This window comes from Eumetopias jubatus, unplaced genomic scaffold (genome assembly GCF_037043125.1).
Source record: "Eumetopias jubatus isolate StellerSeaLion01/CBP00866 unplaced genomic scaffold, mEumJub1_p1.0 scaffold_8, whole genome shotgun sequence".
Lineage (NCBI taxonomy): Eukaryota > Metazoa > Chordata > Mammalia > Carnivora > Otariidae > Eumetopias > Eumetopias jubatus.
The window spans coordinates 87681386-87753474 of record NW_028274814.1 but is presented as its reverse complement, the minus strand read 5'-3'; positions in this window follow the sequence as shown (position 1 = coordinate 87753474).

The window sequence follows — 72089 nt, the reverse complement described above, 5'->3', positions numbered from 1 at the left end:
GAAGCGATGGAAGATGACTGTAAAGATGAAAATTATAAAAGATTTTATAAAAGGAATTGATAAGATAAGAAGTTGTTTGAAAAAAGAAGAAGATTTAAAAAAAAGAAAAGAAAAAAAAGGAGAGAATGTGATCAGGCAGGAGCCTAGAACAAAGCCATACACTAGTGATTTAGGGTATATTTTGATTTGTTAGAAGAAACTGTATCTCAAAATTTTAAAGAGAGAACAACTTATATATATATATGCCAAAAATAAGGGTAACTACTATGAAGGGATAAAATATGACTTTAAAAATTAAAAATAAAAAATGTTTTTTTAAAAAAGGGATTGATAAGATGTTGGTTGAAAAAGAGAAAAAGAAAAATTCAAAAAAAAAAAAAACAGTTAAAGAAATTAACTTTGAAAAACTAATGAAACATGGTAAAAAAAAGCCATGAATTCTATGTGCAGTATTCCCCTAGCACTGGAGTTCTCCCGTTCTCCTTGATCAGTAAACTTGGTCTTGGCTTGCTGGCTGTTCTTGCTGTTCTTCTGGGGGAGGGGCCTGTTGCCGTGGTTCCCAAATGTCTTTGCGGGAGCCGGAATTGCCCTGCCCTTGTTGGTCCAGGCTAAGCAAGCTGCTCGGGTTTGCTCTCAGGAGCTTTTGTTCCCTACAAGCTCTCGGCCCAGCTTTGGAGGACCAGGGTGAAAATGGTGGCCTCCCAATCGCCACCCGGAGAAGCCAAGAACTCGGGGCCCCGCTCCTCAGTGCGCCTCCAGAGAAAAGCAGTCACTCCCGTCTCCCTGGTCTCCGGCCGCACTCCACGCTCACCCGGCCTGTGACCGAGCGTTTCTATCTCTGGCACCGACCCCGTGTGGAGTCTCCAAACCCAGCAGATCCCTGCGGTGCACTCCCGCGCCGCTCCTCCAGGGGAGGAAGGGGAGTGTCCCCAGATCTGCCGCTTGTTGAGTCCCTGCTGGAGGAGCAGTGGCCCAACTGGGCCGCGGATCACAGTTTATGGCAACCCCGAGCTGAAAGCCCACACCTCGGCTCCGTCTCTGCAGCCGGCTTCCCCGCTCCGATACCTGGGAGCTCTGCCACATTCAGGCACCCCCGGTCTTTCTGTGACCCCGAGGGTCATGAGACCACACTGTCCTGCGAGGGTTCCACCCCATGCTTAGCCACTGGAGCGACGTCCCTCAGCGGAGTCGACTTCTAAAAGTTCCGATTTTGTGCTCTGCCGTTCTATCACTTGCCAGAAGCGGCTGACGGAGGCCCCCTCCCCCGCCATCTATCCTCCCCAATATTGCCTTGTATTCACTTCTCCGCATGTCCTACCTTCCAGTAAGTGGTTGCTTCTCTGTTCAGAGAGTTGTTGCTACTCTCTTCTTTGATCTCCTGTTGAGTTCATAGGTGTTCAGAATGGTTTGATCCCTATTCAGCTGAATTCCTGAGACTAGATGAAATCCAGTTCTCCTACTCCCTCCAAAGAATATTTTTTATCTATATTTCTTATAGCATGAATCACTATTTCTGCTAATTGGTAGTGAGGCATATGCATGTGGTAAGGCACACTAGTATCTGAGCCGGTAGAGAGCAGCTTTTTCACAGCTGTATCGTCAGCAGGAATACTGTCAGTAAACAAATCGGTGACTGATTTGGGTACTTTCTATGGGCCAGCCGCTGGACTTAACAAACTTCCCCACCCTCCATCCTGATGGCTGCCCCAGGAAGTAGAGGTTGGCCTGCATTAAAAATTAGGAGGGGAAAAAAATTTTTTTTTCATTTCTCTTACAGCATTTTTCATCTCTAGCATTTGTTTTTGATTCTTTCTTAGAATTTCCATCTTCTGCTTACATTGCCCATCTGTTCTTGCCTGCCCTCTTTATCCATTAGAGCCCTTGGTCATAGTTGTTTTAAATTTTCACCCGATAATTCCAACATTCCTGCCACATCTTATGCTGCCTTTTCTGTCTCTTCAAATTGTGGGGTTTTTTTTTGTTTTTGTTTTTTTGCCTTTTGGAATGTCTTATAACTTTTTGACAGCCAACCTGGTGCACTGAGTAAAAGGAATTTCTCTAAATGGACCTTTAAGGTGTAGCAGGGAGAGGAAGCATACTATAGTTCTATGGTTAGGTCTCCAATCTTCTAGACAGGTTACGCCTCTGGACTGTGAATTTTACAAGTTTCTCAGTTTTTTTCTCCCCCTTAGGTAGGAGATGACTCCAGTGGTCTGGATTTGGGTCTTTCCCTTCTCCTTTGCATAGGCTTGAGCTGGTTAGAGTTGGTATTTCCCTTCCCCAGATAAGTTAGGCTCTGATAATAATACCTCAGCAGGTAGCTCTGGTTAACTGGTTTCTGTTGAGGTCAGATCCTGTTAAGATTAGAGTGCTCAGGCGAATTTCAAAATGTTTCCTTTCCCCATCTCCCTGCTGAAAGCAGGTAGGGATTTTCTCTGATATTTACTGTAGGGATCTGGTTGAGCTCCTGAAGGTAAATCTCACAAATTTGTGGGTGTCACCCCCCCAAGACTGTTTCCCGGGATGTTTTAGCTCTCAGACTTAGCCACACTGATCTTCCAGCAATTCGTGGATTACAGTTCACATTTCCCTATCCAGGCACTGCATCTTGAAGCAGTTTCTGCTTGCTTGTGAGTCTTTTGTAAGCGTGGACTCCCTGTAGTCACCTCTCTTCAATCTAGTGGTTTGCACTATGTCTTCTCCTCTTGTGAATCCAAGAAAAGTTGTTGATTTTTTTTGTTTAGCTTTTTACTTGTCAGATGGAAATTGTGACTTCCAAGGCCCTTACCTACACAGAACCAGAAACCCAGTCTCCACTTGTTGTTTGTTGTTTACAAAAGCTACAGTCAGATTTGATTTGGATTGATCCATAGACTCAAGTATGGTCAGCTGTGGTAGGCAGGATTCTAAAGATGCCCACCCAAGTTCCAGGGCTTAGTTATTCAATCAAGCACTAACCTAGGTCCTGCTGTGAAGGAACCTTGCAGATCTAATTATGATGAAGAGATTATCATGGATTATGTGACCAGATCCACTCTAATCACCCGAGCCCTTAAGAGCAGAGAATTTCCTCAGACTGGGGTCAAAGAGGAGAAGTAGCAGGAGAAATGACAGGAGTGGGAGTCAGAGATACCACAACGTGAGAAGGACCAGACCTGCTGCCGACTGTGCAGAGGGAGGAAAGGCTCTAGGAGCTAAGGAAGCTAAGGGGCCTCTAGAAGCTGGAAATGACCGCCCGCCAAAAGCCACAAGTAAATGGGACCTCAGTCCTACAACTATATGGAACCGAGTTCTGCCAACAATCTGAATGAACTTAGAAGTAGATTCATCCCCAGAGTCCCCAGAAAAAAAAAAAATGCAGCCCTTGCTGACAACCTGATTTCTGATTTGTGAAATCTAGGTGAGAGAACTGAGGTTCACTGTACTTAGATTTCTGATCTACAGAACTGTGAGATAATAAATTTGTGTTGTTTTCAGCCACTAAATTTGTGGTAATTTATGATGACAGTAATAGAAATCTAATACATCAGATTTATTCCTCATTTATAAATTTCCCCATCAGCCTCTCACCAAATGCTTTTAGCATTTACTATTGATCATTTCCCAGATCCATTATTTCATTAGACTGCAAAATAGTAATATAAAAATTCTATCATTCTGCCTGCATTTATTACCTATATTTTTTTTGTGAAGAAGACTTTGTCTTATTAACTATTAGTTATCCAGCAATATAAACAGAGCAAAACCAATGCTCCTCCTTTCACTTCACTTACCACTTTTAAGAATGAGTTAGTGTTTTAGTTGTTGCATAAAATTTATTTGAGTATCATTATGAATTCCAGATTTCTATGTATTTGATATGTTTGGGTCACTGAATTAAAAATTCTCCAGTCTTAGTCAACTTGCAAACTGTCTCTTGTTTCCTTGGACATGAGTCAGTTCTTCTATATATCATCCTTTCTTTCTGGAACTGTGAGAAAATAAATTACCCTTACATATTTTCTTCTCCAAGTCTAGAATCAACCATTTCCCCCCCAGAACTCCTTTTTTATTTGTAGGAAATAGTATTTAGAGATTATCATCTGGATGATAGGTAAACTCATTGCAACTGATTTGTTATTGCTTCTTGGACTTTAAACTGTACAGAGCCAAGAAATGCTAGTCTATTGGAAAAAAAGTCATGAGTTCCTACTGGTATTTTCATTTCAAATGTGAGACTACAGATGTTTTATTAAATTTTTCTTTTTACTTATTTTGACTTAAAGACACCAACATAATTATTTAATATATCTTAAAACATATACATTATAGTTCCAAATACACACACATACACACACACACACACAAATGTGACCAATAAAAATAAAAACACTGAATAGACTTTAAGCTTTCTTTACATTCTTTTTGTTCTTAGAACATATGCCACTGGAAATGTAAATAAATACTGCATTTTAAAATGTTTTGAAACATATGTTTCATCTATGCAGTTGTGTTATAGTGTGTCATCCACATTGTTATCATATTATAATGTTTGCTTTTTTTCCTTCTGATTTAATAGTTTTTAAGAAAAACATACATTAAATGGTTCTAAATTAAAAATTATGGACAAGTTCCATTTACAAAGTTAAACTTTAATTGTAGCCCTTCTGTTGCCTATTTTCTTATGGAAAACCATTTTTAATAATATTTTATTTATCCTTGCAGTGTTTCCCTTTGAATACAAGTACAAAACATGTTCTGTCAGCAAGAAGAGCCCGGGAATCTTGAGTCCCACATACCCACTCCCTTCTCCCCAATCACTAATCTTCCCTAGAGAGATGTGAATGAGGATCTTGAAAGAGACCAATACTTTAGGCTAGGTCAAATCCTTCCAAAAACAACCAGGAGTTTGTACATCTTTGTAATATGTATTTTTACTGTCTTGCCTAGTTTAAAGCCAAGTTCAATAGACTGTCTCTGCAACAAAATTATTCTTAAACTTTCCAATCAATATTTTTTTAAATCTTATTTAAACTCCTCTCATAACCAGCATATGAAAAAACTCTTTGAATGTTTAATTTGGTAATAATTTATAATTTTATTTTTGCAAACAAATACATTTAGTTAAATGTTTTGAAAGTTGAAAAGTGAGACTTTGAAAGATAGAGATGAAAGATATATGGCTTTATATAACTTTTTACTTCACTAACATTGTTCTCCAACTTCTGGCCATTAAAAGCTAGTATATGAATCTTATCACCCTAATGGTCAGAATGAAAGAGATATGCATATCATTAATAAGAATTCAAAAACTTACACAAACAATAACTGCCAAGTCTCATTTTAATGAAATGGATATTAATATTTTAGAAAATATTTGTGATAGGATTCTCATACGGAAAAACAATTATTTTTTTCTTTCTTCCTTATGTTTACTTACTAGAAAACTAGAAAAGTAGAAAGCAATTGAGCAATCAAGGGCACTGAGATTTTTTAATATACAAATGTCTCCATATATATCTGAAATATCACCAGAAATACCCAAACAATATTTTTTCATGACATTGTACATATTTTCAAAATTGATACCAATATTTATTGCAGATCTTTCCCTTCTGTCATCATATTACTTTGACAAATTTTACCTACAATTAAGTCATAATTACTTTCCTTATAGTCTGCTGCTGAAACACAAATTGCTAGCCTGAATGAGCTTATTTGAAGTCTCACAAATTTATTTCAAAACATCATTTAGGACAGATAATTTATGCTATGGAGAATATCATCCATATTTATTTTTAATTTTACCTTTTTTCCTTCTTAAATCATCAGATATTTCGGGCTCTATCCTCAAATTCTGGAGGCACTTCCCATCTTGATTCTAAACATCACTGCCATTTTTGCATATCAATAAATTTTAGTTGTTTTTAGAATATGCAAGTCATATCTACTTATTGTAAGATAGACTGGTGTTTACTGAAAATAATTCAGCATCAATAATAATCCAATCATCAATATAACACCACTATGAACATTTTGATGTATTTCTTGCCATTGGTTCCCTTCTGTATGTAAATTCACAGATGAATATCTGTGCACACTAAGTGGTATGTGTTTTTCACCCATTTTGATCATTTCCCAATGAGTTCTTCAGAAATATTTGTCAACGATTGTTGAATCACTACATTGTATACCTGAAACTAATATAACACTGCACATCAATTAAATTGGAATTAAAAAATAAAGAAAAGAAAAAAACAAAACAAAAACAAAACCCAAACAAACAGAAAACAACAAAAACCCAAAACAAAACCTGAGCTCATAGGCACAGAGAACAGATTGGTGGTTGCCAGAGGCAGAAGGTGAGGGTGAGGGTAGAAGGTACAAAATGAGTGAAGGGGCTCAAAAGATACAAAATTTCAAGTTATAAAAACCATAGGATTGCAATGTACAGCATGGTGATTATAGATAATGTACTTTATTGCATGTTTGAAAGTTGCTAAGAGAGCAAATCTTAAAAGTCCTTACCATGAGAAAAAAAATTGGAACTATGGTAACAGATATTAACTAAACTTTCTATGGTGATCCTTTTACAATATATACAAATATTGAATCATTGTGTTGTACACCTGAAACCAATATAATGTTACATGTCAGTTATGCCTCAATAAAAAAATGTTCAGAAATAAAATTTACCAGAAGCTAGAGAAGAGTATAATACCCAACAATCACTGGACTTAAAAGCCAATGGTCTTGAACCATGAGAGACGATGGACTCTGAAAAACAAACTGAGGGTTCTAGAGGGGAGGAGGGTAGGAGGATGAGTTAGCCTGGTGATGGGTATTAAAGAGGGCACATTCTGCGTGGAGCACTGGGTGTTATGCACAATGAATCATGGAACACCACATCAAAAACTAATGATGTAATATATGGTGATTAACATAACAATAAAAAATTTAAAAAAATAACTGTAATTCCTCATGAAAATAAAGAAGTAAACACTTGTGAACTGTTAAAAAAAAAAAGCCAATGGTCTTAAGATACAGTAGTACCTTGTGCAGACACACAAAGTCATATAATATACAACCACATATGTACGTGTGTTCTCCTTACATTTATAAGAACTTACATCGGGGCAATATATTTAAAAAATAAAAAGAACAGAAGGCCATTTATATGTCTTGCTTGGAGAAGTTTCTTAACCTCTCTGGGCTTCAGTTTATTATCTGGAAATGAGGTTAATAATAGTACATATCTCGGGCGCCTGGGTGGCTCAGTTGGTTAGGTGACTGCCTTCAGCTCAGGTCATGATCCTGGAGTCCCGGGATCGAGTCCCGCATCGGGATCCCTGCTCAGCGGGGAGTCTGCTTCTCCCTCTGACCTTCCCCCCTCTCATGTGCTCTCTCTCTCTCATTCTGTCTCTCAAATAAATAAATAAAATCTTTAAAAAAAATAATAGTACATATCTCATAAGATTGTGAAGAGTAAATGAATGAATGAATGCATGCAAAGCACCTAGTGTTCGATTAATGTCCAGTACATAGTGTGTTCACTAAATATTAGACATAATTATAAACATCATGAAATACCAAACTTGAGATAGTTATAAATATACTCAGTTTTTAATGAAAAAAACCTTAACTTCTGAGAGAAATTAAGTTTATATAAGGTTAGCAGTAAAGCTTGTCTTTAAACTCACATCTGTATTTCATAGGCTTTTGATTCACCATGTGAAAATCAGAAATCGTTGACTGTACACTGAGCACTGAGAGATCTGAATTTGGGTAAAAATTATTGAGAAATACAAAGGATACTAAAACTTGTCACAAAATTCAAAGAAAACAAAAATATTTATCAATGGTTATGTGATTTTTCTATTGCTTGATGCATGATTACTTACGCATTTCTTGTCTGGCCATCTAATCTTTAGAGTCATTTACATTTTTTGGTAAATGTAAGTAAGAAATGCTATCTTTCCTATGTATTGAATGGTTGATATAAAAGGAATGGGTCTTGGAAAACAGCTCAAAGTATCACCTTCCATTCATCTGGTCATATGAATTGTAATAGGGCAACAGAAACTGTGACACTTGAGTTTCCCAAAGGGAAACTTCTGATAGAAAGAGGGACAGATTTAGAGGTATGGAGGAATAACATTAAATCATGCTGAGTCACCATTGGAAAGTTACTCTCTTTTCACGTCTGTCTCTGTCTCTGTCTCTCTTATTTTTGGAAAGGAAAACACTCATTTTGTTGCTAACATTTCATTACTGCCTCTCTAGCATTACATAATTTTCCTTTTCAAAAACAGAAAATAGACCTCACAATCAGAGATTTTGTTAGGCAGTGGTATTCAAATGAATGCTAATATCACTATTTAGTATTTGCTTTGCTTGTATTTATGTTACCCTCTCTTTAAGGTAAATAAAATCAGTTTTCTATGTATAGTAGTAATGTACTTTTCCTTACTATGACTACAAGGGTGTCATGTACACAGATATCATGAAGCTAGAAATCCAGGAATGTTAACCAGGTGGTATTATATATTAATTGCCTAACAAACTCAATTCTCAACTCCTTTTCCTTACTATGACTTACAGGGGTGTCATGTATACGATATCATGGAGCTAGAAGTCCAGGAAAGTTAACCAGATGGTATTTATATATTAATTGCCTAACAAACTCAGTTCTCAACTCCTAAATTTACTCTCATTAGGAACATGTGAACAAGGAATTTCCCATAAGCCAATAATGAAGTGTGTCTCTTGTTTGTTAATAAGCGTGAGTTTATTTGTAATATTCTCTTCATCTGAATTCCTAAATTAGGCGGGACCCAGGTTAGAGATGCTATCTATGTGTAAATTAGTAATTTGTTCTCACTTGGCAGGGATGAACAGACTTCTTAGAATTTTGTGTAAATCACTTTTGAAACCCAATACCAAAATTTCTCTTCTGGTGATTGCTGTTCTAGCTTGTTCCAAATGAGGAACAAAAATTGGATGAGATGTGGTGAGTGTAAGAGACCATTCTCTCTTCTCTTTGGTAAGATACATTATAGGTGGTCTTTCAAACAAAGTAGGAAAAAATATGAATAACTGAAGGTGGTTCCATTTGCCTAGGCATTGAGTCCAAGTTGTACTAGGAAAAGAAGAATGCATAATGGATATTATACAAAGGTCACCTACAAATACATACGTACAAATTATAAAATGAGGAGATAGGCTAATCTTGGAATTATTTTGCAAAGTAATATATGATATTTTGCTTCAGTGAGTAATGAAGCTTTCAGGTTTTTCCATGGTACACACAAAAGAAGTAAAATTGGGAAGACATTGAAATGGCAAGAGGCTTTGTTACTTTGCTTTCCATGTTGATTAGGGAAGCCATGATGTTAAACATCACACAACATCATGCCACAGAACCTCCTATGAAGACAATTCGTAGGATACATATAAAGCAGAAAAGTTGGATTCATGAGAGTTGGGAGTGAGGAAGCTTTTCTTCAACTGAATGCTTATAAATATTTTCAAGAAAAAATTGTAAAAGGCAAAAGTTAGGAGCTATCTTTTAAAAACATTTGTGTTGAGTAAAGTAAGTTGCTCTCAGCCTTTTCTTCCCTCAGGGCATTGTTTTCTATGCCTTTATTACTGTAAAAGGCATGAAACAAATCACCTAAAAACATAAAAGTAAAATTATGTTTCAAGATGCCAATACCGAGATTGGATTGTGGTAAGAGGGGAGACTAATAAAGTCATCATCTTCTTCCAGAAGAAGATAAAGATATTTAATAATAATTTTTGTTAGAAAAATTATATTTAAATATATAGATTAAAATGTAAACATAACAGAATACTAAAAATACAATCTACAGCTTTCAAACTAATAGAGAAACATAAATGGTAATTGTCGACACGTGCCAATTTTAACAGAAAGCAAGAAAGGAAATGAAAGAAGGAAGCAAAGAAGAGGTTCTCTGAACAGAAAATACAAAATTAGAGCATTTAAAACAAAATAAGATAATTTAAGCACATCAAAAACAAAATTAAAAAAAAACAGTTAAATAATAAAGGTATGGGAAGTACATACCCCCAAACATTTGACAAAGGAAAACTGTTGTTAGCAACATTGACATTAGGTAAAATAGAATGTATGCAGAAGGTATTAATAAAGAGGAATATTAGCATTATATATTAAAAGAAACAAGTGGATAATGATATATTAAAATAATTAACTGGCATCTTCTAGAAATACATGAAGCAAAACCTACCAAGACTTATATGGAGATATTAACAACTCACTAATCATAGTGGGAAATCTTTATAATAGTCCATCAGAAAATTGTGATCAAGTAGTAAAAATTTTAACAAGGATATAGAAGATTTTAAAAGCAAAACTAATCATCTTTTTTACATTCTGGGTACTATGATCAACAGGTAGAGATAGTATGTTATTATCAAGTACACATTAAACTATTATAAAAATTGATTATATGCTCGGTCACTCCTAAACCTCACACATTTCAAAGAATTGATATCATATAGTCTATGTTGTCTGACCACAAAAAAGTTAAAAACCAAATCAGCTACTATATTTTGTCATTTTTTTGTATAAAAGAGAATAGAGATGGTATTAAGCCATCATTTCTGAAAGCTGAAAAAGTTAGTCTGACCTAATACTGTAGGAAAGTCAATAGAAACAATAAATTGTGCTGCCAAGGGAAAAATCAAACATTTTCTAAAATAAACTAAGATTTAGGTTACAAATGCCTGTGTGGTTTGCAGTATCAACATTGGATAATCACAATGAAGAATTGTATAATGTATTTTATCCACGGGTTGAAACTCTTGCTGAGTAGAGATATTTAAAGATGGAAGGAATAAACAGTTTTCACTATTTCTTGCATTAGTCTTCCTATATCATGATTAGAAATTAGAACCTTGTTTGAACTGTGGATTAAAAATCCTAGGAGGATTCTTATTCTCCCTGCAATTGATGCTGTCTTTTATCTTTTTCTCCCCATTAAAAATGGTATTGCTTTTGTAGCATTGGAGAGTACTTATGCTTTATAGCATAGGAATAACCTTGAAATCCCACAGCATAAATGCTCTCTCTGTATTAGAAGAAAATATGAAATACCAGAAGGAATACAATATCATGAAAAATTGAGAGGAGAAATAAGAAGGAAACAATAAGAGGAAATCTGATTCTCTGATTCTTTCTTTGACAGGACGAAGAAAAACCTTGCGAGTGCATCCTTACACTCTAACAGATAAATGGAAATCAGAGAATGCATATTAGGAGGATTTTTATCCTCGGGGTAGAAAAAAAAATCCTCAAGTTTTGAAAAGCAGAATCTTCCTACTGCTAATTCTGTCTGGTGGCACTTTCTTAGTTAGAAGTGACAGCACACTTACATGCAGAGATGACTGGGAGCTGCTTCTCTGACTGTGAATAGAAGAGCTTATTTTCTGTTCCCTCCACTGAACCAATTATACTTTTAACATCAACTCCCCACAGAGACAGTTAATACATGACAACCTTTCCTGGTCAAGCATGCCTTATTTAAACAGAGGTTTCTCTGGAGAGATTAAATGCTTTGGCATGGAAATAAATTAGCTAGTGACAGCTCTGTTCCATTTTGTAGAACAGCATCAAGAAATAAACGTAGCATGTATCCAGCTATGAATTTAATGGTTAATTTCTCCAAAAAAAGTCATTTTAAGCTCCCATTGAAAATGTAATGAAGAGACATATTAATAAAAATGATGGATAATTTAATAATAATAAAAAAATATTATGCACCTGTGGGGTAAATTAAATAACTGCTTGGTCTTGACAAACAATAATGTTTAAGCCCAGGACTACAGTTTTAGTTCTCAGTAAAATAATATAATATGCTACATATTAGTCTAGGAATGAAAGACATTTATTTCCTTTTCCTCATTACCAGAAGCAACTTAGGAATGATCTATTTTAATGCTTGAAAAATATGATGTCACAGAATTGGAATGACTAAAAGAGTAATGTTCTTTTAACTGCTCTAAGAAGAACCTCTAATCCTTTGGCGGGGGTGGGGGGTTGGTTTCTAAATGAGCCCTATAGTACCTTAACAAGTACTTTGTAATAAAAAAGTTGTTGTGGCCAAATCAGTTTGGGAAATAATACATATTCTATTCTCTCCTGCTTATAGAGTCATAATGCCCAGAATCATACGCTTGGCATTAATGAATCCTGTGAAGGAAAGAAACTTTGGCAAAGAAGCCCAAGCTTATTTGAAGTGGGACAAGCAACTTTCTCTTAGTCTCTCCAATTCTCCCTCCCTCCTTCTCCCCTTTTTCCTTCCCTCCCTCCCTCCCCACTCCCTTCCCTCCTTCCTTCCCTCCCTTCCTCCCTCCCCACTCCCTCCCTCCCTCCCTCCCCACTCCCTTCCCTCCTTCCTTCCCTCCCTCCCTCCCTCCCCACTCCCTCCCTCCCTCCCTCCCCAATCCCTCTCTCTCTCCCCACTCCCTTCCCTCCTTCCTCCCTCCCTCCCTCCCTCCCCACTCCCTCCCTCCCTCCCCACTCCCTTCCCTCCTTCCTTCCCTCCCTCCCTCCCTCCCCACTCCCTTCCCTTCCCTTCCTCCCTCCCCACTCCCTTCCCTTCCCTTCCTCCCTCCCCACTCCCTTCCCTCCTTCCTTCCCTCCCTCCCTCCCTCCCCACTCCCTTCCCTCCTTCCCTCCCTCCCTCCCCACTCCCTTCCCTCGTTCCTTCCCTCCCTCCCTCCCTCCCCACTCCCTTCCCTTCCCTTCCTCCCTCCCCACTCCCTTCCCTCCTTCCTTCCCTCCCTCCTCCTTTCCTTCCTTCTTTCCTCTTTTCCTCCTTTTCATTCTCTTCCTTCATTTCTTTCTCTCTTTCTTTCTTTCAAGAAAAGATCTTATAGATTTAATGTTTAATGCTTCTATAGTTTAGAAAAGTTGACTTGAGGTTATGAGATTCTTGTCCAGACAGATATTCAATTAGTTACTTGGATATATGACACCCAGAAAACCTTATATTCTTTAGGCCCATATAAATATGTCTTTATAATTTTTAATAAAAAAATCTCTCCCACATATTTCCCTTTCTTCTTCAGATAATTTCTCAGTTTTCTTCAGATAATTCTAGGAAAACAACTCATTAACTGATGATAAACCTTTTGAGCATACACTGTTAGTGTGGAGAAGTCAATCTATCATTTTGTTGCAGGGGAAGGTCTGTAAGTTTTGATTATTAGAAGGTAGCAACTTATTTATCCCATGTAAATCTATGAAAAATATTCTTAATGTCTTTCTGTAGCTATATCATAAGTCAATGAAAGATGGGATAGTAAGATACAATGTCAAGAAAAAGAATAGAAATAGGAATCTGGAAGAAGTGAAGTGAAAAAAAAAAATGGTGCCCTGCTTTGCTCTTTGACTTTTCAATAGATTTTGAGAGCTGACTTCACTCACATAGGGTTTTTGGCCCAGGGCTAGAATTGATTAACAGGTAAATCTCGCTTCACTTGGGAATGAGAACTAGTGGAGCTAGATTGGAGCAGAGTTGTGTCCCCAGGAGACTAAGAGTGGTATATATTCCACATAGTGTTCCTCAAAACTTACTCTCCCCGTTCCTGAGGTGAGAATCCTTTGTTTGCATTGAAACATTATTAAATATTATTAAAGTTAAATATTGGATCTGTTGAAGACCACAGGAAGGTTGAAGATCTGTTGAATTTTCAATTAATAAAACTTAGTGGAACGTTTCCTGATAGAAACACTTACAAAGACACTATTATAACTTGTAAGATTATTTGATACTAAACTTAAGTGTCAAATATATAGCCTGTTTAAAACAAAGTAAGAGGTCTTGACTACTTAACAAAGTACCAAGATATCAATTACTAAGTGTTAAGATTCTATTTTATGCTCTGCAAAATCCTAAACATGTTGAGCCAATAAAAAGTATACAAAATTTAGAATGCTTTTATGACATCCCTTTCATTCCTAAAAGTAATAATGACCCATTGGATGCTTTATTGGAATTATATTAAGCTTGTAAATTAAATTTTGGGGCAAACAGACTTCTTTATAATATTGGAAATGTTTTAACATTCAGGATATGGTATATTTCTTCATGTATTCATTCTTCTCCAAGGTCCCTCATGGATTTCTTGCAGCTTTTTTTTTTTTTTAACATTTGTTCTCTTTTCTTCTAGTACGCAGTTATTTCTATTGTGAATAACATTTTTATTTTATGACTTTTTAGAGGTAGATATTAAAGGACAGTATTTTCAAACCTGACTGCATTTCTAAACCCAGCTGCACATTAAAAACTCCGAAATGGAGCCCATTTGAACCCCTGCCCTACAAATTATTTGTTGCTCATAACTAAATGTGCAATTAGTTTTTCTCTGGTTTGGGCATGATCTAAACTCTTCACTTATTTTCTTTTTTTCAGTAAACAATTTTGCATCTATAAATAAAAGCCAGCACCCAATGCAAGCTTACTCTTCAGTTTCTAAATGTAAAAATAAAAACCCTCCATAAAATTAAACAATGAAATTTGTGTTGTTAAAAGCAATATTGGTTATAAAAGCAAATTTTTGCTCATCTTTATATAAATCCCATTCTCATGTTTCAGTTGGAAATATGAACACTTTTTTTTTTTTTTTTTTTTGAAGAGCAGACTGTCTTGCCTCACACCAGAATATCTGACTGTTAAGAAGAAAGGGACTGTTGTCATCTCTGGATGCTTCTATATTCTGCTCTAGTCATCCTTCATTCTCCCAGAATGAGGAAAATACCATCCAGTCTTTTTATGATTTCATAATAAGTATGGGCCAAACAGAGAACAATTAAATAAAAACTTTTGGGAGGGAGCAACAGACCTCGGTATATTGGTTCTTCATAAACTATCTTGGATTTCCCAGTGGTGTGCATTAAGAAGGGCACATAACTTCATGGAGCACTGGGTGTTATACGAAAACAATGAATCATGGAACACTACATCAAAAACTCATGATGTATCGTATGGTGACTAACATAACATAATAAAATTAAAAAAAAAAACACAGAATGACTGGAAAAAAAATATCTTGGATTTCAAAAGTAATTTTCTTAATTCTCGGGGCCTCATCTTCTAACTCTTCTATAAGTAAACGATGCTGAACAGCCTCTGTGACCAAAACAAGCATTCCTTCCTGTGAGGTAACACACTCTCAATCTATTCTCTTTGTGCCTAGGACAGAGCCCAGGTTCCTGCCTGGTACAGGAAATCAATATAACTATGTATGTTTATGACTTTTCTTCATGTTTTCATTTTTAAAATTCAGATGTACTTTTTCTAATTTAATTGCCCCTGTGACCAGAAACATAGGCTTATAAGATGATTTATTAGGATAAAGAATAAAATCAGTATTCATTAGGCAAAAGGAAGCTAATTGGTCCCCAGAGAAGTTATTCCCCATAGCACCGCTCTCATAAGCACAAGATTCTAACCTACTGACTTACTAATGGAAGACTTATGATTCCCTATCACATACATAACATCTTTGCACAAAATGTCTTATAGAGGGACGTGGGGTTATTGCTATGGGGATAGGATACATTTGAGGACTATACTGATACTGAATTTCTGACACAAGATACCTACTTTCTCTAGCTCTTCTTTGGGAAATATTAGAACACATTAAACATACATAGCAGGACAAAATTCTGAGTAACTGCAGAGCTGAGCTCCTGTAGATTATAGAAGCTATATTAGGGAAATCAGTAAATCAACAAGAGTTCGCTTCCAATTCCAAAACAACAGGCTGTTAATACCCTCTGAAATACAAAAAGTGCACTGAAATGTTAACCATCGGAGTAGAAAAAAACATTTGTTCCTTTGACACTCAATGAGTAATAGCTCTATCTCAGTTACTGTATGTGATGTTAAAAAAAAAGAGCCAAATAAGTCCATGATTTATATTCTCAGAGAGCTTACATTTTAATGTATGAAACAGACAAATTATAATACAGAATGTAGGTGCCATAATAAAGGAATATGCACCGAGAGCTATGGGAAAACAACAGAGGAAACCACTAACTACTTGAAGAATTTGCTGTGGGGACTAATTTGTAAATTAAATAGCCATTAAGCTCTTTTAAGTCACATTTATGTTTTTTCTTGCTATAGCATTCATCCCTGTTACTCATTCATTTCTATTTCTTTTAATAATTACAGTGGTTCTTGAAATCTTTATGGATACAGACATAATAAATCCTTGGCTTCAATCAATCAATCAATCAATCTTTGGCTTAGACCCTTTACTATCCCAGATTTTCTGCTTTATTTTAGATCACCTACTCTGGCTTTGTATATTTGCCTCTTCAGTACATTCCTTAAATTCATTAAAGTTAGGTAGTTCTCAACCTTCTGTCCTTAGATTTCTTTTTTTTTTAATTTAAATTCAATTAACTTACATATAATGTATTATTGGTTTCAGAGGTAGAGGTGAGTGATTTATCAGTCTTACATAATACCCAGTGCTCATTACATCACATGCCTTCCTTAATGTCTATCACCCAGTTACCCCATCCCCCCCACCTCCCTCCCCTCCAGCAACCCTCCGTTTGTTTCCTATGATTAAGAGTCTCCTATGGTTTGTCTCCCTCTCTAGTTTTATCTTGTTTTATTTTTTCTTCTCTTTCCTGTGATCTTCTGTTTTGTTTCTTAAATTCCATGTATCAGTGAGATCATATAATTGTCTTTCTCTGATTGACTTATTTCAATTAGCATAATACCCTCTAATTCCATCTACGTCCTTGACAATGGCAAGATTTCATTTTTTTGATGGCGGCATAATGTTCCATTGTATATATATATACACCACATGTTCTTTATCCATTCATCTGTCGATGGACATCTGGGCTCTTTCCATAGTTTGGCTATTGTGGACATTGCTGCTATAAACATTGGGGTGCAGGTGCCCCTTCGGATCACTACATTTGTATCTTTGGGGTAAATACCCAGTAGTGCAATTGCTGGGTCATAGTGTAGCTCTACTTTCAACTTTTTGAGGAACCTCCATACTGTTTTCCAGAGTGGCTGCACCAGCTTGCGTTCCCACCAACAGTGTAAGAGGGTTCCCCTTTCTCTGCATCCTTATCAATATCTGTCGTTTCCTGACTTGTTAATTTTAGCCATTCTGACTGGTGTAAGGTGGTATTTCATTGCGGTTTTGATTTGTATTTCCTTGATGCCAAGTGATGTTCAGCCCTTTTTCATGTGTCTGTTGGTCATTTGGATGCTTCTTTGCAGATAGTCTATTCATGTCTTCCTGTTACATTGCTGAATTCCTGTATGAGTTCTAGCAATTTTGGTGTGGAGTGCTTTGCATTTTCCACATAGAGTATTATGTCATCTGAAAAGAGTGAGAGTTTCACTTCCTTCTTTGCCAATTCAGATGGCTTTTATTTCTTTTTGTGTCTGAACGCTGAGGCTAGGACTTCTAGTACTATGTTGAACAACAGTGGTGATAGTTGACATCCCTGCTGTGTTCCTGACCTTAGGGGAAATGCTCTCAATAGTTTTTCCCCATTGAGAATGATATTTGCTGTGGCCTTTTCATATATGGCTTTTATGATATTGAGATATGTTCCCTCTATCCCTACACTTTGAAGAGTTTTAATCAAGAAAGAATGCTGTACTTTGTCAAATGTGTCCTTGGATTTCTTTTTACTCCATTTTTCCCTTGATAATCCATTGAATAATTGTGTCCTCTACTCTACCAAACTATCTCACTCTACCCTTCTATTCAGTTACCAGATAATCTGAAATCTGTCTCAGGATATGTTTTATAAGATTTAAAGAGTCTTCTGATAGCAGAACACATCACAATGACACTCAGGTGGATGAAAAGGCAGTTTTTGCTACTTACAGCTCTAAATGAGAGAAGGATGCCAGTTGGGGCCACATAGGGAGTTCCACCTAGGTGCAGAGTAGCAACAAGTTGTATCTGTAGGGGGCAGTTTATGAATGGCAAGAAAGGTCAGGTTAGCTGGGTTTCACAGACTCCCTGTAGATTGGCTACTTAGAATAAATTATCAGGTTCAGGGGCACAGTGGCTTCCTTAGTTGTCTAACTTGAATCCAGCATTGTAGATTACCGGATCAGAGCAATTGTGCATTGTGGCACAGAGTATGAGATCCTAATAAGGCAAGTGATTGAGGTAGATTTAGTCAGTAGCTCAAGAAGGGGAACTGATCAGTCTATAGCTGGGTCTCAAAACTATGTCAAGAAGAATTTAAGAGAGAATGATATTAGCAAGGTGGTGGAATAGGAGGTCCCAGCCCTTGTCCCTACCTGCCCTCAACAAAACCAATGATTTAACAACTATCCACAGATGAAAGTAGCTCTGGGAGAGCTTGGAGTGCAGTTGACAAGATGCAGCAACCAGTGAAGCACAAGGACTGTGGATGGCAGCATAGGAAGGAGTAGGAGGCATTCTACCTGTGTCACCTCATTCCCCAGACCAACACAGCCTAGCACTAATCCTCTTGGCTATGAGTTCCTTCATAAGGGAAATGTTTAGAGCAGGAGGACCCCAGCAGCTTTTACCTCTGCTGCAGCCTCAGATCCCCATGGTGGATTCCTCACTGAGGACCCCTGCAGTCTTCCAGTGCACACCCCTGGTGCCAGAGCTTCCCAGAGCCAATACCTTTGTGCCCTTCCAGAACTGGTGCTGGCCCCCCACCCCACTGCCGGCCTTGGCACCACCACACCCACCAGTGCATTTCACACAAAACTTATTTCCCTACTGAGCTATTATTTAATGTTACTCTAACAAACTTTAGGTTGAGTCTTTTCTAACACCAGTGCCCCCCACATAGGGTTATGAGAATCATAATTTTAAAGTACAGATCTTATCACATAAAACTTAAAATCAAACTCCAAAGCCTGGTGTTTCAAGGCATTTGGATATACTCTAGTTAAGTACTGTCCATTCTATTCTTCCCCTTCTACCATCATCAAACCTCAAATTGTTGAGCATGCTTCCTTTCTTCACTTCAGTATCCATTAGTGCACTCTGTCCTCCGCACAGAACACTTTTTCTCACGATCTCATCTCCACAGGTAACAAGATTCCCACTCATAATCCGAATACCAGCAGAATTCTTTATCTTCCAAAAACTCCCTCTGATTCTCCCATCCAAAAGAAATCTTTTAATTTTGGTCTTCCCTGGCAACTTATTTGAATTTCTAATACAGCATTCATTTACTTATGCACTTATTAAAAAAAAATACTTGTAATGAGGACACAATGATGGAGAAAATAGACGAGTCCTGGCTTCTTAAGTATGCACAACAGCCTTCAAACAAATGGTACTGATAGTACTACAATTGTGGCTTGACACTGTCTGGAAATTAATGGCCTAAATTGTTGTCTTCGCAGTTTGGTTTCCTTTTAACTGTGTGATCTTACCCACTCTAAATCTTATTTATTATATTTGTAGAGGGGCTAAGAATACATTTGTTAAATGGGGCTAACTTAGTTTTCCTAAGAAAACAAATAGAATGTGAATGTTTTATATTCATCTTTGTTCACATAATGGGAATGTGGCACATTTATCAAATCAGAATGGCAATAAATAACCTGGATTTTGTCACAGGACAAGGAAGTGTTAATTTTCCTTTCCCCTGGATATTTAAATATTTTAATATGTCTCTAAAAAAACACACACTCACACATGGCTTTACCCATCGGTGTTGTACTTTAGTGGCACCTGACGTTGATACCCAAATACAAATTAGTTTCCTAAACCATATCAATCATATCATACTTAAAATGATAAGAAAAAAATTACAGGCAAATGATGACATATAAGCACAATGGCACGTACAAGTATGGGAATTCCAATTATCAGCCTCTCCCTCCACCCTCAGACAAGGTAGGAGTCAAGAGTTCACCTTCCATGTGTCAGACACTAGGGATTAGTTGGTAAATGATACACACATTCTTTAAGGAGCTTACATAAAATTTTGCATAGAACTAAAGAACCCCTCATCAGAACACATTCACAAACATGAATATTTTTCATCCTGACAAATACTTTTCTTGGAGAAGATGTTCATTCAACAAATATACAGAGTATTTATTCTGTACCAGGCATAATTGTGGAAATTGGGGTACAACAGTGATCAAAGCAGACAAATATCTCACAGGGGCCTTACATTGGTTGGAATTATCACCCCCATTCTATATGATGTGAAAGAAGCACAGGGAGATTAATTTCCTCATAGTCAAACACCTAGGAAGTGGCAAAAACAAGACCCAGATTTGATTGAGTACTCCATGCATTTTCTACTACTGTACAGTGTGTTTCTCAAACTGCGTATTCTCAGTGCAAAATAAAACACAGTTCACTTAAAACTCCAAAACTACAATGCATAACAGAAATGATTCACACAATATAACATTTAGCACTGTATAATAAAACATAACTTTCACTTACTTTAACAACTATAGGAGGGACAATGTTAAGGATGAGAAAGCTTGAGATAAAACCGCACAAATTTAAGTATATTTAAATTAATATTGATATGAGGGCAGCCCACCTGCACATATTTGAAAGTGTAAGCAGGGCAAAACTTTGAGCACTTTGGGGCATAATTAATAATCTAATTAAGGAGAAACCATAAATATGTGAAAAAGAATCTGTCTATATAGTAATTTAATATATTTATTTGGTAAAACAGGTATTAAATATTGTGAAAAGTTATAAAATATTTAAATAAATTTCAAGACATGAGATATATATTATGAGGAGAATATGTAGGACAATTAGCACAATAAAATTTCATGATAGGGAGAGAGCACCAAAATCCCAGGAAAGTGTTAGGATGGAATAAGTTTCAGGCTGAAGTTTAAGGACTGTCAGAACATAAGTAGGTCAAGTCCTTCTAGCCAAAGGGTTAGAGGACAAACAGAAATGCAAATTTAGAAATGATACAAAACAAGGCTGGGATAGAAGATTTTGCAGTAGTTGAGGAAATATCTAGAAGTTATAAGTTCAAATCAGATTATGAAGGGGGTTTATTTCAGAGTTTTTCAAAGTTTATGGAGAAGGGTAAGACAATAGATTTCATTGTAAATGAAGAAAACAGTGTCTAATGAAATTCAGGGTAACTCAGGGAAACTCACATAAAAGCACCTTTTCTTTTGCCAACTGCAACATTACAAAACAGAGGTAATATCACCATGTGCTGAGCTAAAATAGTTCTTCCCTGGAGCCACCACATTATTTGTAGTTCTACCACTGAGAGTCACAGAACATAAATCTACTCTCTTCTGTATGATAGGCCTTCAAATTTAGAGATAGTAAGTATCATATTGCTAGCAGTCTTCTTGTCTTTATAGTAAATGTCCCCTGTTCATTTAATTGCTTTTCATTTTTATCGCCCTTTTTGTTCTCTGAATGCATTAAAGTCGATCAATATCCTTCAAGGTGTGGAGCAGAGAACTGAATGTAAGATTACAGTTATGGTCAAACTTAAAAGAAAAATAGAACAAATCTATGTGGGACTCATTCTAGATATCATATATCCACCAGAAAAACTTAAGTTTATATTTACCATATAGCAGCCACATTACACTATGGATTTATAAGGCATTTATCTAAAACCTCAAGCCTCTTTCATGTTAATTCTACTCCACAATTTTAAAAGGAAGAAGTATAAGCCATCCAAAAAAATCTATGAACTCTATAGGAAGATTATGAAGGAATGAAAGCATTTTCCATATATTCTTAAAACAATGTATTTTTAATAGTTGATATTACAGGTTTACTGTAGGATTTTAATTATGATATTCTTGAATTGCAAATTTAAAAATAATTCATGTCAAAATGAGCATGACTTGAATTATTTGAAAGAATACATAAATGCTTGCTTACACTACAGGGAGTTGATATTACCTTGGAATTTGTGAATTCAGACACAAAATGTGCAACATATATATTTAGAAATCCTTTGATGTATAATTTATATTTACAACATGAGTTTATAGTTTGCACACCTATAGTGAGTTTTAAATAGTAAAACTAGATTATTTATTTTTAAATACTCTATTATTAAGAGTTGAACTATTAACAATTTCACATGTAAATTTTAGGAGAAATTGATAAATGTACAAATATCTCTTAAAAATATTTTCACTACATATTTCTGCTCATGAATTTGTCACATGTAACTGTGCATTATCATTTATATGAATTCACAATTTATAACCTATCTGCTTTAAAGAATCCATTAAAATTTATGACATGAATGAAAACTAAATATAGAAAAGGTGGTTAAATACTACACATTGATTCAATGGATAAATTTATATTATAAAATAAATTATTCAGTTCATGCTTTCTGGCGAAATCAGATTTTCCTATCATATTATTTTAAATGCACTATTAAAATCAAACATACCACATAATATATTCATCCTGGCATACAGCAACTCTCAAGTCTTTCTCAATTTCACATGTATTTTCCTGTCAAATTGTTCTAATAATAGCACCCTAAAAATAAAGAAATGGAAAGTGTTAAGTCAAATTTGGTTGGCAGCAGAATTTCAGATCAAAAGACATAAGTTTGATTTGCCCACTATCAATCACATTATTTGATGTGACTTAGTAGAGGGGGGGAGGGAGAGGGGGAGGAGGAACAGAGAGACGGAACATATTGTGAATGAACATCTGACCAATGCCTAGTTCCTCATTTGAAACACCATACGTTTTCAAACTCTAACAATTCAATTAAACATTGTCCTTGATATTCTTCTTTTTGAATTGAAGACTGCTGTCCACCATCTTTGGCCTCCCAATAGGTATTTTCTACAGAGCTATCCTCCGCTGTGGTGCATATGTTTGCTTATTTGTTTACAAATGATGTATTTTCAATATTGGAAGGATGTGCTTGCTGCTAAAACTTTATTTATCATCATTAACCCTCTCTTGAATTCTGGTCACCCATTTCCTACTGCCTGATTGGCCATTCAATCCTTAAAACATCCTTTAACTTTTTTTTTCAGTTTCCTTTTCATTTCTTTTTAATTTGTTTAATGTGTTAAACTGTATTCTTTTCTTTAAATGAAATTTATATTATAAAGAGTCTAAGGTCATTGCATTATTTCCAGTTTTAAGAAAATATTATTGCTATCTTTTCTTATAACTGTTGAATATGCATCACAGTAACACATAACTCATAGTGCTTAGATTTTATTATTATTATTATTTTCCATGATTACTATCACTGTTCTTGGTGATATTATTGTTAATATTATTTTCTTTGTAGGAGTCTAACTTTTCCTGCATTGATTGTGTGTCTTAATAAAGCAGCTGTGTTATTTGTTTATGTCAGGGTCTTGGGGTTTTACTATCCCTAGACCAATCTTTCACTTAATTTTTCCGTCTAGAGTTTTTCACATTACACAAAAAATGTATTGGAATGCCTTTTCCATATGTAATTCCAAGTTAAGGATTCAGTTTCTTATAAGTAACATTTTTTTCCCTTTACGTAGACAGTGAAATACACAAGCTTTCTTTCAAAACTCTTGAGTTGAGAGGCAATTTTTAGATTCCTTTCTTTTTTTTAAATAATTTTTATTGTTACGTTAATCACCATATATTACATCATTAGTTTTTGATGTAGTGTTCCATGATTCATTGTTTGTGCATAACACTCAGTGCTCCACGCAGAATGTGCCCTCTTTAATACCATCACCAGGTGAAGCCCCTCACTTCATATAGGAAAGCTCTCCATATAACCATATTATACCTCTAATTTCCTTTCTTTCCTTTGAATTTTACTTATCTTATCTTAATATTACACTTTATCAAGTGACTGTATATGTCACCAGTGTAAGAATGATTCTTCTGTCCCATTATGAACTAGAGCTTCTTAACAGGTTTGCCATCTTAAACTTCATTCCTTGCAATATAGCCTCCTTCCTGATGACAACTGCCTATTCTTAATGCCATTTTCCGACCACTTAAGTTCAGAAATCCTCAATTACTACCTGTTGCCTCAGAATATAATTTAAACTCCTTACCTTGGCAAGGATTTTTTTCTAATATTTGTACTAAATTTTGCTTTCAAATATTCTACCAGATGAATCTACTTAGATCAAATTATAGCAAACCGAACATGGGCAATCAGGATACATGTTCTAAGACTTTTCTTTGTAAAAATAATAACTTATGTTCATTGAGCTAAACTTACCCAGTCAGGTTTCAGGCTATAGCATATTTCATGTAATCTTTCTTATAAATAAAATGTAGATAATTATAGATGTAAGGAAATTCATACTTGGAGAGATTAAATTTGACTATGATGACACAGATTCAGTAGCGCCCAACTATTTCTCAACCCAGATTTTTCTCTCTTAGTAAGCTAAACTGTTGACCTCTGTTCTCCATTACCCCCAAGTAATCAACCAAGCCCATAATGGAGGCCTCACACTAAATGCTTCAGATCTAATATATATTTATGTATATAAACAATGCACATATATTTACACAGCAGTTTTGTAAAAAGTTGATGACAGATGATATGAAACTCATACTTCTAGTACATCATTAAGTAGATACACAGAGAAATTAATGCTTTGTAGAAAATTTTTCAGTACACTAAATCACTGAGAATGATACATTTTTGGTGTCCAAAGCATGGGAGGTACCATTGGGAGTGCATTAAAGATCATTGTGATGAATTGTTGTGCCTAACATTCAGATACTATGCTTGCTACCACATCTGATGCAAACTCCTTCAACTCCCTTACCCTATTTTTTTCTTCACTGTGGTTACGTGGGAGAAAAAAAAATTTTATATGAAAAAAAATCAGAGTTCTTTATAACTCACATTAGCATCTGAACACTACTGAAAAAGATCACGTAAACATGGTTAGTGATAATTTAAATTTATGCTCACAAGCTTCAAATAGACACTCAATTATCCTTGTAAATCCTACAACTTTTCCTTCCTTATGTTTTAAATTCTATCACTCCCTCTTTCTCCTATGAATTTTAATTGGTCACAATACAGATATGTTAATAAAAAATGAGTAAACCATAAGAAGCTATCTTAATTTCTTGTTATCAAAGAACAAATCTATCTTCATTATGTACTTTTGTTTTTGCTTATTTCTATTAAAATGAGAAGAATATTCTTGCTTCTTTCAAAGTCAACCCCTTCATTTTTGCTCTAGTACCCAGTCCCCCTCACTTTCTCAAATATTTTGTTTCACCAGTTCTGTGCTCTCTTCTGCATCATCTATTTCTCTCCATCTACTTGTTAAATCCATCAGAAGACTAATACAATTTAGTATCTCCTTTATCTCCATTCTTCTGACTCCAATCCTATACTCCTCATCAACACAACTCCATCCTTACTGTCTTAACTTCCTCAACTCAACTTTTAATATTTCACTCACTACAAACCACCTTCAGCCACCATCCATTCATTGAACTTTCTGAAGGCCAATGATGATATCATTGAGGCCAAATCTGATCATTTTTGTGTCCCTATTTTACACAGCATCACAGCAGCTAACAGTGCTGATGAATCTAAAATAGAGTATTTATCTTCTATTGCTCAGATATCTCTTCTGAGCACCAGATACATATTTCCAAAAGCCTACATTAGGTTTGAACTTGGGTATATATAAGTATCCCACACTTAAATTATTCAAAATAGAATTTTATAACTCCTGCCTTCATATATGGTCTTCCCTAGCTCAGGAAATGGTACAATTATTCTACCCATTTACAAACCCCAAGTCCACTCGTTATTTTTTATTTCATCTTTCCTCTCACAGCTTGCCCATCAGCAAATCCTATAACTTTTACTAAAAAAGATATATCTTGAAACTATCCATGTCTTACTTTTCTATTGCTTTTTCCCTAGTACAAGTCACCACAGCATTAAACTTGAACTACCGAATAGATTTCTTTTGTCCATTCTTGCATCTGATTCATTTTCTACATGGCAGGCAGAGAGAATATCTTTTTAGGGTTAATCGGACCTTTGAAAAACTTGTCATTACATTTATAACAAAACTCAAAGCTTATTATGATGTCTGATAAAGCTTTCAGGATCAGGCATGTGACCACATTTGTCTAATCTCTTGCCTGTCTCTCATTCAGCATTTATTAATTTCCTTGTCTGCCTTCTGTTGCTTGAAAACATGAGGATGTTTTCAACCTTAGGGCCTTTTCACAGTTGCCTCTACCTAGAATATGTATTTCTCAGTTTTTGTCTCATTCTTCTCATTCAGGTCTTATCATTCTGTAAGAGAGTTTACCCCTGGCCACTCAATGTAAAGCACTCCCAAATCCTGACACTCTATCAAATTATTTTATTTCCTTCTTAGAAATATTCACTATGAGACCACATCATGGTTATTTTACTTATTTGCTTTTTTTTTATTTCTGAGACCACCAGCTCCCTCATCATACTCACACAAATATACGTTAGAACATAAACTTTATACAAAGAGGGAATTCTCTATTTTTCACATGTCTCCCCAATATATGAAAAAGTCAAATCACTGAGTAGCTAGTGCATTATCAATAAATATTTGTGGAATTAATGAAAGACTAAATCAATAAATGCTAAATAAAGGCTTTTGATTATATCCTGTTTATGGTGATTGGAGAGAAGATATATATATATTTTTATATATATAAATATTTATAAAATATTTTAATGTAATATATATAAATTTATATATAAATATAAAATTTATATATATATATATAAAATATATATATTTTTTTTACTAAGAATGTCCTTACAAAAAGAATTTTAAAATAATAAAAGATGAAGAGGCCAAGAAATTTAGAATAAATTAAGAGTAAACAATTAAAAGTGATTACACTAAGGGTTGCTCAATTCAGTAGACTGACATTCTGACTCTTAGTTTGGCTCAGGTCATGATCTTGCAGTCATGGAATCAAGCCCCATGTGGGGCTCTGCACTCAGTGCAGTCTCCAGATTCTTTCTCTCTGTCTCTCCTACTCACTCTCTCTCTCTCTCTCAAATAAATAAATGAAATCTTTAAAAAATAAGTAGATAAGATAATAAACATGATTACATTAAAATAATACAAATCAGGAATTCAAGCACAGTTTAAAGTTTTTTACACCAATTTAAATATAGCAGAACAGGGGTGCCCAGGTGGATCAGTCATTAAGTATCCGCCTTCTGCTCAGGCAGGGTCCTGGGATTGAGTCCTGCATCGGGCTCCTTGCTCCACGGGAAACTTGCTTCTCCCTCTCCCACTCCTCCTGCTTGTGTTCCCTCTCTCGCTCGCTCTCTCTCTGTCAAATAAATAAATAAATAAAATCTTTTAAAAAAATAAATATAGCAGAACAAATGTATGAAATCAATGACATTAAAAATGAGAGTGAAGAAAGATTATGATAAAAGGATACAATACAAGAGGTAAAGATTATAGGCATTAACAATAGGATTAAGTATTGAGGAAAAGAAGCTCTAAGAGGTTAAGAATATAAATATAAGAAGATTAAATCATCTGCATATTTAAAATAAGAACAGGTAAAGAAACTCAAAAAAAAAGGGAAGCAAATAATGACTAAGTCAGTATAAATCAGGCAAACTAGATGCATCAAAACAGTGTTATATTCCTAAACTTCCCCAATCTGTGGTTTGGTGTAATTAATTTTCAAAAATTCTTGGTCATTGTTTAGATATTTCTTCTGCTTTGTTCTATTTTCTCCTTCTGGTGTTCCAGTTATGTTTATGCTATACCTTTTGAAATGGTCCCATAATTATTTGAAGTTCTTGTCTTGACTTTGTTTATTCTTCTTTTCTTTGCATTTTAGTTTGAGAAGTTTCTATTAACATTTCTTCGAGTTTAAAGATATTTTCTCAGTCATGCCAGGGCTACTGATAACCCCAAAGGCATTCTTTAATTTCTTTTACAGTTTTTGACTTCTAGTATTTGCTTTTGATTCATTCTTAGAGTTTCCATATCTCTGCTTAGATCTCACCTTGCCTTGTTCTTTGTCTACTTTATCTGTTAGAACCCTTGCCATAATCATTGTTATTTTATTTATTTTTTTAAAGATTTTATTTATTTGACAGAGAGAGAGATAGCTAGAGCAGGAACACAAGCAGGGGGAGTGGGAGAGGGAGAAGCAGGCTTCCCGCTGAGCAGGGAGCCCGATGTGGGGCTCGATTCCAGGACCCTGGGACCATGACCTGAGCCAAAGGCAGACGCTTAATGACTGAGCCACCCAGGCACCCCACTGTTATTTTAAATGCTCTGATAATTCCAACATCTGTGTCATATCTAAATCTATTTCCGATATTTTGTCTCTTCAAATTGTATTTGTTCTTGCCTTCTAGAATACCTTATAATTTTTTTGTTGAAAACCAGACATAATATGTCAGGTAGTAGAAACTGAGATAAATAGGCCATTGGTGTGAGGTTTTATCTGGCTAGTAATTGGGCTGTGTTTAATGTTTGCTGTAACTCTTATCTAAAGGTTCAAATTCTTCTAGTGTCCTTATTATATTTTCTGTTGTCTTTGAGCTTCCCTAAGAACTCTTTCTCAGCATCTGTGCCTTGCAGCTCTTTTAGTTGTGTATCAAGAGCTGAGCTGAGCTGGGAGCTGAACTGTTTGCTAGGTGTCACAGTAGACAATTAAGACAATAAGCCATAACAAAGTCAAGCTTTTATCACTTAATGTTATAGCATAAAAAACAGGTTAAGTAGGGGAAAGTGCCAGCTCCCCGAACGTTCCATTCCCCCCACCCCAGATGGTGCTAAGTAAGGGTCAGCTGTATCAAATTCGGAAGGAAAAAATGGCCTGAACAAAAGTCTTCTGCTGTTTTATGGACTGAGGATCAGGGGATTGGTATCAAAGGGTATGTTGTCTGGGGGGAGGGACCAAAGGAATGGATAATAGTGGGAAAGTCCCAACTACTGAGTCAGAATGAAGGTTCTATCCTTTCATAAGGAGGTCTAGGCAGAGATGCCTAAGAAAGGCTTGGCCAAGGATCCCCACGAAAGAGGCCTCTAAAACCGATGCGGGAATACAGACATACATAAAAGCATGGGCATCCAAGGGACATAAATACAATCTGTTTCGGGGAGGGCAGCTTTCCTGGATGAGGAGTCTCACTAGATAAAGACTTTGTAATTGCCTATGTAATTGCCTATAGTCAGGCCTGAAAAAATGTCACACAGGATTTTGGCCTGAAGCCAGATTCATCAGTATAATGCACTGTTATTACAACGGAGCCCTGTTGGTGTGAGGTAAGTTGGGGGAGAAAGGATGTCCTGTATAATCTTATAATTATCAGTCTTTTAGTGGACATCCTTTGTGACTTCCATCAAAAGAGATATGAAAGTTTATTTCATTTGTTTATATTGTATATCCACCAATAGTAAGAAAATAAGCTATATGGATCCCTAGCATCTAGAAAATCCATTGAGTAGAAACTTAAATGTTTGTTAACTGAATAAACAAACTAGAATTTTAATAAATATTTGGTGGCAGAGAGCTCAAACTTATAAACTCTGAAAAGATCTTGGAGCAAAGATTTTCTTTCTAGATAATTAGGAAAGATGTGCTAGCCAACATATCAGAGTAGATTATTAGGATAGAATTTGGAAATATTCACAATTATATGTAAATATATGTCTGAATTGATGTTTAGTTCCATCATCACTTTCATCACATTTTTTATTTCTTTGTGAATAATTCTCAGTGAAAACTTTATTGTGGATGCTAAGAGAGAATATTAGAATAATTTATTGCAAATTAAATTAACTAAACAGAAATAGGGAAAATAGAAGAATGCAGCAAGCACTGGCTGGCGAATCAAAAAAATAGTCAAGTTATTATTTTAATGACCATTTATTTTATTTTATTTTTTTATAACTCTTGGCACATTTTTAAAATTTTTTATTGTTATGTTAATCACCATACATTACATCATTAGTTTTTGATGTAGTGTTCCATGATTCATTGTTTGTGCATAACACCCAGTGCTCTACGCAGAACGTGCACTCTTTAATACCCATCACCAGGCTAACCCATCCCCCCACCCCCCTCTGCTCTAGAACCCTCAGTTTGTTTTTCAGAGTCCATCGTCTCTCATGGTTCGTCTCCCCCTCCCACTTACTCCCCTTCATTCTTCTCCTCCTGCTATCTTCTTCTTCTTTTTTTTCTTAACATATATTGCATTATTTGTTTCAGAAGTACAGATCTGTGATTCAACAGTCTTGCACAATTCACAGCGCTCACCATAGCACATACCCTCCCCAATGTCTATCACCCAGCCACCCCATCCCTCCCACCCCACCACCACTCCAGCAACCCTCAGTTTGTTTCCTGAGATTAAGAATTCCTCATATCAGTGAGGTTAATGACCATTTATTGATTGTGACATCATTTCCACATTATCAAGTATTAACGTATATATAAGAAATTAAACCTATATGTGCAAAGAATTTTGTGTTAAAACATCCATAAAACACAGCCACTGTATACTCATGCTCTGGGTTGCCTTTGTGCTTCCTAACAATGAAACAACTCATTGGCAACACACTCTCATGAATTTTAACCTACCTTTGAAGTATTTCAGACATGTAGTTAAATAGGAATATTCTTCCTCTTTGTCCCCTCTGAACAGAGCTAGTAATTTTTGTTTTTGTTTTACCTATAGTTAGTGATCTTTATAATTGATTAAGAGTGATTCTTTGTGTATTTATAAAAGCAAGGGAATTGGGATTCAGGTAGTTGTCACATAAGAGAACCAAAGATGGCAGCTGGGTGTTGTCCTCTAGGTTGTTTATTTCCTCACTGTAGGCTAAGAAATGTTAGCTCCATGGTGCCTGGGTGGCTCAGTCATTAAGCATCTGCCTTCAGCTCAGGTCATGATCCCAGGGTCCTGGGATCGAGCCCCGCATTGGGCTCCCTGCTCTGTGGGAGGCCTGCTTCTCCCTCTCCCTCTCCCCCTGCTTGTGTTCCCTCTCTTGCTGTCTCTCTCTCTCTGTCAAATAAATAAAATCTTTAAAAAAAAAAAAGTGTTTAAAAAAAAAAAGAAATGTTAGCTCCAAAGCCTACCAGTGTCAAAATCAAGTTTTTACACATCCAGTTATTTTTAAAATAGCCCAAATAAGCAGATTTGGGGCATTTAGAGCTTGCTTGCTTTGCATATCCTATGAAACATCATCCCATATCTGCTTGCCTTTTAAAGACAGAGCCTTGTGGTTATAATATCCCAAGCTGCTATGGCTCTTCAGAGTTCCCTGACCCATAGCCTACCTACCATACTTCTAAGTGACATCATGTAAACACATAATCCCTCTCTCTGATTGCCCTCACTCCCCGAGAATTCCCTTGCCCCCCTCCCCTTTTGGATGGTGGCCTCCTCACTGTAAGCTTCTGGAGAGTCTCATGCTGTATAAGACTACCCCTCACATGAAGCTCTGTCCAAGAACCACCCAATAAAGCTAGTTGTCTGTTATTGCCTCTTGTGGTGATATCTTTTTCCTGGGGATCACCCCAAAATCCTTTGAATCTCCAATGTAGTTACAGAGAAAAACACAAAAGTCATGTTGGCAATGTGGTGGACTAAGTATCTGGGGGGGAAGCAAAAATATAAAACACTACAAAATTATGAGAAACTATAGCAAAATCCCCCAAAGCCAAAAATAAATAGGAAACTAGAAATAGTGTTCCAGTGTTCCAAACAAATATACATAGATTCTCTTTGACTACATCAGTTTTGATGCATATGATGCATATGATGCAACCACTGTGGCCAAGAAGATAGAAAGGAACAATAGATTTATTAGACTAGGTTTCAGATCCCAACCCTGGAATTGTGGAGACAGGTTCCCAGAAATAAAATGGATTCTCAAATGGAAATTAAAAGATATTGAGAACAATTGATGGAAAAATGTATCCTGATTTGGTTCTTTTCCAACAAGAATTCAAGAATTCAGGGGGAAAAACCTAATTCAGAATTTAGAATTCAGGGAGAAAGACCTAATTGGAACATGCTAAGCAGCTTCAGTTAAATGTTAGATGTCCACCTTCAAATTTCTTGACTGGTATCTCCCACTATGTGTTCTACTCAGTTCTAGTTCCTCCAGAGATACACAGTTAGTATGTGGGGGGGGGGGGGAGAAAATAGGTTTGATTTTCGAATAATATTAGAAAATATTCACTTAATAAAGTTAAATGAGTTTCCGGTAAATCTCTCTAAAATCATTATAAAATTAAGGGCATCTGGGTGGCTCAGTCGGTTAGGCATCCCACTCTTGGTTTCAGCTCAGGTCATGATCTCATGGTTGTGAGATTGAGCCCTGTGTAGGACTCCATGCTCAGTGCAGAGTCTGCTTGGGATTCTCTCCCTCTGCCCCTCCCCCTGCTCATACATGGTCTCTTTCTCTGGAATAAATAAATAAATCTTAAAAAAATCATTATAAAGTTAAAATCATTTTAAGTATTTACTAAAAGGATATATTACACACTATATCTCAAACATATTGAACTAGGGAAGACTTTTTCTGGAATGGTATCACTGGATTAATTTCTGAGAGACATACCTAGATAATTGAATTTCTAAACCCAGGTGCTGGATTTGCTAGCTGGACCAGCTAAGTACCTTTCTCTCCCTTTTCTCACACCCAGGAGATATCCCAATGCATACTTCCTTGATACTTCAATAAAACGTAGTCTGAATAACATGCGTTTGTCATCTTTCTGATACTGAGCACATTTAATTTTCTAATAGTGATTAATTATGTCAGGGAGTTCTTCATGTGCATGAACTTTAGCCTCCTAATTGAAATGACTGAATTTGCATTATTTGCAATAATGATCCAAAAATACTGTATATGATAGTTATTGTTACTTTTGAGTTCTAGAGTATTTTTTTTTATTTTAATTCTAGTTAGTTAACAGAGTGTTATATTAGTTTCAGATATACAATGTTCGAAAGTATTTTAATAGTCTAAGATTTGTGGGGTACTCAGGGTTAATCTGTTTCAAGAAAGAAAGAACTTATCCCAAATTTAAAATAAAACATACATTTTTAAAGTTGAAGTTACTTTATCTGAGCAAACTCTGTTTCATTCAGTGTCTTAGTTATTTTTGTTAGGAGTGAAATTAGCTTTATGTAATATAAATTCAAAAAGCAATATTTTAAACTGGATAGAAATTTATCTCTGTCATGTAAAACTCTGAGTTAGTATCTCAGCTGCATCCTAAAATGCTGTGATGGATTCATGCTTCCTCTGGCTGGTCACTCTAACATCTCTAGCATGTTAACCTTGCCATGTGATCCAAAATGCCCACTCCAAGTCCTCATTTCAACCAGTCAGATGGTAAAAAGAGAGTAAAGGAGGCAGAGTTAGGGTCTCCAATCACAACGTTCAGTAGACATCATTCAAGTTCCAGGGCAGTGATGTCCAGTAGTTACAGAATGTCAGCCACAGTATGCAATTTAAAATTTAAAAAAGTACACAGAAACAGGAAAAGTTATTTTAACAACTTTGTTTTGTTTTATTTATTTGACCTAATTTATCTAAAATGTTATCATTTGACATATAATTAATATAAAATTTTAATGAAATAGTTTACATTTTTATATTGTCTTCAAAATCTGTTGTTTTTTACATTTACAGTATATATTAAATTGGACCTTAAATTTTCATTGAAAATATTTATGTTTTGATTTCATAGAATTTACAGTTGAAAAAGTAGATGCAAGATCCCCGTTTTTCCCAAACATACCTAAATATTTTCCAATAATTGTATTAAATATCAATCATTAAAATTAATTAAGATTCAGTAAAGTTTAAAATTCAGTTTCTCTATCAAACTAACCATATTTCCAGTCTCAAAAGCCAAATGTGTCTAGTGGCTCCTACATTGGACTATACAGTTATGAAATACTGACTGGCAGGGGGTCTATGCTGTGTGCCCATATTATCCCTAAACACAACTCCCTTTTGCTTTAAGTTAACAATCTAGAAGTTAGCCAGAAGTGAGAACTTGGTCACAGCAAGGGTTTGCTGGACATTTGGCTCTATTCTGGTCAGCCACTCAGCTATGTTTCTAGCTAAAGGTGAATCTTTCTATAACAAATCAAAATAGAGAATGGATGTTGAAGGACAATTAACAATTTCTCCAGCAGTGCACGCAACTGTCCATGCCTGTCATTTCCCACACAGACTTACATCCTGTTACTGTGTTTAGCTCAAAATTAAGGGTCCCAGGGCCATGTGCAACCCTTTCAAAGGCCCATATGTGGCTCTTTAGAGTTCATCCACCTACAAATTAAACCTATAGATTAAAAAGCAGTTTAATCTCCTCTTCACAGCCAAGATAGAATTATGGAATAGGAACAGAAAAACTGCAACCAAACACTATTGTTCTAAGGAGATAAAGGAAGTGCATATAGCAATCAGTTGGGGTTTTTGCAATTATTGAATCTTGCAGACAGAATTCCCTGCCTTTACAATAGAGAAAATTCCTTGTTTAGTCCATCTGACAGCCCTTGGTTCTAGTCTGTTGGAGGAACTTCCTAACCCAGTAGCCCCTGACCTGTCCCTCTATGTGATTCTTCTTTTTCTTATATTTTGTGGGACCTCATCTGAAATTGTCATTGGGAGTCATACCCTTCTTTGGAGAATAGAGGTCATTCTTCAGGTACAGGTTTGGACCTCAGGGTTAGGACTTAAGAATTTGAACAACCATACAGTTGGATGAGCAGGCTTGTCTTTTGTTTGGTAACGTTACACCCCTAAAATTTATAGTATTTCACTTTTGTTTGTCTTCAGTCAGTTTCCTATAGAAGTAACCACAGACAATGATCTCATCTAGGCATAAATTTTATTCCTGAAAATTGCATTATTTTATTTTCTGGTCCCTCTGTTATGACTAATCCTCACTCCCATGCCCACAACTTAATGTATGATCCCTTGAGACCATCTTCAAACAACAGGCTTGGATGAAAGGCAACAATTTCACCACATCTTTAATTCTGGGCTACTTCTCACTGGTTCCTTGAAGATACTTCAGAAATGTTTGGAAGCATTGGCTTATCCCCTAAAGCTGTTTCTTCAAAGCTATCCCTTATTTCTGCTTCCACTTTGGGAACAGAAGTAAAGGCATCTTTCAATGCGGCAAGGTCATATATTACCTGAATCTTATTCAAATTCAAATTTGAAATCAGAAAGAACCTCCCTTAGAGAACTATATTCCCTTCCATTTCCACCTGCTGAAGATGGCAGGAGACAGAGAACACATACCAACTTCTTGGGTTACTCCAACTATATCCTGGGAGCTACAAACAAACACACTGAGTTAACAAAATGTTTTGCCATGTCATGAACGAGAACATCAGTTTTGCAACTATGCAGTATATGTGTCCTGTTGCTAGAACTTGACTATAGATCCAATCCAACATAGCTTAGGTTTTATTGTATGCCACACCCCACTTTTCAGAACCAAATTTCATCTTACTTAATCTTTAGGTTTAGATTAGTATTAGTCAGCTCAAGTTGCTATAATGGGTGGCTTAAAAAGTAGAAATGTATTTTCTCACAGTTCTGATGGCTGGAAGTCCAACATCAAGACTGGTTTCTAGTAAGGCCTCTCTTCCTGGCTTGCAGATGGCTGGCTTCTCATTGTGTCCTCCCATGGCCTTTTCCCTGGAGAGGGAAAGAGAGAGAGAGAGACAGAGAGAGGGATTTGGTATCTCTTCCTCTTCTTATGAGGATACACTTCTTATCAGGTTACAACCCCATCCTTATGACCTCACTTAACCTTTATTACCTCCTTATAGGCACTATCTCCAATACAGTCACATTTGAGATTAGAGCTTTAACACATGAATTTTGGGAGGACACAATTCATTTCATACAAATTATAACAGAGAACCAAAATAACACAGCTAAAATAAGTCATTTTATTTTCCTAGCATAATGTGTGTCTGCAAAATAATTATAGATTCAGGTTCCTTCCCCTTGTTTTCCCAACATTTATAGGTTGACTCGGTTGGAGATACTGCAAAACCCTGTCTGTATTTCACCCAGCATGCAGAGAATAGGAAGGGACCAAAATATTACTTCCTTTTAAGAGTTCTGCCTAGAATTCCATACATCAGTTCTGCTCATGTTCTGTTGGCCAAGACTGTTTTATTTAAAAGTTGGAAGAAGCATTTCCTACTAAACATAATCTAGTATAAAAGTTTAAAGCACAAAATTAAAAATGTGTAAGAAGAAAAAGATTTCCAGTCTTTCTGGTTAAATGGTAGTGAACTAAAGAGCCTCCAAACTTCCCCTTGTGAGTATCTATGAAGACACAGAATTATGGGAACATCATTACAAACTTAATAGACTATTTGGAAAATAATATCATGAGCTAATATTCAAATTGAACCTCTACCAACTGGATCATCATTGGGGAAGAGGAAAATTCAGATTCTAGGACATGGTAACACATGCTCCACTTTCAACTGGGAAATTATGTCCTAACGGTTTATGTAGAGCCTGTTCTGGCTGAGACTCAGGCACTAGGCAAAGCCAAGTAATAAGTGCTAAGGAGAAAAATTGAACAAGAAAGGGAGATTAAATTGTGTGTGTGTGTGTGTGTATGTGTGTGTGTAATTTACTTTTTCTGCTTTACAGTCTCAAAATGTCATTGCTTTCTTTGTCACTTGTTCTATTTGTCCTTGACATTTTATGCCTTTCCAAAATCTTTTTGTTTACATTTTAGTAGACTCTAAGGAAAGAGTGAGAGTAAACATGTATTCAATCCTACATGTTGAAACCAGTTTACATTCATAGAAATTATTTATATAAAGAAAATAAACATACCTGTCACTAGAAGCGATTACATGACTGTCAAATTTTCATTGACCCTCAGTTTCCAACTCCTTTTCCATGAAGTCAAAATGCAAAGTATAGGTAGGCATAAGAATAAACTTAAACAGGGGATCTAAAACAATAATCACTCAAAAAAATGGATCATCCAGTGTATATCAAAAGAGTCATGTATCATCTGCTCTGCTTTCCTCTCTTTGGCAACACTAGAAACATATAACTTACAGCAGGCCTTGGGAATTTTCATATTGAACAAACAAAAATATTACCGATGACAGCAGTAGAATCACATTAAAAATCTATTTGCTTGAACTAGCAATTACTATGTGAGAAAATAAATGGTGAGGAATGGAAGTGCATGAAAATAAATGTGGGTTACTTGACTTCTCGCAAACTTTAGGTAACCCATACATTAAAAAAACAGGAAGTGTGTTTTTGAGGGGAATGCAAGGAACATGTCAGTGATGTAAATTAGCTTTCCTGGACAGATTGAAATGGGCATATGTTTTATTCTAAGTGATTGCTCCTAAGTGAAAAGACTTTTAAATATCTTTCTGTAATTTTATTCGAATAAAATAATTATAGGTGGGTTGTTAGGCCTCTTTTAAACAGAGAAACGACAATTTTGTTTTTAGGAAAAAGAAATGTGGTGAGCAGTTAGTTTTTCCAGATCGAAACAGATAAGGTTAAAGGAATCACTGCTGTTTACAAAACAGAGAACATCTATTTTGGTATACCCTTCTTTAGATCAGTTGATTGTCAATCAGATTATCCACTTGACCTTAGCCAGATCCTCAACAGAATCAGCAGAAACTTTGTTTTGCAAGGGGAGCTGGAAGCCAAATAAAAGTCAGTTTCCAAATCCATTTGCTCAGCACAGATACAATTTATGTTTTTCCTTTTGCTTAGCAAGCAGTTGTGCTAGGAATTTTTATCTTGAGAATTTTGGTGGTAATGAAACATTGCTGTAATTTAGGATGAGCCAAGCATGTATAAAAATGCAGAAATCTGTCTTTCTTGGCCCACTGAGGCATTTTTTTTTTAAATCTAGTTGAAATATGTATGACTTCCCTGAGCTCTTTGGCATAATTCATCATTTAAAAAAATCAATAAAGAAGATTTTATTTTCAATTAGTAAACATGCATCTGCCAAGGAACTAGACATTCTTGATTTCTCTATTACATTTTAGAAAATTTTACAATACAAGAATACACAACTGTCTATATTTATGTAACAATACATTAAATAAATTTGTCAGCTAATACCCTTATATAAATATGGGAAAAGATGGATTTTTAGATCATATCAGGCAAATTGTAGATGCTTAGTAAATGTTGATTTAATTTTATTGCTCATTTTTTTCCCAGTCCTACTTTATATGAAATATTTGATAAGAAATATAAACTGTTTCCATTTTACCACCAATATTTCTATATCTTAAAAGATATAGATAAATATTGCCTGAATGAAAATAACATTACAAAAAAGAAATTGCTTCCTAACTATTTGTTTGAATTCATCCATTAACATATTGATTTTAAAAAAGGTATGGGAAAAATGGTCATCAATAATATAACACTAAAGACTTTCTAGGAACTTTGTGAAAGAAAATCCAAGTTTTTAATACACTTATCTTGAGGAGCACTGAGTAAAAATGGAATTGTTAAATCATTATATTTTATACCTGAAATTGATGTAACACTGTATGTTAACTATACTAGAATTAAACAAATCTAAGTTTTTAAATGTTTCATCTGATTATTTTATATAGATAACAGATCATTCTCATCACATTAGTAACTTCAATCAAAATTTCATATATTACCTAGAAAATACAGGAAAGCAAGTGGTAACATTCTTCAAATACTTTGTAGTTTTAGCAGAGGCATAAAGCTCTTTCTCTATGTGAGAATAAAGACAAACATAATAAAAACAAAATTGTAAGGGAAATGTATATAATAAATCTGAAAACAAATACTAGATGATAAACTTTTAGGACTGATTTCTTCAAGTGCAACTTTCTTGGGAAAATTTCGAAAGTTTATAAATCTCTGTAAGCTTCCTAAGTTCTAAGAGACTCTGAGGCAGTGTTTGCAACAAAATGTTTAAGAGAATTTAATGTCACCGGTCATTTTATAATGCCCTGGCCTGTCCAGAAGACTGTGGAATAGCTCACTGTAGGTATCTCATCTTCCACCATGTCAAGAATCATACTGGCCTTTCTCTATTATGTACATAGCATGATAAAAATATGTAATAGCCATACAAGGAGCAAGGATGTGGGGGAAGTGAACATACTCATACTGATGGTTAGAATATATATCCATAAAGTTTCTGGAAAGATACCTTTGCAGTACCTAACAGATTTTAAAACTGTGCATTTGAATGGGAAATGCTACATCTAGAAATATAAATCCCAGAAATACAAGTTCACAAAGGTTCTAAAAGAATGTGAACTGCAGATTTGTTTATAATTGTTAAATATTGCAAATGACCAAACTGTTGATCAAGAGATAGATGATTATATAATATATGGTGCATCCACACCTTGGAATGCTCTGGAACCTTGAGAAAAATGGGGCATGCCTATATGTACAGTCATGGAAATATCACTGAAATTTAGTGATTGATATACAAAAGTTGCCCAAAAATTATATACCATGATCTCTTGTAGGTAAAAATGAAAAGGTATATAAGTTCTTTATTTACATGTAAATGCATATAAATGCACAGCAGAAAAACACACACTAAAATCTTAAGAGTGGTATTCACTAAGGATGAAAGCAGGCTGGGAAGAGGAAGAAAAAAGAACTTCAACAATTTACTTTATATTTGAATCTCTGAATCTTTTATAGTGAAAATATATTTATATATTTGTATATATATACATATAAGTATGTAATATATATTTATATAATAAGGACTATATATCAAAGCCAAATAAGAATGATATATGGATTTTTCATAGATTTTATAGTATTGACATAAGCAATAATAAGAAGCTACCATTTATTTAATGTCACAGACATTGTGACACTGAACTAGGCACTATTTATGCATACAAATATATACATGTATATATATGTGTATACATATATATAAAACCAACACAGTAGGTTGAATCTCCACTATCTAAATCCCACTGGAAAATTGAAAATAATTTATTTTTTCTAGATATTCCTGCCTTTCTGCCTGTTACTTATCTATTCAATTCAAATTTAGAACAGCCGAGACATGCATGTGTGAATATATGTATATATACATACACAGCACATTTGAGATTTAAATCCTCATACATATCCTCAAAGGTAGATATTATAATCACCTTCACTATTCCCTTTAAACTAATATATGCATCAGGAGTCACGGAATATTTTTAAATTTACCTAACACAGATCATTTAGGAAAACAATCACACTCACTTTAAACTAATATATGCATCAAAAGTCACGGAATATTTTTAAATTTACTTAACGTAGATCTTTTAGGAAAACAATCACCCTCAAGGAATCATCTAAAACTTGTTATTTTTGTTTTACCTAGAAACCACCTTGAACATGTACAGGGTGGAAAAAATATAGTTGTCACCTCCAGACAGGGGCATTGCACTCCTGACCACCTCTTTTCAGTATCAAAAATCCTGGAACATTTTCTCCCCATTATTATCTAAGTATGCAACTAGAATCCTGTCATTTCATAAGTGGTAATGATGGAAAAATAATATTCTCGTCCCATCCACACTACTTTGCTTTAAAACCAAAATCAATGGGAACATGTGAGGCATCTTGGAATTAATTTTCTGGGTTGCATTTGAAGTTTACTTGAAGATGCACCCTGCCTTTGGCTCAGTTAAAACAATTTTCTGTTCAGCTTCAGTTTTATTACTGACATCTCTATACGATACTTAAAATGAAATGGAAAGACAGAGTTACCAATAAGAAGTAGCACAAGCATGCTCATAGCAGAAAGGTTGCTTATGTTTACATCCATATCATGTCACTTTGTTCTTTTGTTTATCATTAAATGCTCTATTTAAGCCATACCCTTGGAAATGTCTTTAAACAGTACCATTTCATGGCCATACATAAGACGTTTCTAAGTTAACAATAATTTGAATGAGATGTTCTGCACACTAGGCTGAATCCCTACTAGCTAATTCCCACTGGAGAACTGAAAATAGCTTGTTTTCTCTAGGTAATTCTGCCTGCTAATTATCCATTCAATTCAAATTAAGAGCAGCCAAGACCTATATAAAAAAGGGTCACTCAAAGTGACTTGTTTCTCTAAAATGGTACTAAAAACTATTCTTCCTCAACATATAAGATTAGAGTTTTCTTCATACCCACATTTGGTCACACTCAATAAATAATTAGAAGAAACGTGGGCAAATCACATTTTAAAACACCTGATAAAATGTAATATTCATTACAATATGGTCAAAGTAAAATTTTAACAATTAAAAGGTGATCGTTACTGGCAACTGTCGCAACCATGTGTGGAATATTTATTTTACGGTATGTACCAATTTTTTTTCCATTTTTATTTTTATTCTTGTCCATAACTACCTAAGAAATGTTTTTAAATCAAGTGCTTAGCAACTCTTCACACAGGTTTAAACCATATGTACCTTCTGCCATTTGAAGCAATAGTGACAGAGCTTAGTGACCGAGCTTAGTGACTGGGCTTAGTGACAGGGCTAAAGTCCTACTGATAATCCTGTGACTCTGGACCATCTCATTTTTCCTTTGTGTTCTCTTCCTCATCTGTAAAATGATATGGTAAAGCTTGACATTATCTAAGACTGCATTTAACTCTAACAATCTATATTTCTAATTTTTTCTTTTTGATATTCTTAAAGACTTCCACAGAGTAGACAATGTTGAGATGAATGAAGCATGTGTCTATTTGAGAAATATTTGTTAAAACCAAGTGATTGGGGCGCCTGGGTGGCTCAGTTGGTTAAGCGACTGCCTTTGGCTCAGGTCATGATCCTGGAGTCCCGGGATCGAGTCCCACATCGGGCTTCCCGCTCAGCGGGGAGCCTGCTTCTCCCTCTGACCCTCTTCCCTCTTGTGCTTTCTATCTCTCATTCTTTCTCTCTCTCAAATAAATAAATAAAATCTTAAAACAAAAAAAAACACAAGTGATTGTGCAGGTTGTATATGTGATAACCCAGAGCCTTTGGCAAGATTTTAGATAAAGTTCAATTACTTGTCCACCTATTATCATCTCAGATCTTGTAAATATTAGAAATATCACAATCACCAGCTAGTATGAAAATATGTGATTATGGCTATTCAAGTTAGAGAACATCCTATATACTCTGTTTCTTCATGTAACATAATGGTAACTTATAAATTGTGGGTTCTCAATAACTAAAACCAAGAAACATTTTTATAGGTATTTCTAAAATAAAAGTCTATAAAACAATAACCATCCTTTTCAAATTTTGTAATATAGGAACTACTTTGTCTTCCCTCTCAGTAACTGGGATAACCTAATGCAATGAAAGAGAAACAGAAACAGGTCTCAATAGAAAAAGAAATTGTACATGTGATAAATACAGTCTTACCCTTTCCCATAGCCTGACCAAATTTTAGGTCGGCTTCTTCCTGTCTCTAGGCCCTTGATCTCCCTTTCCTTAGAGCATTTACTTCAGAACACTTCTCAATGTAAACTCTTTCTTTGCTCCTTTGAAATGTTTATAAATCTTCCCCTTTTTTTTTTAAGATTTTTTTTTTTTTTTTGACAGAGAAAGAGACAGCGAGAGAGAGAACACAAGCAGGGGGAATGGGAGAGGGAGAAGCAGACTTCCCACGGACCAGGGAGCCTGATGCAGGGCTCGATCCCAGGACCCTGGGATCATGACCCCAGCTGAAGGCAGATGGTTAACTACTGAGACAACCAGGTGCCCCCTTCCCCAAATTTCTTGTCAGTTTTACAACCCAGGCATTTTTTATTTCCTCAAGGATCTGAGAGCCATCTTTCAAATGTCATATAGAAGAAAATAGTGGCCCTATCTCCCAGTTTCTGCGAGAAGGTAGGAACCTAACTTCTGAGGCACTGTCTTCCAACTTGTAAAAATACCTACTGTCATGAAGATACAAGAAAGTTTGCTTTTTCCATCAGCCATAACAACATTCTTCTAGATATGTCTCCTGAGGCAAGGGAAACAAAAACAAAAATGAACTATTCAGACTACATCAAAATAAAAAGCTTCTGCACAGAAGGAAACTGTCAATAAAACTAAAAGACAACCTCTGAATGGGAGAAGATATTTGCAAATGACATAGCAGATAAAAGGTTAGTATCTAAAACATATAAAAAATTTACACAATTCAACACTAAAAAATAAACCCCACAAATAATCCAATTAAAAATGGGCAGAAGGGGCGCCTGGGTGGCTCAGTCAGTTAAGCATCTGCTTTCAGCTCAGGTCATGATCCCAGAGTCCTGGGATCAAGCCCCGCAGTGATCTCTCTGCTCAGCAGGGAGTCTGCTTCTCCCTTTCCTCCCTGCTCGTGCTCTCTCTTGCTATCTCTGTGTCTCTCTCAAATAAATAAATAAAATCTTAAAAAAAATGGGCAGAAGACATAAACAGACATTTTCCAAAGAGACATACACATAGACACATGAAAAGATGCTCAACATCACTCATCATCAGAGAAATGAAAATCAAAACCACAATGAGATATTACCTCACACCTGTCAGAATGGCTAAAATCAACAACACAGGAAACAACAATACTTGGCGAGGATGTGGAGAAAAAGGAACCCTCATGCATTGTTGGTGGGAATGCACACTGGTGCAGCTACTATGGAAAACAGTATGGAGGTTCCTCAAAAAATTGAAAATAGAACTATCATATGATACAGTAATTGCACTGCTGGGTATTTACCCAAAGAATACGAAAATACTAGTTCGAAAAGATATATGTACCCCTATGTTTATTGCAGCCTTACTTAGAATAGTTAAATTATGGAACAGCCCAGATGTCCATCAATAGATGAATGGATAAAGAAGAAGTGGTGTGTGTATATATGTATATATATATATATATATATATATATACACACACAATGGAATATTATTCAGGCATTAAAAAGAATGAAATCTTTTGAAATCTTTTACAACAACATAAATGGATCTAGAGAGTGTAATCCTAAGCAAAATAAGTCAGAGAAAGACAAATACCATGTGATTCATTCATATGTGGAATTTAAGAAACAAAACAAAGGCGGGGGGGAAAGAGGAAAATAAAAAATCAGACTCTTAATTACAGAGAACCAACAGTTACCAGAGAGAAGGTGGGTAGGGGTTGATTGAAATAGGTGAAGGGGATTAAGAGTACACTTACCATGATGAGCACTGAGTAATATGTAGAATTGTTGAATCACTGTATTGTACACCTGAAACTAATTTAACCCCGTAGTTAACCATACTGGAATTAAAAAAAAAAAAAAGTTTTTCTTGAGTAAAGCCAATTAGCAAACAAGATGACCTAGGATCCCTCCACTCCTACTCTTAAAAACTCTTCAGCCATTTTATTTTTTTCAGCAGAATTGAGTTCAGTTTCTTTTTCCTATTGCAATAGACTGAATAAAGTCTTCCTTGCCTGTTTAACTTTAGTGAAATTTTTGCTTTGACATGTAAGAACTACAGTGAGGAAAAAAAAAAGTATCAAATTTGTTCAATTTGGGGACTTATAAAAACAACTCCAAAAAAATCATAATCATGATATTGAGAATGAAATGTAACCTATTTAAGTCTTACTCTTATAAGCTGCTCAGTTAGGCTTAACTTATAACAAATATTTTAAGTAATTTTGAATTAACATTTGATGGAAACAAATTTCACATTGTAGCTAAATTATTTTTCTTTATATCAAAGTCTCAAGCATTACAATTACCACAATTCTGAGCTTATATTCTGTTGATTTAGGATCCACAGTAAATGGTTTCTTGCTTGCAAGAGCTGGTATTTTAATAGAAAGGACACATATTGATTTAGAGGGAATTACTAAAAGCCCATATGAGAAAACTGAAACAAGCCTAAAGGTGAAGCTGAATGTTGCTTATGTGCAGGGTTGGTGTATTATAGATGTAACAAAGAACAGGGGAATGTGTCCATAAAATAGTGAAAGAACACTAATAGAAGATTCATAATGCACTGATCTTAAGTACAATTCAATAAATGTAATGCTCTTTAGTGCTTTTGAGCTTCACCTTAGATTGCTTGTTCTTTAAACAATGGTTAGAGTTATTTTTTAACAGCTAAAGATGAAAGAAGCTACCATGCAAGAGAGAAAAGATTGAAAGAACAAGGAAACAGACAATAGCCACTTCAGATGGGGAATGATGTGATTGGAATGTTCTTAAATATTAGCAAGGAGACAAATGAGAATGAAGAACAAAAGAAGCTCAAGGATTTCTTTTTACATTTGTTTTTAAAATCTCTCATGGGTTCACCTCCATGTATTTCATAGAACTGGAGGGCATCTTTTATCTCATAGCTAACCAGGTCTGTGTACAACTTTTCTTTTACTTTAAAAGACTGAGAGAGGCTGAGGTAGAGAAATTTTTGCTTTTTTACACATTGTTAGCTAACAAAATGTATTTATTATTTTTTTAATATTTATTATTTTACATTAAAGTACAATTTGCTATGCCTATGCAACATCAAAAATTAGCAGTGTAGCCAGAGATATATAGGAAGTCAATAATCACCCAATATCATTGCCATTTTTTCTCTCCAAATAAATGGAATCAAATGTTTGTTTAGGTATCACATAAATCTAACCTGAGATAAAGTTTCATTAAAACAATTAAGAAACTTATAGCCTATTCATTATGCATCACTCCTTAATTTATGTACAACTCTTTTTTAAAAAAATGATAATTTATGTACAACTCTTTTTGAATCAATGTATAATTTCCATTGTCCACTTGAAAAACTAAAAAGAAATCAACAAACAAGGGAAGTGATCATGGTAATTAGGCAAATGAAACAGAATTCATAAAAATTAATTAGCTCTGGCACTAAGCAAAATTACAAATAACTTGTTTCTGTTTTAACACAATTCTATGTGCAGCTTTTATCATTATTTAGAATTGAGCAGATTGTGTTTGGATAAATGCTTTAGCCAAATGAGATACCAGTAGAATTTCCTTCCAAAAGTTGGTCTATGGGAATCTGTGGAATTGGCATTTAAAACAACAACAAAACAGCTCTGAATAATTAATTTGACAATGGCTTTTCTTATAATTTTTGTGTGTGTTTCATAGTGTTTTACATTTGAGGCAGTCTAATTAAATAAAAAACCATAGAATTTCAACCCTTGAAGAGAATCTGAAAGTCATTTTGTCCAACAACCTCTCCAGCCCTTAAGCCTACTCTGTGGCATTGATTTTCCTGCTTTGGCTCAGTTCCTAGAAACTTAACAGTTACCAAATAGTCTCACCATCCGAGAAAGCCATGCTTCCTCATGCTTATGTTTCCCCTTTATCTACCTGGTTGCCATTTATGTTTATCGGCTTACATTCTACCCACAAAACAACAACAAACAACCAAACAGAGGACACATCTAATTCCTATTTCACGTAATGGCTGTCTAAACATTTAAGGAGACCTTTAGGTGATGAACAAATACAATTAAGAGATAAGTTATATACCATTTAAAAATATATCAGTTTCCTTTTCTTGAATATTTTTGGGTTTTGATAACCTAATCATTCTTAAACAAGTGTGATCCAACACCTCTGGGTCCCTGAGAGGAGCCTGTGAGATCAAAACTATTTTCATATCAATACTAAAATATATTTTTTATATTGATGGTACAAAGACAATGATGAATAATACTGCTAACACCTAAGCCGAAGTCAAGACAGTGGCACCAAACTTACTAGTAGTCATTGAATTATTTGTTATCATACATTCTCTGTTTTTTTTTTTCTTTAAACCTACTTTCACTTAAAAATAATCTTAATGAAGAAGACTCAAAATGTTGTCACAGCTCCACTCTGTGGACATATCTTTTTAATATTCTGTGTGATGAAATGGGAAGTTTGCATTAAACACTTCTGAAGCGCTTGACAATAGTTTGATTTGCAAGCTGAACTAACCACTTTCTTGACTTAACACCATTCTTACTTGAAAGAACAACTGACAGACAAAATGTTACTATTCAGAATTGAGTATTTAACAGAAACTTTCTTAAAAATGTATGAAACAGGGCGCCTGGGTGGCTCAGATGGTTAAGCGTCTGCCTTCGGCTCAGGTCATAATCCCAGGATCCTGGGATCGAGTCCCACATCAGGCTCCCTGCTCCTTGGGAGCCTGCTTCTCCCTCTGCTTCTCTCTCTCTCTCTCCCTCTGTCTCTCATGAATAAATAAATAAAATCTTTAAAAAAAAAAAAAAGTATGAGGGGCGCCTGAGTGGCTCAGTTGGTTAAGCGACTGCCTTCGGCTCGGGTCATGATCCTGGAGTCCTGGGATCGAGTCCCACATCGGGCTCCCTGCTCAGCAGGGCGTCTGCTTCTCCCTCTGACCCTCTTCCCTCTCGTGCTCTCTAGCTCTCATTCTCTCTCTCTCAAATAAATAAATAAAATCTTAAAAAAAAAAAGTATGAAACAAGCCTGTTGAAAAAATATAATAGTATATATTGCCAGTGATAAAATTTTAGCTTTCAAATGAAAATTTAAAATTTGTATTTGCTACCATGAACTTATTATATTATCCTCCTAATACCTAAAGATTTTTCTGAAGAGATCAGTATAGGATAACCCACAGTGAACTAACATTTTCCAAATGACCAATGACTGATGATGTAAAATTATACATGAGAAAAAGATGTACTCAAAGTGTAAAATAGACCAATGAACCCTAATATCACATTATACTGTTACAGTATATGAAAACTTGATTGATATGGGATCAGACCTCACATTGTAACTAACTTTTAAAAGAAATTACTCCGTGTTGATTTTTGACATAGTATCAAAAGGAGATTATCCACAGTTAGCTGCAAAAGTTATTGAATTATTTCTTCCCTTTTCCTACTTCATATCTGTGTGACTGTATTTGCTTCATACATGTCAACAAGAATATCATAAAAGCTTGAATTCAGAGCAGATGTAAAAATCCAGCTATCTTCAGACAGACTTCAAAGAGATTTGTAAAATGTAAACAATGCCACCCTTTCACGGTTTCTTTTGTTTTGGAAAATAGATTTATCATAAAAGTACAGTATTTGTGTTAACACAAATAATGTGCTTGTTGTTGCTATTTTAAATGAATTAATGAATAAATGCTTAAAATTTGTTTTAATTTCTAATGTGATTAATATTGACTGACATAACCTACATAAACCAAAACTCTTTGAGTTCCTTAGTAATTTTTAAGAGTAAGTAGAAGTCCTCATAGTCCATAGTCTCTCATGGTGCATCCGATTCCCCCCCTTCATTTTTCCCTTCCTACTATCTTCTTCTTCTTTTTTTTTAAACATATAATGTATTATTTGTTTCAGAGGTACAGGTCTATGATTCAACAGTCTTGCACAATTCACAGTGCTCACCATAGCACATACCCTACCCAATGTCTATCACCCAGCCACCTCATCCCTTCCACCCCACACCACTCCAGCAACCCTCAGTTTGTTTCCTGAGATTAAGAATTCCTCATATCAGTGAGATCATATGATACAGAAACAAACTGAGGGTTCTAGAGGGGAGGGCGGTGGGGGGATGGGTTAGCCTGGTGATGGGTATTAAAGAGGGCATGTACTGAATGGAGCACTGGGTGTTATATGCAAACAATGAATCATGGAACACTACATCAAAAACTAATGATGTGGGGCACCTGGGTGGCTCAGTCGTTAAGCATCTGCCTTTGACTCAGGTCATGATCCCAGGGTCCTGGGATCGAGCCCTGCATTAGGCTCCCTGCTCCACAGGGGGCCTGCTTCTCCCTCTCCCACTCCCCCTGCTTGTGTTCCCTCTCTCACTGTGTCTCTCTCTGTCAAATACATAAATAAAATCTTAAAAAAAAAAAACTAATGATGTAATGTATGATGAATAACATAACATAATAAAATAAAAAAGTGTGAAAAATAAAAAAAGTGTGAAAAAAAAAGAGTAAGCAGAAGACCAAAAGGTTTGAGAGCTACTGCCCTAAGCTTGCTTATCTCTCTGTGCTTATTTCTTATTTCATCTTCAATCATAGTACCTTATTCAGCTACACTTAAGTTAATTTAGTTACTTGAGGGTGCCTGGGTGTCTCAGTTGGTTAAGTGACTGCCTTTGGCTCAGGTCATGATCCTGGAGTCCCGGGATCGAGTCCCACATCGGGCTCCCTGCTCAGCAGGGGGTCTGCTTCTCCCTCTGACCCTCTTCCCTCTTGTGCTCTCTATCTCTCATTCTCTCTCGCTCAAATAAATAAATAAAATCTTTAAAAAAAAATTTAGTTACTTGAAATCACCATCTCTTTCATTCTTCTGGTCTTTTCTTTTGTTCTGTAATACTATCATTCTTTTGATTTTCCCTGCCAACTTTCTTTTTCCTCAGATCCTAAGTTAAATATTACCTTCTAGAAGTCTTGTAGGAGCACCTATTCTACTGTATTATCATTACATGTAAAATTGTCTTTCTCCATGTTAGAGGTCTCCCCTATTCATCCCTAATACCCTACAATTTAAGAATAACTAACATTTGTTGAGCACTCTGCCCTAGGCACTGCTTGACATTTTGCATGTATTATTTCATCTAATCCTAAAAACAAGCTTATTAGATGAAGTATCCATATTCTCCTTCTAATGATAAAGATATTAGCAGAGAAGTTAATAATAAGTAGCTCAGATTTCATTGTCAGCAAATATTAAAGCTGAGACTCAAACTGCATTTGTTGACTCATTACAACAAACTTCTCCTCAGTGGCTGGCACCTAGTGAGCATTCAATAAGTATTTGCTGAATAGAAATTTCTTTCAAAGATGTTTTCTGCCCTTTGGTTAATTTCCTGGATAGCACACCATTATATATTTTCCTTCAATGTCATTATTAATATAATTTTTTGCTATTAAATAGGAAAAATGAAACCTGTAGACTCACAAAATTTAGAATAATATATATATATACACACACACAGTTTCTTGGAATTGGTAAAATATTTTCTAGCCTTAAGACTGATCAGAAAAATCAAAATTATATTGTTGCAGAACTCCTCCTGAGGTAGTATTTAGAAAAGAATATTCAAAAACATACTCAATTTTATTGTCTTTAGTCTCCTAGTACAAGTGGAATTGTGAAACACCTCATAAATTTCTTACGTTCTCATTCTAAAGAACAATTCTCAAATAAATGAGTGTGAAAACCACTGACCATAAACTATGCTAGAGAATAGTGATATCGAACATTTGACATTATCTTTTCTAGAAGGAATAAAATTGCCAGCTCTAAATAAGATAGCTACCCATTTAATATCCCTGGATTCTGCCTTCTCTGATGGTCTAAATATTACTTAACATTTCAAATTAAGATGGAAAGATTCTCTTAGGCAGATATACCTTCTTGTCCATATTTCCTGCTGTCAATTCATTTTGCTAGAACATCTATTACATTTTTAGCATCACTATGATTTGGAAATGAAAGGGATGATATTTAAATTATATAAAAGTAACCAAATCTAAAGGTAAATTTATAGGACAAAAAAATTATGGTCTATATAGAGAGAATATACTGAAATATAGACGTGTCTTGGGGTGGCGAAATTGAGTTCTGTATAGAACTGAGTCAATGAACCACTTGGACCAAAATCAGATTGACTGAATTGTGTTAAGTAAATAGTCTTATGAGACGCCATTCAACTGCACATTTGCATGTGAACACTTATAGCATAATGAGGCTATAAAAGTAACCTAGACAATCTCCCTGTAGTTCTCTTATACTTTATATTATAATAGCTCTTAAAATTCAAATAAAAGAGAGAATGTGAGAGATGGAAAGCAGAAAATCCAATAAAGTGTATGTTAATTAATTGGTTACCTCTGGAAAACTAGGGCTCAATCCCATGGGGGAAACTATGAGAAACTACATAAAATGCACCTCAGAATTGACTCTTCATTCCAGAGGATAAAGAGGCTGGCTGAATTATATACCAATTCCTTTTCCTTATTTGTTCAGGAATGACCCAGAGGGCTTTAACTACCTTGAAATCTCACTACTAAGCAGGCTTCTACAGCTCAGGAGAAAGCCATGAATCATCAAAGCAAAGAAACTGATTTTTATATATTATATGAGATATATATATATGATTTATATATGTATGTGTGTATATACGTGTGTGTGTGTGTGTGTGTGTGTGTGTGTATGAATGATACGCACACAGACCAGGTGAGTGACAGGACCCTATAGCTGTGGTAAATTCACATGGGTCAAGGAGATTTGGCATAATATATCCAAGCATGAATCATAAGTTGTATCACTGACTCTGCTTGTGTCTCATATTAAGTCTACTGTGTGGTTGACTCTTCTAGGTGGTACTGTTTGCAAACTCTAACGATAAAATTTGTTTATAGTAGTTAAAAAAAACAAGTTATAGTTCTCATTTGCAGCTAGCAGAGGTCATAATTTATATTCATCATCCCCTTCATCTACCCACACTAGATTTCCTTTCCTCTTGCCCAACATTTCAGCTGATGTAAGTTGTTTGTCTGGTGGGGTTGCCAGGCATTCATCCCTGGCGTATCTGAGTCCTTGGTGCCCTTCACCTTATCAGATTAGGTTTTAGCAACTGTCCATGTGCTTCTCTTACTAGTCATGAAAGTTCCAAGGGATGCCCAGTAAAACCTACAAGTTTTAAACCTATTCATCTCTATCCCCCTTATATAGCACTAACCAAAGCTTCTGTTGATTATCTCCATTAGTAGTAAATCCTTTCTTTACCTACTTATTCACTGACATGGGGACTTCAAAATGACCAAGCAACAGGAGTATTTTTTATGTTCAGTGGAACATGCCGTCTTGTGACTAGGATCTCTAATCCCGGAGAGTCTAGGGTTGCACAGGCACAAAGCTCAAATTCAGCAAAGTCGCCGAGAGTGAAAGCTAATCCTACTTCCACTCCTTGGTTTGGGGATCTATCTATTTTAGCTATTGGGCAAGTATGCCATAGATATGTTTTGGTCCAATGTATATATTTTTCCTGGAAAACAGCAACCAAACCAAACAGCAGGCTGTCATCCTCAGACTCATTCTTTGATCCAAAGTGGTTTTACAAAGGATCCTATGTCAATAAATTAGATTTTTTATAAACAATTACATAGTATTCTGGACTAAGTAATGTAGGCAGGAAGGCAAACCCATATCCAGAGTAGATGAATATCCTAATAAGATAAAAACTTTGTCCCCTCCACAGTGAAAGGGTTAAGATATAATTAATGGGCTTCCAGGTGCCTGGCTAGATTCTTCAGAGATATTACCATATCTGGGGCTTTTCTCTCTCTTCTTATGGTTCAGGAATTCAGGAGTTGCTAGGCTAGCCTTGGTGACAGGGAGCTCATGCTGTTTGTGTATAAGTTCCTTCCATCATGCTTCCATAGCTGCTTCATTAAATTCAATACTTAAATTTTCCTTAACACCTAAAAAAATCACAGAAAGAATAAAACTGATAGTCATAATATTCTTTCTAAATGTTGCCTTTTAGGTTTCGCAATTAAAAAATATATGTGAATAACAGTGTCTTTATAAATAAAATGGAATGAAATAAGATTTACTCAAGACTTATTTGACCTTTTTGTTGAAAAGATGATTTCTGAAAGCAAGTATATTTTCACCTTCTTCCTAAATATTTTAAATTAAAATTACTCTTTTTACCTTAGCTAGACTTGGCAGGGAAAACCAAAGATCTCCACTCAAGAACAGATAAGTTCATGTGAATTTAAAAAAACAATCAGTTACAAACCCAAATCAGAATTATTCTCTATGAAGTAATGAAAATTAGGGCTTTTTAGAATGTCAGGTCTGAATGTCTCATCACACACCAAAGCTGTATTTACACATATCAGATATTCTACAATATTTTAAGCACAAGGTTTTAAAAAATGCTTATTATCAACTAGTATCATTTTCTGGAGGAGAGATTTATCATGTAGACATTTTCAAAATACTTTTAACACAAAACATTGGAAATTTGTCAAAGATATTACCTATGTATTTTTTTACCATTCTCTTTTGAAAATGTGAAGTAAAATGATATTATTGAAATGGGGAATTACTGTCATTAATAGACAGTGAAAATGCATTTTGGAATTAAATGCATGGATACCGGATGAAGACATAGAGAAGTATTCCCTTATTGCATTAAGAACTCTACTTTTTTTCTATTTGATTTCTTAAGATACTATTTATTTAGAGCAATTTTAGGTCTACAGTAAAACTGAGAGCGAAGTATAGATTTCTCATATACCCTGTGCCTCCACTCATGCATAACCTCCCCCACTATCAATATCACTCTCCAGAATGGTACATTTTTTAACCAAGGATGAATCTCCATTAACATATCAAAATCATCCAAAGTCCATAGTTTACCTTAGGATTCTCTCTTGGTGTTGTACATTCTCAGTTTGGACAAAAGTATAATGACATATACCCATCATTGTAATATCATACAGAATATTTTCACTGCCCTAAAAAATCCTCTGTACTCTGCCTGTTCATCTATCCCTATCTCCTATCCTTGGCAACCACTGATCCTTTTATTGTCTCTATAGTTTGGTCTTTTCCAGAACTTCATATACTTGGAATCATACAGTGTGACACTTTTTCAAACTGGCTTCTTCCACTTACTACTATTAATTTAAGATTTCTCATGTCTTTTCATAACTTGATAGCAAGAGCCTCTGATTTTACAATCTTTGTCACAAAACACCACATAGCTTCGGTCATTTACAAGCTTGATAAAACAATGGAGAGGTAATGGGGCCCAACTGTAAGTTACTGAAGCCAGGACTATGTTGATCTAGTCCATCATTGTAGATGGAGGAATTAGCAAGGCCTGACCCAGGGAAGGTTATTTATATACACACGTATAAAAAGCATGTATCTAAAAGAATGTGATTGCCTCAGTTACACAATTCAAAGTTGGTATGTTAACCAAACAGAGGGAATCCATACTTGAACACAGAAATCTCTGGGTCTATGGGAAGCTTCTGCATCCTTTTTGCCCTCTCCGCAGTAGCGCTTTCATCCCCCTGGGGCACCCCTCATCACATGTTAGTATACCCTGGTGCAAAGGGTATACTTTAATAAATTGTTTTATCAAGCTTGTAAATGACTGAAGCTATATGGTGTTTTGTGACCACTGTGGTGGTCTTGATATAAGTGGATCTTGCATTTCTAAAGCATATAGTTCTTTACTCCATGCTTTGCCATAGGTAGAAACCCAAGTGGGCTAGACCTAGCAGTTTGACAAGATTTTTACAACTCCCTTATCCAGCTTCAGAGAAATGATAAAATTACAATTATATTGTCTATAGCATGCTAGAGTCTATAAAGTGCTTTCCTATAAAGTACCTCATTTCCTTCTCATGATAATCTTTACAGTTGGGCACAGAAGGTAATATTATGCATAATTTTGAATGAAACTAAGGCTTTGGGATCTAAATTCACATACACAAGTTTGTACATTTATTAAGTGACATAGTATTCTTACTTGAGGGCATATACTCCACTACATTCCAAATTAAATAACCTGTCTATTTCTCTTTTATAAAAATGTTGAAAAAGTTTTATAGGGAGAAAAGCTCCTTGGAGGGGAATGGGCTGTTTGGGTAGGAGGAAAAGAGCTATGACTTTTTAAAAGAACATTTCATCTAAAGCAAACTGTTGCTATTTCTACCAGCAAGAACAGCTCTTAGTTAAAGTAAATAAGACAACATTTTACTTAGAGGAAGAACAAAAAGTATAGGTTTTGGATTTCTCCATGGATAGAAGTTTGTAGCTTTCACAGTGATGACAGATTGTCTTTGTAAAATGACACCTTTTGGCTAAGAAAATGCACATCTATTTTCATGAAAAATTTAGCATAAAAATGTTGTATGTCTCCCCAAGTTTGAAAGCTATTTTAAAAATTGAGAATGCAACAGGAATAGTAAGGAATAATGGAAATAAAACCACATCAGAAGTTTGATGGTAACTGGCCTGAATACTTACACAGTCATTAGCAACTGTTCTTATGTGGCTTTAAGCAAATTGCTTTACCTCCAGAAGTATAAAATAAATAGCCTTGATGAGATGACACACCTAACTTTCAACCAAGTCTTATATTCTATGATTTTAACGTGTGGAAAATATTTATTAGGTCACTGAGAAAATGTACTTTTAATGTTCTTATTTGTTTTCCATTATCATCGAGGAAAAGTGTGTAATGAATCTTAAATGCTTTCAAGCTTAGTGGACTTCAAGCCTGTCTTCAGAAAATGTTAGAAATCAAAGCATATGGGTATGAATTCCTTTCATATGAAAAAAATTTAAACTTAATTAGAAATAACTTGAAGATGATCATATTCCAAAATTAACAACGATGAAGCTTGGGCATCTTCACTACAATTCCTTTAGAAGGGTACTTAGAATAAAGAAATTAATCATGATATTAGAAGTTAGGGGAGGAGCAAGATGGCAGAGGAGTAGGAAACCTATATTCCGTATGGTCCCAGGAATTCAGCTAGCTATCAAACCATTCAGAACACATACAAACTCAACAGGAGATCAAAGAAAAGAATAGCAACAACTCTCTGAACAGAAAAGCAACCACTTTCTGGAAGGTAGGATGTGTGGAGAAGTGAATCGAGGTGATATATGGGAAGATAGATGGGGGGAGGGGGGAGGGAGCCTCTGTCAACCAGCTACTGGCAAGTGATAGAACAGTGGAGCACAAAATCGGAACTTTTAGAAGTCTGCTTCACTGAGGGACATGGCTCCAGTGGCTAAGCAGGGGTGGAACCCTCACTGGGACAGTGTGGTCTCAGATCCCTCGGGGTCACAGAAAGACCAGGGGTGCTTGAGTGTGGCAGAGCTCCCAGGTATTGGAGCAGGGAAGCCGGCTGCAAAGACGGAGCTGAGGAGTGGGCTCTCAGCTCAGGGTTGCCATAAACTGTGATCTATGGCACAGCTGGGCCACTGTTCTTCAAGCAGGGACCCAACAAGCAGGAGATCGGGGAGACTCCCCTTTCTCCCCCAGGAGGAGTGGCGGGGGAGTGCAACGACCGAATCTGCTGGGTTTGGAGACTCCAAACGGGGTCATGTGCAAGAGAGAGAAATGCTCAGTCATAGGCCGGGTGAGTATGGAGTGCAGCCAGAGACCAGGGAGACAGGAGTGACTGACTGCTTTTCTCTGAGGGCGCACTGAGGAGTGGGGCCCCAAGCTCTCGGCTCCTCCAGGACCAGAGATTGGGAGGCCGCCATTTTCACTCTCATCCTCCAAAGCTGCATGGAAAGCTTTCAGGGAACAAAAGCTACTGAAAGCAAACCCGAGCAGATTACCTAGCCTGGCCCTTGGCAAGGGCGGTGCAATTCCACCTCGGGAAAAGACATTTGAGATTCATTGCAACAGACCCCCCCCCCCAGAAGATCAGCAAGAACATCCAGCCAAAACCAAGTTTACCGATCAATGAGAATGACAAAACCCCAGCACTAGAGAAAAATAGGATATAGAATTCATGGTTCTTTTCTCATGATTCTTTAGTTTTTCAGTTAATTTTTTAAATTTTATTTTTTTCTTTTTCTAGTTTTTAGTTGAATTTTTCTTCTTTCCATTTTCAACCAACATCTTAATCAATTCCTTTTTTTTAAATCCTTTTTAATTTTCACTTTTAGTCATATTCTATCCCTTCATTGTAGTTAACCTTAATTTTTGTGTATATATACAAATATATATATATTCTCTCTTTAAAATTTTGGGATACAATTTCTTCTAACAGACAAAAATATACCCTAAATCCCTAGTGTATGGCTTTGTTCTACTCTCCCGCCTGAACACATTCTCTCTTTTCAATTTTTTTCATTCTTTTTTCAACCAACTTCTTATCAATTCCTTTTTTAAAATCGTTTTTAATTTTCATCTTTACAGTCATATTCCATCCCTTCATCGTATTTAACCATATATATATATATATATATATATGGTATATATATAAGTTTTAATAAAATAAGGAAAAATAAGTTCTTCCTTCTTTAAAATTTTGGGAGGCAATTTCTTCTAACACATGAAAATACATCCAAAATCTAGTGTGTGGATCTGTTATTTTCACCAGCCTGATCATGTTCTTTTTTTTTTTTTTTTCTTTTCCCTTTCTTCCCCCCACCCCCAGTTTTGGGTCTCTTTTCATTTGTTTAGTGTATATTTTCCTGGGGACATTGTTACCCTTTTAACATTTTTTTTTTTTTTTTTGCATTTTGTTCTCTCATTCATCTATTCTTCTCTGGAAAAAATGACAAGATGGAAAAACTCACCTCAAAAAAAAAAAAGAACAAGAGGCAGGACTGACTGCCAGGGACCTAATCAACACAGACATTAGTAAGATGTTGGAACTAGAGTTCAGAATGATGATTATAAAGATACTAGGTGCACTTGAAAACAGCATAGAAGATACTAGAGAATTCCCTTTCTGGAGAAATAAAAGAACTAAAATCTAACCAAGTCGAAATCAAAAAGGCCATTAATGAGATGCAATAAAAAATGGAGGCTCTAACTGCTAGGCAGTTAGAGAGAATTAGTGATACAGAAGACCAAATGATGGAGAATAAAAGAAGCTGAGAAAAAGAGAAACAACAACTGGATCATGAGGGGAGAATTCAAGAGATGAGTGATACCATAAAGGAAAACAACATTAGAATAATTGGGTTCCCAGAAGAAAAAGAAAGAGAGAGAGGGGCAGAAGCTATATTAGAGCAAATTATAGTGGAGAACTTCCCTAAATTGGGGAAGGAAACAGGCATCAAAATCCAGGAGGCACAGAGAACTCTCCTCAAAATCAATAAAAATAGGTTAACACCCTGACATCTAATAGTAAAACCACAAGTCTCAGAGACAAAAAGAAAATCCTGAAAGCAGCTCAGGACAAGAGGTCTGTAACCTACAATAGTAGAAACATTAGATCGGCAACAGACGTATCCACAGAGACCTGTCAGACCAGGAAGGACTGGCAAGATATATTCAGAGCACTAAACAAGAAAAATATGCAGGGCGCCTGGGTGGCTCAGTTGGTTAAGTGACTGCCTTCGGCTCAGGTCATGATCCTGGAGTCCCGGGATCAAGTCCCACATTGGGCTCCCTGCTCAGCGGGAAGTCTGATTCTCCCTCTGACCCTCCCTCCTCTCATGCTCTCTCTCTATCTCATTCTCTCTCTCAAATAAATAAATAAAATCTTTAAAAAAAAAAGAAAAGAAAAATATGCAGCTAAGAATACTGTATCCAGCTAGGCTGTCATTAAAAATAGAAGGAGAGATAAAAAGCTTCCAGGACAAACAAAAACTAAAAGATTTTGCAAACATCAAACCAGCCCTAAAATAAATATTGAAAGGAGTCTTCCAAGCAAAGAAAGAGCCTAAAAGTAACACAGACCAGAAAGGAACAGAGACAATATACAGTAACAGTCACCTTACAGGCAATATAATGGCACTAAATTCATATCTATCAGTAGTTACCCTGAATGTAAATGGGCTAAACACCCCAATCAAAAGACACAGGGTATCAGACTGGATAAAAAAAACAAGACCTGTCGATATGTTGTATGCAAGAGACTCATTTTAGATGCAAAGACACCTCCAGATTGAAAGTGAGGGGGTAGAAAACCATTTACCATGCTAATGGACATCAAAAGAAAGCTGGGGTGGCAATTCTTATATCAGACAAATTAGATTTTAAACGAAAGACTATTATAAGAGATGAAGAATGACACTACATCATACTTAAAGGGTCTATCCAACAGAAGATCTAACAATTTTAAATATCTATGCCCCTAACATGGAAGCAGCCAATTATATTAGCCAGTTAAAGACAAAATCAAATAAACACATTGACAATAATACAATAATAGTAGGGGACTTTAACACCCACTCACTGAAATGGACAGATCATCTAAGCAAAAGATCAACAGGGAAATAAAGGCTTTAAATGACACACTGGACCAGATAGACTTCACAGATATATTCAGAGCATTCCATGCCAAAGCAAAAGAATACCCATACTTCTCTAGTGCCCATGGAACATTCTCCAGAATAGATCACATCCTGGGTCACAAATCAGGAATCAACTGGCACCAAGAGACTGCGATAATTTCCTGAATAATTTCGGACCACAATGCTTTGAAACTAGAACTCAATCACAAGAGGAAAGTTGGAAAGAACTCAAATACATGGAGGCTAAAGAGAATCCTACTAAAGAATGAATAGGTCAACCAGGAAATTAAAGAAGAGTTAAAAAAATTCATGGAAACAAATGAAAATGAAAACGCAACTGTTCAAAATCTTTGGGAGGCAGTGAAGGCGGTCCTAAGAGGAAAGTATATAGCAATACAAGCCTTTATCAAAAATAAAAAGAAAGGTCTCAAATACACAACCTAACCCTACACCCAAAGGAGCTGGAGAAAGAACAGCAAATAAAGCCTAAACTCAGCAGAAGAGAAATAATAAAGATCAGAGCAGGAATCAATGAAATAGAAAGCAAAAGAACAGTAGAACAGGTCCATGAAACTAGGAGCTGCTTCTTTGAAAGAATTAATAAGATTGATAAACCCCTAGCCAGACTTATCAAAAAGAAAGGAGAAAGGACCCAAATAAATAAATTCATCAATGAAAGAGGAGAGTTCACAACCAACACCAAAGAAATACAAGCAATTATAAGAATTTATGAGCAGCTATATGACAGCAAATTAGATAATCTGGAAGAAATGGATGAATTCCTAGAGATGTATCAACTACCAAAACTGAATCAGGAAGAAATAGAAAACCAGAACAGATCCATAACCACTAAGGAAATTGAAGCAGTAATCAAAAATCTCCCACAAACAAGAGTCCAGGGCCAGATGGCTTCTGGAGGGAATTCTACCAAACATTTAAAGAAGAATTAATACCTATTCTTCTGAAGCTGTTTCAAAGAATAGAAATGGAAGGAAAACTACCAAACTCATTTTGTTAGGCCAGCATTACCTTGATCCCCAAACCAGACAAAGACCCCATCAAAAAGGAGAACTACAGACCAATATCCATGATGAACATGGATGCAAAAATTCTCACCAAAATACTAGCCAATAGGATCTAACAGTAGTACATTAAAAGGATTATTCACCATAACCAAGTGGGATTTATCCCTGGGCTGCAAGGTTGTTCAACATCCACAAATCAATCAAAGTGATACAATACATTAATAAAAGAAAGAACAAGAACTGTATGATGCTCTCAATAAATGCAGAAAAAGCATTTGAAAAAGTATAGCATTCTTTCTTGATTAAAACTCTTCACAGTGTAGGGATAGAGGGTACATACCTCAATATCATAAAAGCCATCTATGAAAAGTGAATATCATTCTCAATGGGGAAAAACTGAGATCCTTTCCCCTAAGTCAGGAACATGGCAGGGATGTCCACTATCACCACTGTTGTTCAACACAGTACTGGAAGTCCTAGTCTCAGCAATCAGACAACAAAAAGAAATAAAAGGCATCCGAATTGGCAAAGAAGTGAAACTCTCACTTTTTGCAGATGATATGATATTTTATGTGGAAAACCCAAAAGACTCCACCCCAAAACTGCTAGAACTCATACAGGAATTCAGTAAAGTGGCAGGATATAAAATCAATGCACAGAAATCAGTTGCATTTCTATACACCAACAACAAGACAGAAGAAAGAGAAATTAAGGAGTCGATCCCATTTACAATTGTACCCAAAACCTTAAGATACCTAGGAATAAATCTAACCAAAGAGGCAAAGGATCTGCACTCAGAAAACTATAGAATACTCATGAAAGAAATTGAAGAAGACACAAAGAAATGGAAAAACATTCCATGCTCATGGATTGGAAGAAGAAATATTGTGAAAAAATCTATGCTACCTAGAGCAATCTACACATTTAATGCAATTCCTATCAAAATACCATCCACTTTTTTCAAAGAAATGGAACAAATAATCCTAAAATTTGTATGGAACCAGAAAAGACCCCAGATAGCCAGAGGAATGTTGAAAAAGAAAAGCAAAGCCAGTGCATCACAATTCCAGACTTCAAGCTCTATTACAAAGCTGTAATCATCAAGACAGTATGGTACTGGCACAAAAACAGACACATAGGTCAATGGAACAGAATTGAGAGCCCAGAAATAGAGCCTCAACTCTATGGCCAACTAATCTTCAACAAAGCAGGAAAGATGTCCAATGGAAAAAAGATAGTCTCTTCAACAAATGGTGTTGGGAAAATTGGACAGCCACATGCAGAAGAATGAAACTGGACCATTTTCTTATACCACACACAAAAATAGACTCGAAATGGATGAAAGACCTCAATATGAGACAGTGGTCCATCAAATTCCTTGAGAAGAACAAAGGCAACAACCTCTTTGACCTCAGCCGCAGCAACTTCTTCCTAGACACATCACCAAATGCAAGGGAAGCAAGGGCAAAAATGAACTATTGGGACTTCATCAAGATAAAATGCTTTTGCACAGCAAAGGAAACAGTCAACAAAACCAAAAGACAACCGACAGAATGGGAGAAGATATTTGCAAATGACATATCAGATAAAGGACTAGTATCCAAAATCTATAAAGAACTTATCAAATTCAACACCCAAAGAACAAATAATCCAATCAAGAAATGGGCAGAAGACATGAACAGACATTTTTCCAAAGACATCCAAATGGCTAACAGACACATGAAAAAGTGCTCAACATCACTCGGCATCAGGGAAATACAAATCAAAACCTCAATGAGATACCACCTCACACCAGTCAGAATGCCTAAAATTAACAAGTCAGGAAATGACATATGTTGGCAAGGATGCAGAGAAAGGGGAACCCTCTTACACTGTTGGTGGGAATGCAACCTTGTGCAGCCACTCTGGAAAACAGTATGGAGGTTCCTCAAACAGTTGAAAATAGAGCTACTGCATGACCCAGCAATTGCACTACTGGGTATTTACCCCAAAGATACAAATGTAGGGATGCAAAGGGGCATGTGCACCCCAATGTTTATAGCAGCAATGTCCATGATAGTCAAACTATGGAAAGAGCCTAGATGTCCATCAAGAGTTGAATGGATAAAGAAGCTGTAGTATATATATATATATATATATATATATATATATATATATATATATATATATATAATGGAATATTATGCAGCCATCAAAAAAATGAAATCTTGCCATTTGCAACAATGTGGATGGAACTAGAGGGTATTATGCTAAGCGAAATAAGTCAGTAAGAGAAAGACAAGTATCATATGATCTCACTGATATGAGGAATTTGAAAAACAAGACAGAGAATCATAGGGGAAGGGAGGTAAAAAGAAACAAGATGAAACCAGAGAGGGAGACAAAGCATAAGAGACTCTTAATCTCAGGAAACAAACTGGAGCGGTGGGAGGTGGGAGGGATGGGGTGCTGGGTGATGGACACTGGGGAGGGTATGTGCTATGGTGAGCATTGTGAATTGTGTAAGACTGAGGAATCACAGACCTGTACCCCTGAAACAAATAATACATTATATGTTAATAAATTTTTTAAATTTAAAAAAAATAAAAAATGAATAAAACCCTCAAAAAAAATTTAAACCAGCAGAACTTAGCTTCAGTGTGCTTCAATATGCCATAGAATCTTACTCAGGTACATATTCATCCTGCGTCAATAAAAAACTGGGTACTTGCCTTCATGGGACACAATGGGCAGTCATGGAGGCAAAGAAAAATCAGTGTAACTCCCACTGAGGCCATACACATTACAGCTTCTCTCAAAAAGCTTTTTACATTATTTTGCTCTGACTTCCTCAGCTGAATAGCTATACTCTTAAAAACAGAATTCTGGAAGTGGTAAAGAAGTACATGAATTGTTTTAGCAGCTGTATTTCATTAAAACTGGTAACAGTAGGGGTGCCTGGGTGGCTCAGTCATTAAGCGTCTGCCTTTGACTCTGGTCATGATCCCAGGGTCCTGGGATCAATCCCTGCATCGGGCTCCCTGCTCCGCGGGAAGCCTGCTTCTCCCTCTCCCACTCCCCCTGCTTGTATTCCCTCTCTCACTGTGTGTCTCTCTCTCTGTCAAATAAATAAATAAAATCTTTTAGAAAAACCTGGAAACAGCATGAATTTCCATCAACAGATGAATAGATAATTTGTGGTATATTCCCACAGTGGCACACTACTGAGGAAAGAAAAAGAAATGAACTACGGATACGCACAACTCAAATAATTATACTCAATTAAATGGACCCAGGTAAAGAAAAGTATATAACATATGATACCATTTATATAAAAATATCAAATGTAAACTAGTTTATAATTACAGAAGCAGGATCAGTCATTGCTTGGGTGTGGGGGCTAGAACAGAAGGAGGAATTACAAAGGCACAGGAGAAACCTTTCGGGAGTAATGAACATGTTTATTACCTTAATTTTGGTGATGATTTTGTGGGTATATATAAATGTCAAAACTTATCAAAGTTTAGGGGGTGCCTGGGTGGCTCAGTTGGTTAAGCATCTGCCTTCAGTTCAGGTCATGATTCCAGCATCCTGGGATTGAGCCCCAGCGTTGGGCTGCCTGTTCAGCAGAGAGCCTGCTTCTCCCTTTCCTCCCTACTTGTGCTCTCTCTCGTATCTCTCTCTCTCTGTCTCTCAAATAAATAAAATCCTTAATAAAAAAACAAAAAGAACTTACCAAAGTTTATATTATAAATATGTACAGTTTATTGTATGTCAATTATGCCTCAAAAAAGCTGTTTAAAAAAAAAAGCTCTAATAGAGTACAATGATACAAATTAAGTCCCAGCTATGTTTATGTCATCAACAGTTAAGAATACATATATGGTTCACCTCTTCAGAGGAAAAATTTAGGGAAGAATTCTAACTTATACTTTCACTTTTAGCATATACTTTGCACGGTAAGTTCAAGGTTTTAAATATACTACTGAATTTAACTCCTAAATACAAACCAAAGAACTATTTGATTTTCATTTTAGGATTTGAACTTACTTTCATTGTTTGAGGTACATCGTTGAAATTGATTTTAATTGGTGCTACTGCATAAGAATTTTAATACTACCATGTCCCATCTAGGAGGATTTAAGAGGCCCTCAGGGAGCAAGATGGGTGTTTATGCTCAACCTTGCCTTCTCCACAGGCTCATACCTTACACTTCAATTTTTATTCTTGCTTTACTTTGTGAAGAAACCTTCACTTTTATCTCAATCCCAGTAACTAGTGTCCTATTTTTATGTTCCATGATAAAAGTTCTGCCTTCTTTTACTACAAAGCCTCCTGCTGAAGATCAGACCATCTGACACTCTTTTAAGAGACTGGCTCCCTTTCTCTAAACCACCTCACACTAACCAACTACCTTTTCCCCCCAAACTTTATGGAAGCATAACTGACAAATAAGATTATATAAATCTAAGGCATATAACATAATCATTTGATATAGTGAAGTGGTTATCACAACAAAGTGAGTTAATACACCCATTACCTCACACAGTTAAACGTGTGTGTGTGTTGAAAAGATTTAAGATTTATTCTCTAAGCTAATTTCAAATGTACAATATTTTTAACTATAGTCACCATGCAGTACATTAGATCCTCAGAACTTATTCATCTTTAACTGAAAGTTTGTATCCTTTGGCCAACATCTTCCCCCTTACCCTACTCCACAGCCCCTGGCAACCACCATTCTACTCTTTGTTTCTATGAGTTTAACTTGTTTTTTAGATTTCACATATAAGTGAGATCATACAGTACTTGTCTTTCTCTGTCTGATTTATTTCACTTAGTATAATGCCCTCAAGGTCCATCCATGTTGTTGCAAAAGGCAGGATTTCCTACTCCTTTGTGGCAGAGTAATATTCATAAATATATTGCCCACATTTTCTTTATCCGTTCACCTACCAATGGACCCTTGGTTGTTTCCATGTGTTGGCTACTATAAATAATGCTGCAATAAACTTTGGGGTGCAGAAATTCCTTTGATATAGCAATCTCATTTCCTTCAGAAATATACCGGAAGTGGGAATACTGGATCAGATACTAACCAACCGCTTAATTTTGCTCTCTCCTGCTTTTGTTTTGTTTGTTTGTTTAATTTAATTTTATTATGTTGTGTTAGTCACCATACAGTACATCATTAGTTTTTAATGTAGTGTTCCATGATTCATTGTTTTCATATAACATCCATATGTGCTTTTACCTTCTGTAGGTCACTGCTCAGTTTTTGCCATTACTTTTCTTCTGCAGAGCTTTCTGGTCTCAGGATCCATTCTGTCACAGTGATGACTGAGCCCTACATTTGAAACATAAGCAATATAAATAATAATGTAATATATTTTCCCACTTACAAAGCAGAAATTTCTAATGAGATTCTACAGCATTTTGTGAAAAAGACAACAAAGCATTTGCCAGGCATTACCTTAATCCCAGAATAAATAACCTAAAATTTTCCCTGTTTCTAATATGGATTCATTACCATGCTCCCAGAGAATACCAGGGAGTTCTTGTAAGGATTTTAAGGAAACAAAGTTAAAATCCATGATGTTCTTTTTTCTGATTTGTTACTGATATCATATATTCCACTTAGCCTCTACTGATTCAGAATATTATAATCAGATGAAATTATTTGCCTATAATTCACCTGAAGGATATGGACTGCCTAGCCCTGAGCATAACCCAGCTAGGAAAATTATTGAAAATTATATAGGAAAATCTTACTGAACTATATGGTGACAAACATACCTACTAGCAATTTCCAAAGTTCCTTTGTCCTTACACTCTTCCTATATGACTTTGTCATTCTTTACTGGGAAGCCTAAACACAATCAGTATGAGTTTCTTTGACTTTCTGCTTCTCCCCCTCAAGGTTAGTCTCTTTTTTTACATTTTCGTTCTTTTTTTGTAGTGTTCGTATGTATTTGATTCTAGTCCTTCCCTCAATGGCCATAATTCTGCTAATATCTTCTTTTAATTTCTACTTTCCACTGAATTTCTTTCTTAAGTTTTAGCTGTGAGGGCACTGAAGTCCCAATTGACCTAATCTGAATTTATTAGAGCAACATGAGTGAGGGTGTTATAAACATTTAGCTTGTAATTACTAAGATGCTGGTACAAGCCACCCAAAGGCCTATGTGTCTAGGATTTAGTGAACTTGATTCTCAACATGGGACTTGAAATTGAAAATAATGTAACTTGGAGATCTGAAAATTCATATGACTCCCTGAGGGGGCAGAAAATATCAAGTAGATTGGAAAAGCATGCATCCCTCTACTCCCCCTACAGCTTGAGCATTTGAATTGTGGATGCATTAGTACGTGAGTGGGATGACAGAACACAAACCTGCCCACTGTCCTGTCCCTAACTAAGGTACATCATTGGAAGTATCTGACAAAAAAAAAAAAAAGGAAAAAATGATAGAGGGATGGAATTAATGTCCAGCACTCATATGGAAGAGAGGAGAATTGCCACATGGAGTAACTGTAAGAAAACTATAAGTAACTATAAGATGTGTACTCAATAAAGTAAAATAATCTATGAAAGGCGGGTTGCCTTTGTAACAGGCTATTAATGCCTAAGTGTTATAAAATAGCTTGTAGGTCAGCTGAAGGAATCAGAAACAATCTGTTAATCTTCTCCTATCTCCCCACCAGAAGTACAGCCTGAATTCAGCACTCAATACCAGGCATTAAAAATGGAAAAGAGGCCCATGTATTAGGCACACTGGTAGTGATGGTAACAGTAATTACTAAAATCTAGAGTGCTTACTATATGGTTGGCACTGTTTGAAAAGTTTTCAACAAATTAACTCATTGAACTCAAGCTACTTTGTGAGTAGATGCCAATAAGTCCAGTTCAAGTCCAGTTCAAGTCCAGTGAGGGATGGAGAAGTTAAGTAGATTGCCCATAATTCCACAGCTAGCAAACAGGAGATTTTGAAGTTGGTCATAGATCATATACCCTAGAATGTGACCACATCATCACTGCCCATGCCCCTGCTCTTCTCAGGCCTCAATTCTGGGCAGAATCCTCTGCAGATGTGGGTTTAACCAGTGATTACTGTGGCTGACTATAGGTATAGTGTTAGGGGCTCTTCTTGTTCCATGATCTGACTGCCAGTGCACATGATGAGGGATAATTAAATGAGGGTTGGATTTCAGTGAACACTTGAACAGGGAGGATGTTGCAACAGCAGCATCCTCACTTCAGAGAGGAATTCGGGTCTCTTCAATGTCCTACTTGTCTGCATCAAAACAGGGCAAGATTCTTGCTTCACTGTCTTTCCTAAAGACACTATATCAGAAATGGGAGACTTATTTCCCATTAATTATTTTTCTCTAAAGATACAGGAAGTTATTTACTTAATCACTATATCTTGTTTAGAGTGAAAATGATTAATAAACGTTTAGGATTCCAACAAATTTTATTTTCAGTACACTGAGAAGTTTTTCTCTAAATGACATTTTAAGAATTTTAAGTTCTTAACCAAATTATGCAGTAAAATAGGTATTGCTAATTCCTTGAAAATATGCATTCTCACAAATATTATTCTGGGTGAAATAACAAATATATTAATATGAGTAGGAGGTTTATCCTTATTTAAAATTTATTAAGAAAGTCATTAATTTTATTTTTTAAATATATCTTCCATATTAAAAATATGAACATGTATTAATATATATTCCATCTCAACTGAATGACAAACATCAAAAGCATCATTCATTAAAGATAGCAGATATGTGATAACATAGCTCAGAGTAATTTCACAAGTATCCACAATTACATAAAATAAAATAAGAAAGGAAGTCTCGAATATTTTAGGTCTCCTGACTCTAATATTTTCCAATCTCATATAATCAAATCACAAATTAAATACCTTTAGTGAAATCTTATTTTAAAAATTGCTCTTCGGGCGCCTGGGTGGCTCAGTTGGTTAAGCGACTGCCTTCGGCTCAGGTCATGATCCTGGAGTCCCTGGATCGAGTCCCGCATTGGGCTCCCTGCTCAGCAGGGAGTCTGCTTCTCCCCCTGACCCTCCCCCCCTCATGTGCTTTCTCTCTCTCTCATTCTCTCTCTCTCAAATAAATAAATAAAATCTTAAAAAATAAAAATAAAAATAAAAATTGCTCTTCTTGGGGTGCCTGGGTGGCTCAGTTGGTTAAACGACTGCCTTTGGCTCAGGTCATGATCCTGGAGTCCAGGGATCGAGTCCCGCATCAGGCTCCCTGCTCAGCAGGGTGTCTGCTTCTCCCTCTGACCCAACCCCCTCTCATGCTCTCTCTCTCACTCTTATTCTCTCTCTCAAATAAATAAAATCTTTTAAAAAATTTGCTCTTCTGTATAATTATGCATGTTTAATTGCTATTACCTCTAGAAAATATTTTCTGTGTTGTAAGTAGATCAAATACATATCAAGCTACCATCTTAGCTTCAGATTAGTTTTAAAAGGGGGGAATTAAAAATAAGTTTGTCTTATTGAAATTAAAATGAAAAACAGCAATTAATAAATTATCTCTAATTCATAATAAAATTATTTGAGTTATTTCACTAAAGAGAAATTGGAGGAACAGTAACAATAATTATTCCATTTTTGCAATTTAGAACATGAAATATTTTTAAGGTTTACTGAAGACTACAATATGAACATGTGAGGGGTATATTTTTATATTTTAGATGAATTTCTAAAAATTAATTTCTCTCATTAAAACAGAATTTTTAAAACTCATGTATATCTTTAGGTTGACCCTTGTGAAGTTGCTAATATTTGACCTTTTATGACCCATAGAATATCACTTTCATATGATTCAACCTAACATGTTTGTAACTGAAATGTTATTTATGCCATTATTTTAAAACTGGCTACTTTCATGATTCTTTCCTATACCCTTATTCTCTCTTCTGTTACATTATCTACTTTTCCTTTGGTTTTTGTACTCCTCTCATTATTAATTACCCTAATAGCTATGTAAAAGAGTTTTTAATATAATGGCATTTAACATGTATTAATTTGCTTAAGATCTATATATTCCTCTAGTTAGGAATTATTATCTCCATTTAACATATGTGAAAACAGATAAAGGGGGATAAAATATCTCCCTGATTCAAAGGTATTAAATTGTAGTTATGATAAGAACAGATCAGTGAGCTGGAAGACAGAATAATGGAAAGCAATCAAGCTAAAGTGTAAATAGAAAAAAGAATAATAAAAATTAGAATAGATTAAGGGAACTCAGCAACACCAATAATTGTAATAACATTGGAATTATAGGGATCCCAGAAAGAGAAGACAGAGAAAGGGGGACAGAAAACCTATTTGAAGAAATAATAGCTGAAAACTTACCTAATCTGGGGAAAGAAACAGAAATCCAGATCCAAAAGACACAAAAAGCCCCCATAAAAAAACCAACCCAAGGAGGTCCCCACAAAGACACATACTTAAAATGGAAAAAGTAGGGATAAAGAGAGAATTTTAAAAGCCACAAGAGAAAAGAAAACAGTTACATACAAGGGAAACCCCATTAGGCTATCAGCTGATTTTTCAGCAGAAACCTAGCAGGCTGGAAGAAAGCGGCATGATATATTCAAAGTGCTGAAAGGAAAATAGCTACAACCAAGAATACTGTATCCAGCAAGGCAATAGTTGAGAATAGAAGGGAAATAAAGAGTTTCCCAACAAACAAAAGTTAAAGGAATCGATCACCACTAAACCAGTCCTCTAAGAAAGGAAAGAGTAGAAAAGAAAGACCATAAGGAGGAGTAAGAAATGTAGGAAAGGAAAAAATTTCACAGGTAGATATAAACATAATAAAAGTAGTAGATTAATCACTTATAAAACCAGTACAGAGTTTAAAGCACAAAAGTAGTAAAATCAAGTATATCTATAAAAATAGTCAAAGGAGGCACAAAATAAAAGGATGAAAAGTATGACACCATATACCTTTAACATGGCAGGGGGAGGGAGTGAAAATTTAGTGTACTTATAATGGGTTCAAACTTAAACAACAATCAACTTAATATAGATTGCTATATGTATAAGATGGTGTATGTAAACCTAATGATAACCACAAATCAAAAAATGGTAATAGATGTGCAAAAAATAAAGAGAACAGAATCCAAGGATATCACTGAAGAAAGCCATCAAGACACAAGAGAAGAGAGCAGAAGAAGAAAGGAGCAGACAACTACAAAACTATAAAACAAGTAACAAAATGGCAATAAGTTCATACCTATCCATAATTACTTTGAATGTAAATAGGCTGAACACTCCAATCAAAAGACATAGGACAACTGACTAGATAAAAAAGCAAGACCCATCTATATGCTGCCTAAAGGAGATTTATTTCAGACTGAAAGACATGGGCAGATTGAAAGTGAAGGGATGGAAAACATTTATTAGAAAGCTGGAGTAGCAATACTTATATTGGACAAAATAGACTTTAAAATGAAGGCTGTAACAAGAGAAAATGAGGACACTACATAGACATAAAGGGAACAATCCAAAAAGAAGATAGAACAATTATAAATATTTGTGCATCCAACATGGGGGCACCCAAATACACCAAGCAGCTAAAACAAAACAAAACAAAACAAACAAACAAACAAAAAACCCACAAAGGAAGAAATCAAATGTTAGGCAATAGTAGTATGGGATTTTAATGCCCCACTTACATCAGTCATCCAAACAGAAAATCAACAACGAAAGAGTGGCTTTGACTGACACACTGGAACAGATGAATCAAATAGATATATTCAAACCATTCCATCCTAAAACAGCAAATACATATTCTTTTCAAGTACACATGGAACATTCACCTCAAGTACCAAGAAAAATGTCAAATAAACAACCTAACCTTACACCTAAAAAACTGGTAAGAGAAAAAAAACAAAACAAAACAAAACAAAACCATTAGAAGGAAGGAAATAATAAGGATTAGAGCAGAAATAAATAAAATAGAAACTAAAACAAGAAAAACAAAGAGAAAAAAACCCAGTAGAACAAATCAATGAAACCTGGAGCTGGTTCTTTGAAAAAAATCAACAAATTGATAAACCTTTAACCAGATTCATCGAGAGAGAGAGAGAGAGAGAGGACTCCAACAAATTCAGAAATGAAAAAGGAGAAATAACAACCAACACCACAGAAATAGAAAGGATTATAAGAGACTATTATGAAAAATTACATGCCAACAAATTGGACAACTTAAAAGAAACAGATATATTCATAGAAACATATAACCTTCCAAAACTGAATCAGAAAAGAAGCAAAAATTTGAACATACCAATTACTATCAATGAAATTGAATCAGTGATCAAAAACTCCCAACAAACAAAAGTCCAAGACCAAATGGCTTCAAAGGTGAATTCTACCAAACATTTAAAGAAGAGTTAATACCTGTTCTTCTCAAACTATTCCAAAAAACTGAAGAGGAAGGAAAGCTTTCAAATTCATTGTATGAGGCCAGCATTACTCCCATACCAAAACCAGACAAAGACACTATAAAAAAAGAAAACTATAGGCTAATATCTCTGCTGAACATGATGTAATAATTTTCAACATAATATTAGCAAACCAAATCCAACGATATATTAACAAAAATCACTCACCACAGGCAAGTGGATTTATTCTTGTGATGCAAGGGTGGTTCAATACTCACAAATCAATCAATGTGATACATCAACAAGAGAAAGGGCAAAAAAATATGGTCATTTCAATAGATACAGAAAAGCATTTGACGAAGTACAACATCCATTCATGATAAAAACCCTCAGTGAGGGAGACGAACCAGGAGAGATGATGGACTCTGAAAAACAAACTGAGGTTTCTAGAGGGGAAGAGGGTAGGGGGATGGGTTAGCCTGGTGATGGGTATTAAAGAGGGCACATTCTGCATGGAGCACTGGGTGTTATGAAGAAACAATGAATCATGGAACACTACACCAAAACAAATTATGTAATATATGGTGATTAACATAACAAT